At 35.3% G+C, this 72,089-nt stretch overlaps 1 pseudogene; it reads right to left on the bottom strand.

Moving 5' to 3' along the window:
* Nucleotides 1–33,097: 33,097 nt before the first annotated feature.
* Nucleotides 33,098–34,684, bottom strand: LOC140532137 (low molecular weight phosphotyrosine protein phosphatase pseudogene; annotated as a pseudogene).
* Between the last annotated feature and the right edge of the window lie 37,405 nt (nucleotides 34,685–72,089).

The raw sequence follows: 72,089 nt of genomic DNA on the forward strand, positions 1-72,089 counted from the left end.
AGAGACATCCTCATGACAATTTCTTTTAAGGAAAAAAAGGAAAGGGGAAAAGTCAGGAAAATCAATTAACAAATAACCAAATTATGTATTATATTCACTGTCCCATATCCTTAGTGTTCTTTGGAAAAAAGATGGAGGAGGTATTGTCTCATCTCTTTTATTGAGTCTAGCTCATGGATGAGAAAACTGCAAAGGGCCATACTTGAAGACCTAGAGAACCAGAAGTGGCTTTGAGGCTGCAGGTTCTCCACCTCTGGTCTAGCTTGTTCTTTTATAGTTTGCAACGTTCAGTTTCAAATTTACTACAGAGAATGAAAAGGGAAAATGATATGCAAAATGACAGCACACCATAGTCTGAGAACACTTCCCCACTATTGCAACTATTTCGTGATAGTGTGCAGGGACAAACTCATTTAAAGCTGCCAAAGTGGCATACGTCAGGAAGTCTGTATTCCCAGGATGATTCATAATTCATGATTTTAGGACTTGTTGGCTTGGTCCGCTCAAAGAACATTTTCCACCAGTCATTTACTGACTGCTCTATTTAAATAGCTTTTTGGCTGACCTCTAAAGCAATGCTTTCTTTCTTTCTTTTTTTTTTCCACAAAGTTCCCCTAAATCTGGTGTATACAGTTACACTATTATACTTTCCTGGCTAAGGCCAGAAGGGTTTCTTCTCCTTAAGATGTAAATGGAGTAAAGGGCTAGACAAACAAACCCTAGAAAGAATTTCTCTCTCTCAGGTCCTAGGCAGGAGTAAAAGGCAAGGTGTGCAATCCAATCATTTCCCTCACAGTTAAGCAAGATAATTCAAATCAGGAATATTTTTTTTTTCCTTCCACCAGCTCAATTCTCAGCAGTAGTTCCAAATCTTGTCATCATATAGTCAGGGAGTCAGGGAGAAAAAACAAGAGGTGGAGGGAAGGAAAGGCAAATTCTAAACTCTTGGGTGTTAATTTGTCTGATTTTCTTTCAGCTGTCTGCCCAGCAGATCTCCGATGAAATTCAATTCTCATACAGCAGAAGACAGCCTCAATTCTGATTACTGTTAATCTGGATTTAGTTGACTTTATCTTCCCTTTACTACTTTCTCTCCACTCCCCCACTGCCTCTATCTCTGCTCTATGCATTTCTGTCTGCACATCTCTACTGAAAATCATCAGGGAATTGTGTTTTTTTCAGTTTCTCATTCTTACCTCAAAAATAGTTTCCTTGTGTAAAATGATAGCCCTCTATCTGAAGGTGAGAAATCAAAATTCATATTTCCATTAATCATAGAAAAAGTGGTCTATATGTAATTGTTTTACATTTTTAAAAAATGGTCTAGCTATCAGTGTCCTAGCTAGACAATTCAAAGTCCTCATAATAGTTATAAGTAAACTAGCTGCTGGAAAACAACATACTTCAGCCATCTCTGTCTTCAGTAAGTAGATTTATTTTCCCCAGAGGGCTGGCTAATAAGTCCCCTCACAACTATTGTGGCTTCTACTCAAGTACTTTTCTCTAAGAAACTTCTTTTCTTAGAGTTTTTCACATATCTATCATTTTTTTTTGACCCTTCCAACAAATAAAATGTCTACATAACAGATACCATCTTATATCTCCACAACATCTACCACATTTGTCCCATTCTCTCTTCACACATACATTATCCTAGTTCGGGACATCATTATCTCTGACCTACATTCACTTGCCTCCTTATTTGGCCCCTTGTCTTAACTCACTCTCCCATTCTAACCCATTCTCTGCATAGTTGCCAAACTGATTTTCCAAAAGTCATCTATGGCTGTGCAACTGCCCTCTAAATTCTAGGGATTTTCCATTATTTCTAGTCTCCCTTATTAACACTATTTGGTCTTTAAGGCTCTTCCTAAACTAGTGCAAATTTATTGAAATGGTGCATGAAAGCCAATTATAAGTTTTCGGTATGAGCATTTAGATATCAGAAATTGACAAATGCTACAGATCAAAGCTTCATAATATTTCTTTTTTATAATTTACATTAAAGAAAAGGATATAGAAGTTGATTTTACTAAAAAGTTAATTTTATGACATGTGTACATTCTTTTTCTTGAAGGAGTTAGTTGTTAAATATTTAATCACTCACCCTTGCTAATCAGTCATGTGACACTTCTCTTCCTATAGTCTATGGTTCACCCCCAATGGTCTACTTGCTGTTTCTCAAATTCTACAAAAATCATTTAAATTATGCAAATATTGATGAGAAATTAGTATATGATGCCATCAAGTAAGTAGAAACATCTAAAGAAATGATTGAATTTATGATGAAACTATAGCCGAAATCAGAGGGAATATTACTTATCGGTTTTGCATTGCATACCAAATATCTATATACAGAGAAACAGGACCTCTACTGAGAAGGTATTTTCACTGACTTTTGTAACCTATTGTTTGATTGTCATATTGAATACACTGAAATATAAAAAGTGTTTAAGGCAGAAATCCATTTGTTTGTCTATGTACAATAACCACATCAAAATAAACAACTCGTTATTAATGAATTATTATTTGCAAGTTTTCTTCCGGGCAATCTCAGTGAATTTTTCAAAATATAAAGCATAATCAATTATCTTAGGGTAAGAAGCACGAAGTAAATATTTTTGCTATTGTTATTTTTGTTTTCATCATTGTTTTTGTGATTTAGGGAGATCAAAAAGGTTTTATACCATTAAAACTTCTTAAAACATTTTATAGCATAGAAACATTTTAATGTCCTTTAAAATACTACTTATTTGAAATTGTTTCATACTCTTAATTTATGCTTTTTCTTCATTTTAACAAATACAATGAAAGAGGAATAAGTGAAAGTTCAATACAGAGTTAGTTTTGGAGTAAAAAGATCTGAGATGAAGTCTTAATCCTGACATTGGCTATGTGATCCTAGGAAAGTCATTTAGCAATTCAGATTTTTAGGCGCTCTCTGATCATAGGTTTCAGAGAAAGTCCTAACATATGTGTAGAGGGAGTTTCTTCAACTCATTTTGGTGTATTTATGGGTTACACTTTTGTTTTAAAGAAAACATCTATAAGTCCCTGTTTTTTTTTTTAACCGAATACTTTTTTTCATAATTAGCAGTAAATAAGCACACTGAGATCTTATTTTCTCAACACATTTCACTTAATTGTAAAATAGTAAAAATGTATTTATTGTTGAATATCATTTATAAATGTCTGATTGTTCTCCACTAATATCTTAGTTATTGAAAATGTCCTTGATTCGTGCATGGATAATTTCCCTAAAGACTTTATTTACATAGACAAGTTGCCATACAAATTAGTAGTTCATTAACTTTTTTCAGTCAGTATTTTAGAGCATTAATAAGGCCTGAAATTTCTGTCCACACCATTGATACCTCTCCTTTCTTCAAATATATTGTATACTAATCTTTCTATACCGTCACCATCATCTTGCCTCCATCATGTGTTTCTTATATGCTCGGGTCAATCCAGACACTTCCCTTTTTTCTTAATAGGCACAGCTTGGGTTCAAGTATAAAGTTTTTATTGTCATTGCTAAAGAAAATAGTTCATTAAAACATTTCCCCAATATCTTTTCAATTTTCCTTCTCTTTATAGTTGACCTTTCATACCTGCAGGCTACCAGGGTAATTTTACTTAGTTTAGTATCTGTGGAAGCTTTCCTTTATCCAAGTTAAAGAAAAAAAACAGAACCTCCATTTGTTATCTCTACTTTATCAGATGATACTGCTCATATTCACCTACTACCCTTCTTTGAAAGATTATGCAGAATTACTTGTATCCTAATCAAGTGTTTCTTTTGGAAGTCATTCAATAAGTAAGTCAAATGTTTGAGGGCTCACAAGTTTTCTAGGTGTTGGTGTTAATTCTAATTCTTTTGTTCACTTCCCATTTTTAAAAATTTTCAGTTACTTATTTAAATAATTCACTGTTACATTCTTTCACTTGTAAGGAAAAGCTATTTTTCATTACTATTCTTTTGCCTTGCTTATTATAAATTATTTTATCAGCTCTGACAAGTCACAGGTCTGATTGTATAAAGCCAGAGCTCAGGAATAAGTCCCATATCAATAACAAGTTTTAATGTCTGTTGAAATATAATGTACTTTGCTTTAAATGGAATGTTTATTTCTTTTTGTTTTGATCACATTTCAATTCTCTTTTGAAAAAAAATTTCATGATATACACATGTGAAGCTTATTTTTACGGAAACATTTATCTTCATCATTTTTCCTCCTGACTTACTTAATTCTCCCCAAACTTGTCTTTTGTAGATTGCATTAAAGTCATTGAATATCAGATAATGTTGATTTTATTTTGTGAGTGTTCACGAGTTATTTATAGACATTCTTTGTCACATCATCCTTTGTGCCATTGGTGGCATAGAAACTTCCAATATTTTCAGAGTAGTATATTTGCAAATACTTATTATTAGTACCAAAATTTTGAGAACTGAAAGAAATAATTTTTGGTTGCTTCTGGAAAATAACATAAAAGCCACTTTTATTTGTTTTCTTCTTCAAATAGTATTTCTGAATCATTTTTTAAAATTCTGTTGCAAATTATTTGTTTTCTTCTTCAAGTAGCATTTCTGAATCATTCTTTAATGTAGTTGCACATTTTTTTTTTGTCATTTCATTTACAGAAAAGTTATTGATGCTGAAAGGATTCAACTTTTCTTTTGCTGAGTTTAATCATTCATCACTGGACAAGGAAATTACTATTAGAGTACTACCAGTCAAATGGTTTATCAACAATCTATTAATTGGAATTCTTAACACCATCTGTTCCTTTTCCCACCACACTTACACCACCACTGTAGATGCAAATGGAAGTCATAGAGGACTAATGGACATTTTTGCTTTTTATTTTTCATGGATTTCCATGGTCAAAATAATTTTATCATCAGTTATCTAGTCTACTTGTAATGTAATTCTCTATAGCTAGTTAAACAACTTCTGGGGAAAGAGATACAATTTGTTACCAGGAGCATACTCAGTCTTTTCAAAAAAGTAGCATATACAAATACTTAATGATCCATTGTTGTAACTTTCAAGAATCTAGGGTCACCTCTCTATCACTGTGAGTCATCAAAGTAAGATTTTCTAGAAATAGGTACATAATTGAAACATATACTAACACAAAGAGTTTTATGTGTAAATGTATATACATATGTGTATGTATATATGTATATACGTACATATATAGATATACTACTATGTGCGTACATACTATATGCTACAATCATATCTATCTATTTATATTATAGTATTCTCATTCCTTTTTTTCTGATGGAGGTACCTAATAAGCAAATTACGAATACTCTAGAGAATGAGAAAACTCTAAAACTATTGTACTGTGAGCTAGAATCTTCTCATGCTTTCTTTGATTAATGTGGTTAATTCTTTTCTATTCAATTTGATTAGAGTAGGGATATGATTTGTCAAGCATAGAACTGATAAACTTTTACTCGTGTTCCATTTATGCACAAAACAATAAATTTGGCACCTGTGAAGTTTTATGTAAGTAGATTCACATTAGTGTGAGGAGAACCATTTTTATAATAACATGACTGTAAATAATAAGAATTAGGAGATCTGAATTCTGATCAAAGCAATGACCAACCTGGATTCTAAATGATGAATGATGACACATATTATTCACTTCATGAAAGAATGGTGATCAATTAAAATTTTATCAACAGTATCACAGATGATAGAGACATGAAAGGCATGATAATTGTCAAAGAGGTGGAGAAGTTCTCTCTACTTACAAATGTAAGTCTTTTCCTCTTCATAAAATTGTACTCAGAAAAGAAAAAAATAACATAGACATTATATTTATAAAGCAGCAGAATATGCAAGATATTTTTTATTAAATTGCAGTATGTCTGTAAACCAGTGACAAAGACCAGGCAGCAACAAAAGAATGATAAATCACATTTAAATAGCTTCAAAATCCTTAAGTAACTCAAGTAAATTTACAAAAACACATAAGTATTATTACACAACGTAACACAATGTGCTTGACTATTACACAGGGAAAAATGTCCTTTATTGGGTATTCAGAGGTCCTAGGTTTGAATCCTGTATCTGCCACTTGCTACCTATCTCCCCTTGGACAAGTCTCTTCATCTCTCAAGGCCGCAGTTTCTTCTACAAAATAAATGAATTGGATTAGATGACCTTTAAAATTGCATACAGCTCTAAATTCCTCATGCTATAAGACACAAGAATTTTCAATAGAAAAAAAGTAGAATTCAGAGCTCTTCTTTCCCAGTCCTTTGTGTTTTCCTCCACAAGTTGTTTGCTAATTCAGTCAGCAATGAAGCTCATGCTGTTTTATGTACATATCATTGTTAGCATATAAATAGACATACACATATAGAAACACATATTCTGACTTTCATATAAACTGCTTTTGAGTATAACTTCTAGATTCTTGATGGTGATTTTTTCACAGAAATCTGGGACAGTCTTTTTGACAAACAAGGTCTCCTCTCCTTTTTCTTTGTTATATTTCTCTTGGACTTTAGTCACCTTGAAACTGATAGAAGGTAAAAACAAAAGCCCTTCCAATGATTGTCTTTGTTGTTAGTGAAGGCACAGAAGAAAAAGCTGATTTAGTCTCAGATACTTTTCCTTCTCTCTCTCAATGTTTTGAGGAAAATGGAAAATTTGGGGGAAGAGTTCTATTATCATTTCTCCTTAATTAATTCCAAGTTGCTTACAAAAGTCCTCTTTAGACTACTGAGTAAAGAGTATTCGTTTTCAGTATTGCAGTTGCATATTAGTCTACAATAACTCAGAACGTATTAGTGAATTTTACATTCCTGTTTACCTCTTTTTCAGAAGAATGTGGGTGGACAATAGAATTTGCCTCTTATGTTTATAGGTAGGAAGTAAGGCATCATTTGTCATACATTCAGAGGTGTTTTTTTGAGAGTAAAAAATGTGTATCTTTCCATAAGACGAAGGAAAATATTCCCTAACCCTAACCCTAACTCTGGGGCTGATATTGATCCATTTTTTGTAAATTATTTTTTTGGAAAAAAAAGTAGCATGCATTTATTATGCGTATACTGGACACTAGGCAGTGTTCTAAGAACTCTACAAAGATTATCCACATGACAGTCCTGGAAAGTAGGTGTTAAAATTCTCAGTTTATGGTTGAGGAAAATGAGGCAGATAGCAATTACATGACTTGCCCAGCATTACACAGTTAAGAATTATTTGAGCCTGGATTTAAACTCAGGTTTTCCTGATTCCAAGCCCAGTGTTGTTCTGTCTTTGGCACTACTTAGCTGGGACAATTATCACATTAACTATTACATAAGTGATAGTCAATTTTAAAAGGAACTGTGGTAAAAGGCTCTGGAAATTTGTTGGGTACTTTGCCTAATCCTACCAAAACCAGAGGGTCACTACTGTTGATTTTATTTTTCTAAGCTTCTAAATATTTATCTTCATTTCATTAATAGAAGTCATAATACACTTCTCTTTTTAATAAGTAGTAAGGACAATTTAATGTAGCTGCATTTTTTCCTATAAGAATAACAAAACAAAAGTCCTTGTTAAATTCAAAAAGCTACTGAGCTGGTCAAGAAATCTGTTTTGAATTATTGCATTTTTTCTTCTCCATTTCCAGTCGCTGAATCCCTATGTGTGGTTCCCTTTGAAATGCAAGGAAGGGTAATAGACAATTAAGAACCATTCTCTTAAAATAAAGCATTAGGAAGAATGAGTTGCTGTGAAAGAGATCATTTGCTTCTGAGGTAGCAGGGTCCAATTTTATGCAAATCAGCCTGGGTACTATCTTTTCATCTGTGAACTTATTCCTCACCTCTTCTGCCACTCCTCCTGTGCTTATTTCTGTATGATTTTTGTACGCCAGTATCTAATCATAACAGCTTCCTCAACCTTCCTGTCATTACTCCCTTTTTGCCCATATCTTCCAAAATTTCAAGTTCCTCACTTTATAACAACAGTCCTGCTTTCTGGCCCCTTGGAACCGCGATCAAGTCATTCTTTTCTGCTTAATAGTGGAATCTAACAAATTGAGGGATGCATTACCTTTAAGATGCAATCTGCAAGACATATTTAAATTTCTTTTTCATGTCTGTTGCTCCAAATTATGGTCCCAACTGACTAATGCCTGTATTTCTAGGATTAGAAATCAGTTAAATCAGTTTTTCCCTGTCCCAATGTTAATACTTTTGGTAGAGTAATCAAGTTCTTTCCAATAACTATAAGAATGAGATGCCAAATGAATAAATTTTGATAAACAGAGAAAGAAAAGAATAAGACTTTCACCTTCCTTAGGAAAGGCAGAGTGGAGGTTTCTGGTCCAATAGAAAGAGATATCATAGTGTGGTTGAAGGGAAAAGAGAAAAGAGAGAGTTGTGCCACAATGCAAAAGCAATCAATCAATCAGTTTATTAAGCATATTATTAGCACTGTTATGTGCCATGCACTGTGATAAAGAGAAGAGTAATAAAAGAGAAAATTGATAGGCAATTAAAGACAAATTTTGACCACTTCATAGTCCTTCCTTAGTGTAGTGTATTTATATCCTAGCTCACTATTCTTTGCAATCATCTTCAAGTGTATTCAAATCCTAAATTAGTTGTTCCTCCAGAAATATAGCATTTCGTTCTATTTTGTCATCTTTCATTTGTTTTGAAAATTGTTTTTCCCCAGTTCCATGCTCCTCTACTCTTCTCTTTTACTTGTCTTTGAATGTTGCATGAAGACTTTCAGTGCCCTTTCAACAATCCATTCAATGTTCCCAGTCAAAGACGTCTTGAATCCCAGTAAAGCAAAGACAAAGTCTAAGGTGACAATGCTTTCTTTTGTTTTTTACATTTTACAACTTAATCTGTAATAGAGTGTTTTGCCCCCACCACAGACATTTTCTAAATTCGAGACACAGCTCACTATTGAAATAGTAAATGTCCTTACTTCCAATGTTCAGTATTGTAATACAAAGTTAATGTTTTAAAATGTAGTTTCTTCTTTATTTATTCTAGGCAGTGACCTTCAAATTTCTCTTTTAAAGTATTATTTGCTCTTTAATATTAATTTTAATAACATCATAGATTGAGTCTATTTGCTTAAATGCATTATGCATAAAAGATGTTTTATTTACCACAGGGGGGCTTATCTTTATGTGATAATGTTTTAATCTTAATAAACATTGTGTACCTTTCTTATACAATTGTAATGGAAGATAACACACGCATGGAGAGAAAAGCAGTACACCATTATTTTGTTTGTCTTCAAATGAGGCCAAGGTTGTGACACAAATTGAACAAGCGTGGAAAGGTAATAATTCTGTTACCACACTTGAAAGACACTGGAGCTCTAAGGTTTCTGTGTCCCTAAACTTAGTGGTTATAAGTAATAATATCTTGAATGTATATGATGGTTTATTCTTGCAAATAATTTTACAAATGTCATCCCATTTGATTCCTAGTCTGAATTCCATAAGGGCAAGGACAGTGTCTTTATCTTTCTTTGTATCCCTGGTGCTTAGCACAACACATGGAACATATTAAAAGTTTAATAAATACTTTTTGATAGGCTGATTCTCACCAAACCAACAAATAAACTAACAATACATTAGATACTGTGACTATCCCCATTTTGTCGAGGAGTGCATTGAGGCATAGACGAATTAATGAGAATCATGGAATTTCCGAGTTGGCAGAAATCTTAGAAATCATTTGCTCTAAATTGACTTGAATCAAATGTCATCTACAATTAATTTCAAAATGTTCCCTCAATTCCATTTAAATATTAGATATTGAAACTTTCTTGGAGATAATTTCTGTTTATGTTGGCTATTTTGATTTTACTATTAGAAGATATTTTAATGCTATTATTAACATGTTCTTTTTTATACCACCCCTCACTTTTATGATTAAGAATTATTCACTTTATAGATATGAAAAGTATTATGTTTCAACCCCTCATATTTTTTCTTTTGGAAGGAAAATTTTTCTATTTATGTAATTTCGTCTTTTGGAATTTTTTATGATATTGTGATAAATACTGGTCTGTATCTATTTTTCTTTTGCCAAATTGATTTCCAGTTTCCCCAGCAGTTCTTATCAAAACCCTCCCCAAGTAGCTTGCATTCTTGGGCTTATTTAACATCAATCTACCAGAGAAACTTGTCACAAGACAAACAGGACAAAGGTCTATATTTTCTCCAATCAATCTAACTTTTGAGGAAAAGAAAAAGGCATATGTGTCAGAAGTGGAGAGCAATTATAGATATCTCTACAGGACAAGAAAATATGAAGCCAAATAATGTAACACCTTTCTTAACTAATAGTAGAGAATGCTAAACCATATTACTTGACACCCCTTACCCAGCCTTATTGCAAAATGAACAAACTAATATGAAACCAAACAATCAGAAAAACAAACACATCTTTAAGGAATCATTCAGGGATTTCCAAGATTCTATATTCTCTACTGACTTGCTCCACTGCTGTCCTTACCCTAGCATTATATTGCAACATGCAAAAGACCTCAACTTTTCTCAGTCATGTACTAAGGATTGTGAGAACAGCAAAAAGAAATGCATTCTACCCGTGACAACCCTGATACTAGAGTCAGTAGAAAATGTGTCTTTAACACCAACCCCATCTTCCACCAATCCTGAAAATGTGACAGAAATTAGCTGAACACACTTAGAGAATTAAAGTATAGAAGAGAATGATACTTGTCAACAGAGGGATGGACTTGAAGTGAAGGGACTGGCAGCCACTTCAAGCTAGTCCTTTTCACTCAGAAATTACTTAGGGCAGGGAATGTAGCCAATGAAAAGTAAATTCTCTAAAGTGGATCTAAATTGATACAGTACTAAAGTCAAGTCGCTATGATTAATCCACCATCAAAGGGGAAGGGATTAGATAATGAACAACCGGGGAATAAAAAGAAAAGACTCTAAAACCACCCATGATCTGAAGAAGAAAATTCACTTAAAACCTTATGCAAAAAAAAGTAATAACAAGGAAGATTTTAAGATAAGTACCAAAATTTTAAATGATGGTACATATTTTTTAAATAAATATTACAAGAGAAAGGACATTGAGCCAACAGTTTGTGAAACACAGAGCATAGTACAAGAGAAATCAAAATCTTGGGAAAACAATTTAGATGAGAAAGAATGGGAGAATTTATATTTTACATAAGACTTTTGTCCATGATGATTAGTCTACAAAGAAACAAAGGAAGGAATAAAAAAATATGGAAAGAAATGAATTGAAGAGATAGTCAGTCCCGAAGGAGACAAACAAACAAAATGACATTAAAGGAGTATAACATAGCAATAAAAGCAAATTCAATTGATCTTGAAAAGACAGTTCATAGAAAAAAATAGTTTCAAATATTTTCCAAAAGTAAAAAAGTCTGAACAACGTAATTCAATAATAATACAAGAACTACTGAATGCTGCAAACAAACTATCAGCCAAAATACTATTTTGGAGGTTCTTGGGTAGCAGTGGTGGGTGAGACAAAAATGAACTAATAAAAACGTATGCTTTAAAATCCAAGAAAAAAAAAGGACTATAAAAATGGGCATGCCCTTTGACTCAGCAGAACCACTTCTAGATCTGTATACCAAAGACATCATACAAAAGGGAAAAAAGACCCTCATGTACAAAAATATTTATAGTAGTTATCTTTGTGGTGGCCACAAACTGGAAATTGAGGAGATGTCCATCAGTTGAGGAACAGCTGAACAAATTGTGGTATATAAATAAAATGGAATAGTATTTATTTTGCTATGAGAAATGGACTTCAGAAAATCTTGAAAGACCTGAATGAACTGATGCTGAGTGACATGACCAGAACCAGAAGGACACTGAACACAGTAATAGGCATAATGTGCAAAGACTAACTTTGAAAGACTTAGCTCTTAGCAATGCAAGGATCCAAGACAAATCCAAAGGACTCATGATGGAATGTGCTATCCACATTCAGGAAAAGAACTATGGAGTCTGAATGTAGATTGAAGCATATTATTAGAGCTCTCTCTCTTTTTCCTTTTTTATTTTTGTTTCTTTTCTGTCCTGGTTTCTCTGATCGGTTCTAGTTCTTCTTTACAACATGACCAATGTGAAAATAGGTTCAATACAAATGTGTATGTACGGCCCATATCAAATTACATTCTATCTTGGGTAAGGTGAGGGAAGAGATGGAAGAAAATTTGGAACTCAGAATATTGTAGAGGAGAATGCTGAAAAGTAAAAATAAAGTGAAAAATAAAATAAAATCCAAGGCACATAGTGTTTTATATAACAATTCTAAGAACAAACAGTAATTATGTACGTTAACACAAGAAAAACATTCAAGAATCAGAGAAAAAAAATCCAAATAGAACAAGAATAATTTAAACCTATCATAAGTATATCAATTGTATATATGCATATGTGTATATATAGATATGTAAACATATATATATCTGTGAATATATGTATATGTGTGTATGTATGTATGCATGTATGTATTCTAAATAGTCAAAACGTTTAAGATGGAGCCCAAAATGACATTCTCCAAAATATGATCATAATCATCAATGAAAAAAGATAGACGTTTAATAATTAGTGGCATTAGAAGGATTCTTGAAAAACAAGAAAAAGATTTATAAATGGATTATTTGACTTGTAAACTCTCAAAAAAAAAAACAACCCAGTGATACAGAACAGATAAAAAATGCAAGTATAAAGGAAAGCAAATTTAATTATTCCATACCTAGAGACTGTTAAAAGCAAAAAGTACATATAGATATATGTATATACATGTATGCCTATATCTATACATATATCTAAGAAAGCAGAATATTACAATATATCTTTGTAAAAGTATGCAATGAAATATATTTTAAAACATTAAAAACTAAGTGAGCAATATGGATAAAAAGCAGGCCTGAAATATCATAAACTAAACCCCTGTAACTGAAATGTACCGCTGAAAGCCTTTGCTTTTTTTCTGAGAATAAGACTTTTGTAGCCACATTCCTTTAGTTCTTGAATTTGACTTTTATTTTTGACCACACTTATCGTTGCACATTTTTTAAAAGTTGAATGACTTGTAAATGCTTGCCATTTCCTCACCAACAGTGATTGCAGTATTACCAGCTGATTAAAACATGCTCTTTTAAAAGGTACAATTTTTGTCCATTTCCTTGGAGCAATATCTCTTCCTAATAACAAAAACAAGCAAACAAAAATGGAAAACACAAGAGAGCAATAAAATATATGTGCATAGCACCAAATCCCATACTCATCTTTCAAAACAATTTAATGATGGGAAAACTAAATTCCTCATTTAAATGGTGATTTGTCTAAGGTCACACAACATTATTTATCAGAGTCTATGTTTGAATCCAGTGTCAATCTACTATTCTTTCTACATTTGGCTTGACACGTGATGCTGAAGTTATTCATACACCCTGGGCTGTCACGAGTTGTCTTGATAATTGTTTTGCCACTGGACTTTGATGACTCAGGAAAAAAGCATAAGACTGACGAGTTTCTGTAACTCTGCCTCAATTTCAATTCACACGCAAGTCAGGACATAATATATGATGTCACTGGTCCTCTTTGAAGACCAAAGATGAACAACAATCAATTGATCCCTACGCAACTTTTGTTGGAAGACATTTAAAATTTATAGTATGTTTGATTTAGTAGGACATAAATCCAAAATATAGTCTTATAAAATGTCATTTTAGCCATCTTTTCATTTGTTGCCTCTGCCTTTCCTTTTTGAATCCCTTAAACTCCTTACATCTAGCAAACTAGTTCTTAGACAGGGCATTAAATTCAATTGTGTGTCACTCCTTGGACTTCGAAATGACTCATTCTTTTCTTAAATATATCCCATGTTCTAGAGAAACCCAGGAATGTGTTTTTCTATTTTGTTTCCCATTAATAAAATTATAATATTTCCTTAATAAATTTTCAAATTATAGCTTATGAATTTTAAGTAATATTTTAATAAATGAATAGAATTAATGTCTTTATCAAATATATCAATCCTGTCCCAGTGGTACTTATTTATCACACTTAGAAAGTACCTCAATTTCAGGTAACTAAACAAATACTAAGATAATATGAATATAAATATGATATTTTAATATGAATATAAAGATAATATGATAACTTGAAAATTACTAATGAAGAAAATAAAGACAAAGGAAATTATTTGCAATGTTTATGTATGAAAATGCCATAACCAATTCTCAGTTATTACTATGATGCTAATTGAATTCTCTTTTGCTGTTTAAATAATTATTCTCTTTAATATGTTGATGTAGGGATCAAAATGTCTCAAAAAACAATCAATCGATCAATACACATTAAGCACCTACTATGTACCAGACACAGTGTTTAGGGAAATAATTGAGGATTTTGCTCTTTAGAAATTTACAGATTTTTTGAGTCAGTTCACCCAAAGAATGGGAGAATCATTAATATCGTGGATGATAAGAATCAGTGATGAAGGGGTTGGAAGAGTAACTATAGATTGCAAGGATTGCTTGAAATTTATAGGTATTAGAGTCGTTCTGTGCAGCAAGTCCTTGGAGATTCCAATATGTAAGGAGGTAACAATACAACTAATCTGTTAGCTTTGTCTGCAGAAGGCTGCGGTAGGCATTAACCTACTGACTCTATGCAGTCTAGTGAGACAGACCCTGGTATTCCCTTAGGGACCATATAAGAAAAGTAAAGGAGGAGGTAATGACTGCCATAATGGTCAGACGTGAAGATCCATATTATGATACTCCCTTAGGAGTTTCCCATGGGAATATAGTAGTGAAGTTAGCTCCTCCTGCTTACAAGAAATTCATTTTGACTCTAATAACTGAGGAAATAAGGCACCTTCTTTAGTAGGTATTGAACATGATTTCACAGTTAAGTGACAAAGAGGACTGGGGAAAAGACAAATTTCCTAGAGAGAGAGAAGCATAAATAGCCAAAGAGTTTAAAATCAGAAGAGAATGATAAAGAAAGGTTTGTTTATTGCTCTGTTGAGAGCAGGGGTTGATTTTGGAAGCACAGATGGTATTCCAACTAATGACCTATGCAGAATATACTGAGAAAAGGGACTTGATACTAGACAAAATAGAGAAGTAAGAGCTGTCCATTACAGATCTTCCTGAACTCTTGTACAGAAGTTTGTCAAACATTCAAGGAGAATAGGAAGTTGACTGAGCCCTTGATCAGATTTAAAAAATACACAGATGGCATTCCAGATGCCAAATTGATGCTTTAAATAGAATTATTTTATTTGTTTTCAGTGTTCCACAGTCACTTTTACATATCGTAGGTTTTTCCCCACTCCTTCCCCCTCATACCCTCTGCCTCCCCATTCCCATACAAATTAATATAGGTTCTACACGTACTTTCCTATTAAATGCATATTGCACAGAAGAATTACAATGAAAAGGAGAAACCATAAAACAAAATATAATATGAAAGAAAGTGTTCTGTTTCTATCTGCAATCCAATATCATAGTGCTTTCTCTGCACGGGGAAGGCGTTTTGCCTCAGGAGTTCATTCAAATTTTTTTTAAGTCTATGCATTTCAATGAAGTACTACATTTACCAGAAAAACTCCTTGTATACTCTGGTTATTTCTGTGTACAATGTTCTCCTGGTTCTGTTCCTTTCACTCAGCCTCAGTTCATATAAGTCTTTCTAGGCTTCTCTAAAGTCTTCCTGTTCATCATTTCTGATGGCACAATAGTACTCCATTACATTCATACACCACAACTTGCCCAGTCTTTCCTCAATTGATGGGCATTCCCTTGATTTCCAGTTTTTGAACACCAAAAAGAGAGATGCGACGAATATTTTTGTACATATGGGAACCCTTCCAATTTCTATGATTTCTTTGAGATAAGAGTGCTAGAAGTGATATTTCTGAGTCAAAGGGTATGCACATTTTTGTAGCCCTTTGGGCATAGTTCCAAGTTGCTCTCCAGAATGTTTGCATCACTCCACAGCTCCACCAACAAAGAATTAATATACCAATTCTCCCACATCTTCTCCAACATTTGTGATCTTCCTCTCTGGTCATGTTAGCCAATCTGATAGATGTGATGTGGTACCTCAGAGATGTTTTAATTTGCATCTACATAATCAATAGTGATTTAGAGCATTTTTTCATGTAATTATAAATAGCTTTAATTTCTTCTTCTGAAAATTCCCTGTTCTTATCCTTTGATTATCAATTGGGGAATGACTTGTTTTTTGTAAATTTCACTCAGTTCTCTAGGACTGAAGCATTTATCACAGATACTAGCTGCAGAAATTATTTGCCAGTTTTCTGCTTCCCTCCTAATCTTGATTACCTTGGGTTTGTTTGTGCAAAATCTTTTCAATTTAATGCAATCAAAATTATTCATTTTGCACTTCATAATGTCCTCTATCTCTTATTGGGTCATAAATTTCTCCATTCTCCATAAATTTAACGAATACAATATTCCTTGCTCCACTAATTTGTTTGTAGCATCAATCTTTATACTTAGATCATGTATCTATTTGGATTTTATTCTTGCGTACTGTGTCAGGCATTGGTCTTTGCCCAGTTTCTGCCACGCTGTTATTGAGTTTTCCCAGCAAGTTTTGTTAGACAGTGGGTTCTTATCCCAGAAGCTGGGTTCCTTGGGTTTATCAAACAGTAGATTGCTATATTCAATAACTACTCTGTCTTGAGTACCTAAACTTTTCCACTGCTCTACCTCACTGTCTCTCAGTCAGTACCAAATGGTTTTGATGACTGCTGCTTTATAATACAATCTGAGATCCAGTAGGGCTAGGCAACCTTCGCTAGTATTTCTTTTCATTAGTTAATTTTATATTCTGGACTTTTTGTTCTTCAAGATGAATTTTGATATTATTTTTCTTGCTCTAGAAAATGATTTTCTCATGGTTTGATGGATATGGCACTGAATAAGTAAATTAATTTTGGTAGAATTGTCATTTTTACTGTATTAGTAAACTGAGCAACTGATATTTTTCCACTTACTTAGATATGACTTTATTTGTGCAAAAAGTGCTTTGTAGTTGTGATAGTATAGTTTCTGGGTTTGTTTTTGCAGGTACACTCCCAGATATTTTATATTGTCTATGGGATTTAAATGGGATTTTTCTTTCTACCTCTTGGTGTTGGGTTTTGTTCATAACAGAGAAATGCAGATGATTTGTATGGGTTTATTTTGGAAACCCCCTCTTTGTAAAAATTATTTATTATTTCAAGTAATATTTTATTTGATTCTCTGGGATTCTCTAAGTATGGCATCATATTATCTGCAAAGAGTGATAACTTTGCCTATTCTAATTTCTTCGATTTCTTTTTCTTCTCTTATTTCAACACCTAGCATTTCTAATACCATACTGAATAACAGTGGTGATAATGGTCATCCTTGTTTCATCTCTAGCCTTATTGGAAATACATCTAGCTTGTCCCCATTGCTTTTAATGCTTGCTGATGGTTTTAGGTGGATAGTGCCTATTATTTTATGGAAAGTTCCATTTTTCCGATGATTTCCAGTGTTTTCAGTAGGAATGGGTGTTGTATTTAGTCAAAAGCTTTTTCTGCATCTATTGAGATAATCATGTGTTTACTGCTTCTTTTTTTGTTGATATGATGAATAATGCTAATAGTTTTTCTAGTATACTGAATCAGCTCTCCATTCCTGGTATAAATCCTACCTGATCATAATGTATTATTCTTGTGATAAGTTATTGTGTTCTTTTTGCTAATATCTTATTTAAATTTTTTTAATCTATATTCATTAAAGAAATTGGTCTATAATTTTCTTTTTCTGTTTTGACTCTTCCTGGTTTAGGTATCAGAGCCATATTTGTATCATAAAAAGAATTTCGTAGGACTCCTTCTTCAGCAATTTTCCCATATAGTCCACATGATATTGGAATTAATTGTTCTTTAAATGCTTGAAAAAATTCTCTTGGAATTCCATCTGGCCCTGGAGATTTTTTCCTAGGGAGTTCATTGATTAGCTTGTTTGATATCCTTTTCTGAGATGGGGTTATTTTAATACTTATCTTCCTCTTCTGTTAATCTGGGCAATTTATATATATTTTTTAAAAATAGCAATCCATATCATTTAGACTGTCCAATTTATAACCATATACTTGGGCAAAGCAATTTCTAAATATTGTTTTAATGTCCTATTCATTGGAAGTTAATTGACCCTTTTCTTTTTTGGTACTGGTAATTTGCTTTTCTTCTTTCTTTTTTTTTTTATTCAAATGGACTAAATGTTTGTCAATTGTACAGTTTTATTTCGTAAAACCAAATCTTGCTTTCCTTTATTAGTTCAATAGTTTTCTCAATGTCAGTTTTATTAATCTCTCCTTTGGTTTTCAGTATTTCCAATCTGATATTTGTTGGGAATTTTCAATTTGTTCTTTTTCTAGATTTCTCAGTTGCTTGCCCAATTCCTTCATCTGCTCTTTCTCTATTTTATTTATGCAGGCATTCAAACTTTCCCTAAGAATTCCTTTTGTAGTATCCCATAAAATTTGAAAGGTTATCTCGTTATTGTTATTCTCTTGAATTAAGTGGTTCATTGTTTCTATAATTTGTTTTTTAACCCACTCATTCATTAGAATTAGATCATTTAATTCCCAATGAATTTTTGGTTTATATTTCCATGGCCTTTGATTACATATAATTTTATTGCATTATGATCTGAGGAAAATGGCTTCACTACCTCTGCTTTTCTGAACTGAACTGATGTCTTTATACCCTAGTACAAGGTTAATTTTTGTATATGTGCCACGTAGCACTGAGAAAAAGGTATCCTCTTTACTATTCCCCTTCAGTTTTCTCCAGATATTTATGATATCTACCTTATTCAGAGTTTTATTCATCTCCTTAAGTTCTTTCTTGTTTATTTTGAGTTTGGATTTATCAAGTTCCAAGAGGGGGAGGTTGAGGTCTTCCACTAGTATAGTTTTGTTGTCTATTTATTCCTGTAACTCCCTTAACTTCTCCTCTAAGTATTTAGATGCTATTCGTTTTGAAGTATATACATTTAGTAAAGAAATTTTTTCATTGTCTATGATGCCTCTTATCAGGATATAGTTTCCTTCCTTATCTCTTTTGATTAGATCTACTTTTTGTTTTATTTTTCTGGGATTAGGATTGCTATTCTTGCTTTTTTAACATCAGCAGAAGCCCAAAATATTCTGCTCCAACCTTTTATCTTTGCCTTGTGTGTATGCTCCAAATGTATTTTTTATAAACAACATCTTGTTGGATTATGTTTTTCAGTCTATTCTGCTATCCATCTCTGTTTTATGGGAGAGTTCATTCCATTCACATTCACAGTTTTGATTGCTATCTGTGTGTTTCCCTCCGTTTCCCTTTGTTTAGGCTCTTACTTTTCCATTTCCCTCCAAAATAGAATTTTAATTTTTGGACCACTGCCTCCCTCAGTCTTCCCTCCCTTCTTTCAGTCCCCTTCTCTCTTAATCCTTTTATTCCTTATTACTTCTTCCCTCCATTTTAGACTCCCCTCCCTTTTCTTTCACCTTTCCCATTCTACTCCCTATAGAGGTAGTTGTATTTCTGTATTTAATTGACTTTGTTGTTCCCTCTTTGAATCCAACCATATGAGAGTACCTCTCAAACAATGCTCATCTCCCTCACCTCTTTCCCTCTACTGTAATGTATGTTTGTACCTCTTCCTTTGATGTAATTTTTGCTTCTTCTTTTTCACATCTCCCATGACAATGTCTTTGCACCCTTAAATCATATTTATTATCATTTAATTTATACTCACTCCCTCTATCTATGCATTTCCCTTTTATATATCATAATAAATATGCAACTCTCGAGATTAAAAAGTATCACCTTCCCTTATAGAGATATAGTTTGCCAATATTGAGTGTTTTCCCCCTGTTTACCTTTTCATGCCTCTCTTGAGACCTGTGTTTAAAAGTCTATTTTTTTCATTTAGCTCTGGCCTTTCAAGAAGGTCTGGATATCCCTAATTTCATTGAATGTCCATCTCCTTGCTTGAAATACTATGCTTACCCAACTTTGCTGGGTAATTAATCCTTGGTTGCAGTCACAGCTCCTTTGCCTTACAGAATATAGAATTTCAATTCCTTCTATCTTTTAATGTAGAAGCTGCAAGGTCCTGTGCGATCTGAACTGTAGTTCCTAGATATTTCAGTTGTTTCTTTCGGGCTGCCTACAGTATTTTCTCCTTTATTTTATAGTTCTTGAATTTGGCAACGATATTCTGTGGTGTTTTTAGTTTGGGATCCCTTTCAGGAGGTGAACAGTGGATTCTTTCCATGACGATTGTGCCCTCTGGATCTATGATTTCTGGGTAGTTTTCCTTGAGGATTTCTTGAATGACAGTTTTCAGTGTTTATTTCATGTTTGCTTTCTGGTAAAGCAATAATTCTTAGATTTTCTCTCTGGGATCTGTTTTTCAGGTCAGTTGCTTTTCCAATTAGATATTTTACATTTTCTTCTACATTTTCATTCTTTAGATTTAATCTAACTTATTCTTGATGTCTCATAGATTCATTACCTTCTACTTGTCTGATTCTAATTTTTATCAAATTGTTGTTTTTGGTTTTTTTTCCGTTTACTTTTGCATCTCCTTTTCTGTCTGTCCAAATTTTCCTTTTAAGGAGTCATTTTCTCCAGTTAGGGTTTGTACTTCCTTTTCCATTTGTCAAATTGTCTTTTTAAATTCTTCTGTGATTTCTTTTTCCATATTTTTAAAATCATTGGTCAGTTTTTCTTCTTTTTCTCTAGTTTGGCTTTTAAGATCCTTCCTTAACTCTTCTAAGAAGGCTCTTTGTGCTTCAGACCAGTTCATAATCCCTTCTAAAATTTCAGATGGGAGTACAGTCTCAACGCTGACCTCTTTGGTATTTGTGTTTTCATCCTGGTCCCATAGAAAGCTTCTAGGGTCTTTTATTTTCTACTTTGCTTCTTACTCATGATTATGACTCTTTTTCTGGCTTTTGGGGTACAAGGGTCTTGTCTCAGTTTTTGAGTCTAAAGATTGAGGCTTTATGTTTTATGGCCTCTGGTTCTTTCAGCAGGGAAGCTAAATTCTGCAGCTTACCTGGTGCTGAGCTGCCTGGTGTTGGAAAGCAGAGGCCAGGTGAGGTCTCGTGAAATTTCCTGGCAGTTTCTCTGTAACTAGCTAGTTAAGTTTAGGGGAGGGGTGGTCTGGCCACAGGAGTTCTCCTCTGTTGACCTAGAGCATAGACAAGCTCAGAGGTTTGTGATTCTGTCTGTGCTAGTGTCTTCCTCATTCCCCTGGGGTACTGTGGCACTCCTGGTGCCCTGGTGTTGGTGGTTACAGGCTTCACCTTTCTGGGCTCAAGATTTTCTCCTTGTTTCCTGAGGTTGGGCTGTGTGGGGCAGCCCTGGTCCTTCACTGTTCCCCTTCAGCCACAGCAAGAGGGACCCTCCTTAGTGATTTTCCTAGACGCAAGGACTAAGAGACTGTTTACCCTTTCTGCTGCTCCCACTGTTCCAGGGTTTTTCCCGGGGAGATATTCTCTGGGCTCATCCAGGTTAACAGGGGTAGTGAGATAGCAATTACAGATCACATCGCCATCTTCCCCCATATCAATTTGACCATATATTTGAAAAATCCACCAAATGCTGAAATTAGGGCATTAATAGATACTGGGTCAGGCCTCCCTTATATACGAAAACTCTGGAAAGTTTAAACATGGAACTCCCATCATCATGACAGGATTGGGAGGGACTGAATTATCGGCCAGACATGTCAAACTAACGCTGAGAATTAGACAATTATCTAAGAAAGTCCATGTCATGGTAATTGTACCCATTCCATAATACATCATTGGAAGAGATATATTGAGAGGTATGACTTTACATTTACCTGAGGGGAGGCACCAAATTGCAGTAATTAAGATAGGAATTAATACAGTTTTAGTGAGTAAAATAAAAATGAACCCAGTGATTTTATCTGAACTTTCTGAAGGAATTACTTTAAAGCAGATAGCATATAAGTTGGGCAGGATAAAATTACCAGTACTATAAAGGAATATGTTGAGGCCACACTGTCTCAATGGAATAATCCTCTCTGGTCAGTAGAAAAGTCAGATGGGCCATGGAGGCTAACAACAGATTACAGACAATTGAATAAGGTGGCTTTTCCCTTCTTTCTGCTGTTTCACATACTACTACCTTATAAAAAAAAAATATCCAGAAATATGATGGTACACAGTTATCGATTTAGCCAATGGTTTCTTTACCATCCTGATAGATTGGAAACAATGGGAACAACTTGTTTTCACTTGGCATGGCTGACAATATACTTTTAAGTGTTTGCCACGAGGATATCTACATAGCCTCACTATTTTTCATAGGATTGTGGCTGAACATTTGGACGAATTAGAGTTACTCGGTGTACACCTTACCAACTACATAAATGATGTTATAATACAGGAAAAGAATTGTAGAAGAAGTGGAGAAGAGTTTGATGTTTTTAACTGAGTATGTGAAAATTAAAGGGTAGGAGATTAACTCTGCAAAAATTCAAGGGCCAGCCAAATTTGAGGCAAACAATGGAATCAGGGGCTGTGAGAGATTCTCCCACAATCTAGACAAAAATTCACATTTTTCCTATCCCCAGCAATAAGAATGAGTAACAAAAGATTATAGGATTATTTGGATATTGGCGACATCACATACCATATCTAGGAAAATGTGAAACCCTTATATCAAATTACTAGGGAAAAAACATGAATTTGATTGGGACTTGAGCAAAGCTTTTGACGAAGCAAAGTCTGCCATACAATTGACTCTAGATTTATGGCCTATCCAAAGTGGCCCAGTGGAATTGCAAGTGACTGTACAGGTTGAATATGCAAAGGAGTTTACAACATAGTGGCATCTCTCATCCACTGTTAAAACAAGTAGCAAAGGACATATGTTAGTTGGAAAAGGAACGAACTGCTCCTCAGGTAGTAACTGAAGAGATAGCAAGGGGACAAGTACCATCCCAAATTAGGCAAATAGATTATATTGGACTCCTACTCCAAGACATATGATGCAAATTTATAGGCATTGGTGTTGACACCTACTCAAGTATACTAGTGGCTTGTCCCTATAAGAATGTAACCCAGAAAAACACCTATAAAACTCTAGATATCATATGTCTATATCATGGAAACCCAAAGCAGATTCAAAGTAACAGTTGGTCACATTTCAAAGGTAAGGAAATGAAGATATATTGCATATTGAACTACATAGAATAGATATATTATATTCCATATTATCTCCAAGCATCAGTTAAATGAAGAATGAATGGATTATTGAAATAACAGTTAAGGAAGTTAAGTTCTAATAACTCTTATCAACTTTTACGGAATGATGGAAAGATAATTTGTCCATTGCTTTATATAATTTAAATAATAGACCACTGATAGGAAGTACACCTCTAGCCAGAATGATGACCCGAAATGTGCAAAATAGAAAGCTACAAACACATAAGGTACCAAATGTTGAGAATTGAACTCTGAGTCCTGACATCCAAGCACTGTATCCAGGGACACCTGGTTTAGCAGGATATGATTTACATTGTTTAGAGGAATTTTGGTTGGATTGGGAAGAAGTAAGAAAAGTCTATACAGGAAAATGTATTAGAATGCCTAAGGACCTGTTTGGATTGATATTATCTAAATCAAAATTAGCAACTCATGCAATACATGTATTGGATGGAGTGATAGATTCTAATTATCAAGGAGAAACTATTGTGAGATTCCAAAATTTAGGTAATGAACCCATAACATTTTGTGAAAATGAGAAAATAGTTCAAGTAATTGTTAATCCTTGTCAACCAATAATGCTTGTGAAAACTGATCATCCTTCTGAAATGACTTGCAAAGGAAATGATGTATTTCATTCTACTGATAGAATAAAATTGGGAACTAAAATATGGGCAAAACGGAAGCCAGACAGCATTCCAAAAGCTGCAGAAATTATAGCACATGGGAAAGATAATACTGTAACTGTTGTTTATTCAGGATGATTACCAACTTGTACCCTTAACTCCTATATTCTACTTGAATGAGGCTATGAAAGTGAGTTCATAGACTCCAGAAGCATGACTGACCTTATATGTACCCTGTTTTTTGTTTTTTGTCTCCCTTGTTTCTTTTTGTCTTCTAAACTTGTTTGCTAGATACATTTCCTACAGGCTTAGTATCCTCCACATACAGATAGCTGATCATTTAAGCTAGATGTAACCCCCTAATCTTGCTGTGAAGTATCATCTCTGGACCTGATGTTGACCAACCTCTGGATACCACCTAAAGAACTAGGGCCTGGTGGAGGAGGGACAACTCCATGTCCAATCTCAACAGGAAGTAGTTATGGAAGAAGAGACCTGTGGCCCTTACCCCAAGATTTTGGGCCCCATCTATTGAGGGGGAAAGATGGGGTACTTGGGCTCCTGCACCACCCTGAAATATTGTTCATTTGGAGTGATTCCCATTATCGTGTTGTGGAGTTCTGTTGATACCAGTTGCCTAAGATATTGTTTTATATGCTTATTTTTTGTTGTCTGTCTTAAAATTGCTCCACCAACCTACATGATGAATATGAAAGATCTTACTGTGCAACGTTATAGCAATTTAAATAGCAAAGTCTTTCTCATTCATTAATAGACCCATGTGACCTACTTGAATCACCTGGAAGCCAAAGATCACATGTGATGGGAGGAGCTTACTGAGCAAGTGGGACAGGAAGGGTGAAGCAGAACAAGGAAGCATTGAGAGTTGTCAGTTGGAGGAGAGAAGATGCAGGCAGGAGCAGCAAGGCTTGTGAGTGTTTGTTTGTGAGAAGGCCCTGGCGGAGCAGGGGAGTTTTGAGAATGGTTTTGTCCCCAGCACTGTTAATTTGTATTGACTTATTGGCTACCATGATGGATTTAACTTTCTGGTTCTGGGAATATTTTTTTTCCTTCTTTCTCTTTTTGTATATACTTCATTTATTTTTCAGTTCTTAAAATTCACTTCCACAAGAATTTGAATTCAAAATTTTCTCCATATCTTTCTCACCCCCATCCCAGAACAGTATGCACCCTACATACCCTAGTCCAGTTTGTTCTGCCTTCTATTACCCACCCTTCTTCCATCCATCTTCCTCTCTATTTTCCCGTAGAGCAAAATAGATTTGTACATTCAATTGCCTATATAGTTTAATTACCAGTTGCATGCTAAAACAATTTTTAGCATTCATTCTTAAAGCTTTGAATTCCATATTCTCTCCCTCCTTACCCATCCACCCTTATTGATAAAACAAGCAATTCAATAAAGGTCATACATGTGTGACAATGCTAAGCATTTCCATAATATTTGTGTTGTAAAATACTAACCACATTTCCCTCTGTCCTATCCTACCTTCCATTTATTCCATTTTTTCCCTTGGCTTGTCCTCCCACAATAGCGTTTGCTTCTCATTATGACTTTCCTGAATTTGCTGTTTCTTTTATTATCTTCCCTCTCCTATCTCCTTCACCCATGACTTCCTGCAAGGTAGTATAGATTGTCATACTGAGTTGAGTGTGTGTTACTTGCACCTTAAGCCACATACCATGAGAGTAAGGCTCAATTGTTTACTTTCATCTTCCCTCTCTTCCCCTCCATTGTAGATGCTCTTTCTTCCCTCTGTTATGTGAGATCATTTGCTACATTCTACCTCTCCTTTTCTCTTACTCCTAGTATATTATATTCAAAGGAAAATTTATTTTTTTAGATATTCTCCCTTCATATTCAGCATGCCCTGTGCCCCCTTTCTATGTGTGTGTGTGTGTGTGTGTGTGTGTGTGTACACACACACACCTACATATTTATACACATTTATTTATACATATACATATATACACACATATGCACGCATACACATACACACATATACACATATACATACACACATGTACATATACATACCTAAACATATATAATATACATACACATACATACCCACACACACCTGCATAAACCTATTCCCACTAACTACCCTAAAACTGAAAAAGATCTGATAAGTTACAAATAACTTCTATCCATGCAGGAATGTAAACAATTCAACTTTAATGAGTTACTTAAGGCTTCTCTTTCCTGTTTACCTTTTCATGTTTCTTTTCATCTTGTATGTGAAAGTCAAATTTTCTATTCATCTCTGGTCTTTTCAACAAGAATACTTGGAAGTCCTCTAATTCATTGAAATTCCACATTTCCCTTGAAGTATGATACTCAGTTTTTCTGGGTAGTGGATTCTTGCTTTTAGTCCTATCTCCTCTGACCTCTGGAATATCATATTCCAAGCCCTTCAATCCCTTAGTGTAGAAGCTACTAAATCCTATGTTATCCTGATTGTATTTCCACAATACTTGAATTGTTTCTTTCTGGCTGCCTGTAATGTTTTCTCCTTTACCTGGGAACTGTGAAATTTGGTTAAAATATTTCTATGAGTTTTCCTTTTGAGATCTCTTTCAGGAGGCGAGTGGTGAATTCTTTCCATTTCTATTTCACACTCTGGCTCTAGAAAATCAGGATAGTTTTCTTTGATATATTCTTTTCTTTTAAACATATCTTTTTTTCCTTTATTTTATATTTTTTATATATCTTGCTAATTTATTTATTTTCAGTGTTATGCAATCACTGCCACATAACTTAGATTTTTTCCCCCTCCATCCCCTCTCCCTCCCTGAGATGGCATACAATTTTATATAGCTACTGCACATACATACCTACTAAATACATTTTCACCAGAGTCATGATGCATAGAAGAATTAAAATGGATGGGAGGAATCATATAACAAACTAAATTGTAATACTAAAGAAAGTGATCTCTTGCATTCTGTGATGAAATTCTTAATTCTTTCTCTGGATGTGGAAGGAATTTTGCCTTAAAATATAATTGAAAAATTTTTAGATCCTTGCATTGTAATGAAATTCTGAGTCTACCAGAAAAAGTCCTCCCACACTGTGGTTGTTCCTGTATAAGGTTCTCCTGGTTCTGCTCCTTTCACTCAGCATTACATCATATGAGTCTTTCCAGGCCTCTGTGAAGTCTTCCTGTTCATCCTTTTTTATGGCAGAATAGTATTCCATTACATTCATATATCACAATTTATTCAGCCATTCCTCAATTGATGGGCGCCCCCTTGATTTCCAGGTTTTGGCCACTACAAAGAGTGCTGCTATAAATATTTTTGTACATGTGGGACCCTTTCTATTTTTATGATCTCTTGGGGATACAGTCCTAGAAGCGGTATTGCTGAGTTAAAGGGTATGCATATTTTTGTAGCCCTTTGGGGATAGTTCCAAACTGCTCTCCAGAAAGTTTGGATGAGCTCACAACTCCACTAACAATGAATCAATGTTCCAACTCTCCCACATCTTCTCCAACATTTGCCATCTTCATATTCTGTCGTATTAGCCAATCTGATAGGTGTGAGATGGTATCTCAGAGTTGTTTTGATTTGCATCCCTCTAATCAATAGTGATTTAGAACATTTTTCCATATGACTGCCTGTTCATATTCTCCGACCATTTATCAATTGGGGAATGACTTGCATTCTTGTACATATGACTCAATTCTCTATATATTTTAGAAATGAGACCTTTGTCACAGAAACTAGTTGTAAAAATTCTTTCCCAGTTTTCTGCTTTCTTCCTAACCATGGTTTTATTGGATTTGAATGTGCAAAAAATGTTCAGCTTAATGTAATTAAAATTATCCATTTTGTACTTCAAAATGCTTTCTCTCTCTTGATTATTCAAAAATTCTTCCCTTCTCCATAAGCCTATTAAATACACTATTCCTTGCTCCACCAATTTGTTTATAGTATCAATCTTTATACCTTGATCATGTACTCATTTGGACTTTATTCTTCTGCACGGTGACAGGTATTGGTCAATGTCTGGTTTCCACCACACTGTTATCCCAGCAATTTTTCCTGAACAGTGAGTTCTTGTCCCAGAAGCTAGGGTCCTTGGGTTTATCAAACAGGAGAATGCTATGTTCATTCACTTCTCTGTCTTGAGTACCCAGCATATTCCACTGGTCTACCCTTCTGTTTCTTAGCCAGTTCTGGTTGGTTATGATAACTGCTGCTTTGTAATATGATTTGAGATTAGATAGAGCTAGGCCACCTTCCCTAGCATTTGTTTTCATTAGTTCCCTTGGTATTCTTGTTCTTTTGTTCTTCCAGATGAACTTTGATATAATTTTTTCCAAGTCTAGAAAATAATTATCTGAGAGTTTTACTGGCATGGCACTAAATAAGTAAATTAATGTATCTAGAACTGCTATTTTTATTATGTTTGCTCGGCCTACCCACAAGCAACTGATGTTTTTCCACTTATTTATATCTGACTTCATTTGGGTGAAAAAGACCTTGTAGTTGTATTTATATAGTCCCTTGATTTGTTTTGGCAGGTAGACTCCCAAATATTTTACACTGTCTATCCTAGCTTTAAATGAGATTTCTCTTTCTTTCTCTTGCTATTGGGATTTGTTATTAAGATACAGAAATACAGAAGACTTGTTTGGGTTTCTTTTGTAACCTGCAACTTGACCAAAGTTATTATTTCAGGTAGTTTTTAAATTGAAACTCTAGGATTCCCTAAGTATATCATGACATCATCTGCAAAGAGTGATAAGAGTTCCTTCTTTGCCTGTTCAAATTCCTTGAATTGCTTATCTTCTCTTATTGCTACAACTAAAATTTCTAGTACCAGATGGAATAATAGTGATGATAACAGTCATCCTTATTTCACCCCTGATCTTATTGGAAATGCATTTACCTTATCTCCATTGCATATTATGCTTGCTGAAGGTTTTGGGTAGACACTGCCTATTTTTTATGGAAGTTCCATTAATTCTTATGCTCTCCAGTATTTTCAGTAGGAATTGGTGTTGTATTTTGTCAAAAGCTTTTTCTGCATCTATTGAGATAATCATGTGGTTTCTGTTAGGTTTGATATCGATGTGATCAATAATGCTAATAATTTTCCTAATGTTGAACCAGCTGTGCATTCCTGGTATGAATCCTACTTGATGAAAAGGCATTATTTTAGTAATACCTTGTTGTATTGTTTGCTAAAATCGTATTTAAATTTTTTTTGTCTGTATTCATTAGACAAATTGGTTTATAATTTTCTTTCTCTGTTTTGACTCTTCCTGGTTTACATATCAGACCATATTTGTAACATAAAAAGAATTTGGGAGGACTCCCCCTTCCCCAATTTCCTCAAATAGTCTACAAACTGTTGGAATTAATCGTTCTTTTAATGTTTGATAGAATTCATTAGTCAATCCATCCAGCCCTGGAGATTTTTTTAAATAGGAGATTATTGATGTCTTGTTCAATTTCTTTTTCTGAGATGGGGTTATTTAAGTATTCAACTTCCTCTTCTGTTAATCTGGGTAATTTATATTTTTTATAAATAATCATCCATCTCATTTAGATTTTCGAATGTATGGTCATAAAATTGGACAAAGTAACTTCTAATTATTGATTTAATTTTCTCCTCATTGGAGGTGAGGTCACCCGTTTCGTTTTTGATATTGGTAATTTGTTTTTCTTCTTGTTTTTTTTTTTTAAATCAAATTGACCAAAGGTTTATCAATTTTGTTCTTTTTCCATAAAATCAACTCTTAGTTGTATTTATTAGTTTGATAGCTTTCTTAATTTCAATTTTATATCTCCTTTGGTTTCCAGTATTTCAGGTATAGTAATTACTTGGGGATTTTCAATTTTTTCTTTTTCTAGCTTTTAAGGCTGCATGCCCAATTTTTTTATCTCTTCTTTCTCTATTTGATTCATGTAAGCATTCAAAGATATAAAGCTTCCCCTAGGAAGTGCTTTAGCAGTGTCCTATGAGATTTGGTAGTTTGTCTCATTGTTGTCATTCTCTTTCATGAAATTGTTGATTGTTTCTATGATTTGTTGTTTAACTTACTCCTTTTTTAGGATTAGATTATTTAGTTTCAATTTAATTTTTGGTCTGTCTATCTATGGTCTTTTATTACATACAATGTTTATTGTATTATGATCTGAGAAGAATGCATTAACTATTTCTGCCTTTCTGCACTGGATTGTGAGGTTCTTATGATCTACTACATGGTCAATTTTTGTATATGTGCCAAGCACCACTGAGAATAAAGATATATTCTTTTCTATCCCCATTCACTTTTCTCCAGAGACCTATCATATTCACCTAATCCGGAATTTTATTCACCCCCTTAACTTATTTCTTCTTTATTTTAAAGGTTAGATTTATCGAGTTCAGAGAGGGAGAGTTTGAGGTCCCCCACTAGTATAGTTATGCTGTCTATTTTTCCTGTAACTCCCTTAACTTCTCCTCTCAGAATTTGGATACTATACCACTTGAGACATTTATGTTTAGTAATGATATTGCTTCATTGTCTATGGTGCCTTTTAGGAGGATACAGTTTCCTTCTTTATCTCTTTTGATTAGATCTATTTCTGCTTTTGCTTTGTCTGAGATTAGGACTTCTACCCCTGCTTTTCTTACATCAGCTGAAGCACAAGGTATTCTGTTCCAACCTTTTATCTTTATTCTGTGTGTATTATTGCATTTCACATGTGTTTCTTATGAACACCATATTGTTTGATTATGGCTTTAAATTCATTCTGCTATCTATTTCCATTTTATAGGAGAGTTCATCCTGTTCACATTCACAGTTATGATTACTCTCTCTGTCTTTTCCTCCATCCTCTTTCCCACCGTTTGTGCTTTTAATTCTCCCTTTCCCTCCACAACAGAGTTTTATTTTTTTGACCACCACCTAGTACAGTCTTCCCTTCATTCTTTCAACCTCCTTCTCTTTTACTCCACTTTTCCCTTACAACTTCTTCCCTCCCTTTTAGCCTCACCTTCCCTTTTGCCCCTTCCCCTCCTGATGTCTATAGAGCTAGTTAGATTTATATACTTAATTAAGTTTGTTTTTCCCTCCTTCAACAAAATCAGATAAGAGTACGTCTCAAACACCCCTTGTCTCCTTGCCTCTTTCCCTCTATTGTAATACAATTTTGTACTTTTTGCTGTGTTGTAATTTACCCTTATCTTGTTCCTCCTTTCACATCGACTGATACAATCCTTTCTCATGCTTAAACAACATTTTTATCATTACATCATTTATTGCACACCTGCTCCTTCTATCTGTGTATAACCCTTTTATATTCCATAATAGTATATAATTCTCAAGATTACCAAGTATCATCTTCCCTCATAGGAAGGCAATCAGTTTGCCCAAATTGAGTAACAACTTTTTATTTTCCCCTGTTTACTTTTTTATGCCTCTCCTGAGACCTGGGTTTGAAGATCAAATTTTCTACTGAGTTCTGACTTTTTTATTAGGAAGGTCTAGAAATACCTTATTTCATTGAATGTCCATCTCCTTGCCTGAAATGTTGTGCTGAACTTTAGTGGGTAATTGATCCTTCATTGTAGTGCCAGCATCTTTGCCCTATGGAACACCATATTCCAATTCCATCAATCCTTTAATGTAGAAGCTGCAAGGTCCTGTGTGATACTGACTGCAGCTCCTCAATATTTGAGTGGTTTCTTTTTGGTTGCCTCTAGTATTTCTTCTTCACTTGATAGTTCCGGAGTTTAGCAACAACATTTCTTGGTGTTTTTGGCATCTCTTTCAGGAGGTGAACAGTGGATTCTTTCCATGACTATTTTGCCCTCTGGATCTAGCACTTTTGGGCAGTTTTCCTTGATTATTTTTTGGTAGATATTGTCCAGGCACTTATTTTCATCATGGCTTTCTGGTAGGCAAATAATTATTTTTTTTATCTTTTTGCAAATTTCTGTTCATTTTCAAAACAATTAAATTTTGTGAAGTGTCCATATGAATTAAAGAGCACAGTTCCTTCAGTGTGATATTATACATATCCTACAAATGTGTTAAATACTTTTGAATGAAAATCTACTAACACTATCCAAATTTCTCTAGGTCCTTTATTTTAATAATATTGAATCATATCGTAATTTTTTCTTCTTTTGACCCCAAATGTTCACTTTATTTCATTACCCATGCTTGTGTATAGTTGAAGTTTCAGGTGATCTTGAAACCAAAATAACTTCTCAAACTGATAAAATAAGTCTGCATGATTTAAAATAATAAAATGTTGTTGTTCATTTGTTATAATCCTAAAAGTTGAGAGATACAATGGAAGTCAAAGGAAAAATAAATTGACTTTTCTTTAAAACGAAGTCCTTATATACAAGGTGTCCCAAAAGCTTTAATGACTTAAAATTATATTAACATTTTTGAGACCCCCCTGTATAGAGATGAAGAGATTAATCAGGTCCTAAAGAATAATTAAATAAGTAACTTCCCCTTATTCCCTCACTGTAAAGAGTAACTGTATAAAATTCACATTACAAACTTACATGGCAGGGAATACGTTTATTTTAATAGACAGCCAAAATATTAAGAGATGGAAAAAGATGAACAGAAAGAATATTTCTTATTCATTAAATTATTGCCATCAAATCACTTCTAAAACACTACAATAAATTTTTCTTTGACTACTCACAATGATCTCAATTATTTTTTATTGTGTTCTAGGACATAAGGGTAAATGTTTTCTTTACCTATTAAAGATCCCAATTAGACATAAATGAAGCTGTAGCAAAGTAAAACTCTATCAAATACTTTTAATAAATGATTGTGTTATTGAGGTATCTTAGTTTTCACATGAAATTTTAGTTTGTTCCACTATATAATTCATTTTTAAAATCCGAGGCATAGACTGGAAGTTCCAGCTAGTTTCACAATTACAACTGATTTAATCAAATATTCTTGCTTCAAAATTATTGACTGATTTTCATTACCTTTTAAAATTAGAACATGTGTGAACACTAAATAAACTGAAGAAAAAATGATGGACTGAAAATATATTGCTCCTTAGTAGCACATCAACTGATATACATACATAATTTTTAAGTTGATGTCAATCATTGCTGTACTTCTTAGCAATGAATATGAGCCTTAATGAGATTTTTCCAAAAATGCTTTGTAGCACCTCACACATTGCTTACCTACAGTCTCAAAGTCAGAATCATTTCCATAATACGGATCTTCAATAATAAGGTGTTTCTGTGGATCATAGCTTCCAAGAAGCTGAATTTTGGCTTTGCAGTTTTTAACTTGATTAACTTTTCTATTAAAATCTCTCAAATTGTTTTCATCCATACATCGTATATAATCAAAGGTCGGGAAAGCCTCGCAATATGATTCATGGCAACACCATGTTTCTACATGCAAGTCTGCCCTTGATAATCAGAAGAATTTCCTATCTTATATGTAGATGTTGCTGCACTATCTATCCTCCACTTCTCTGAAATATTTTGCTCAGCTACAAATTTTCTAAAAACTGTTTCTGCTATAGGTGAACAACAAATGTTACCCAGACACAGGAACAGCACAGACCTTGTCCCCTCTGAGGCAATTTTTAATTTCCTACTCTAGGCCAATAATTCCTAAATTTTCTCTCGTGGATCTATTTTCCAGGTCAATTGTTTTTCCAATTAGATATTTTACATTTTCTTCTATCTTTTCGTTCTTTAGATTTTGTTTTACTCTTTCTTGATGTCTTGTGGTTTCATTAGCTTCTACTTGCCCAATTCTAATTTTCATCAAATTGTTTTCTTCAGTGAACTTTTGCATCTCCTTTTCCATCTGTCCAATTATTTCTTTTAAAGAATTATTTTCTCCAGTTACTTTTTGTGCTTCCTTTTCCATTTGTTCAAGTTTCTTTTTTAAAGAGCTGTTCTCTTCATAGAATTCTTTTTTCATAATTTTCAAATCATTGGCCAGTTTCTCTTCTACTTCCTTCTTTAGCTGTTCCAGGAGAGCTCTTTTTGCCTGAAAGCAGTTCATAGTCCTTTCTGAAGTTTTAGATGGGAGTACAGTCTCAATCCTGACCTCTTTGACATTCATGTTTTGGTCCTTGTCCCCATAGAAAGATTCTGTGGTCTTTTCATTCCTCCTTTGCTTCTTACTCATGATGGTGAGGCTTTGTGTGTTGTGACCTCTAGTTCTTTCACTTAGAAGCCAAAGAATCTGGTGCTGAGCTGGCTGGTGTGAGAAAGCAAAGCTGTTTGGGTTTCTTGGATTAGCCCTGGAGGTAGCTTGTTACATGTTGGGGAGTGTTGGTCTGGTCATGGGACATCTCCTGAGCTGAGCGAGAGCAATGGCAAGCTCAGAGCTTGGTGATCCCAGTTGTCATAGCATCTTCCCATTTCCCCTGGAGTGTTAAGGCACACCTTAGATCCTGGTGTGAGACTCCACCCCCCTGGGGATCTGGCCCTCTGCCACAGTAAGAAGAATCCTCCTTAGCAATTTCCCTAGCCTCACGTGCTATTAGACTGTTTACCCTTTTCCTGATCCCACTGATCCAGAATTTTTCTGGGGAAATATTTTATGGTTCTTTCAAGGTCCACAAAGGGAGGGCAGAGAGTATTTAATGATCACTCTGCCATTTTGGTTTCAGAAGTTCAAGTAGGTGACTTACAGACATGTAATCTGTGGGCTGAAAGTCTCAGGAGTAGCTTCTGCAGATACCTGGGGCTCCATTTTCGATGCTCACTGCTCAACTCCACTGGACTCTCACCCTGAGCTGCTATCTTACCAGGTTGTCAGTTCCTCAGATTATCCCTGGGCTTTCTTGCTCAAGAGGCGCTGTGCTGTTTGCCGTGTGCTTGTGCACTCCTGTGGAACAGATTCTTCCTGTTGATCTTCCAATCTGTCCTGGGCTGTGAATCTGCCACAGCTTGTCTCCTATTGGATTCTGTACTTCCAAAATTTGGACAGATTCTCTTTTTGGACGTATCTGAAGGTGTTTGTCTAAGAGCTTCAGTGAGTAGTTGCTTTCACTCTGTCATCTTGGCTCCACCTCTGAAATTTTCGTGAAAGATGATGTCTAAGCTCTTTTATTAATCATGGTTTTCAGGCAGATCAATAATTTTTGTATTATCTCTCCATCTATTTTCCAGGTCAGTTGTTTTTTCAATGAGATATTTTGCACTGCTTTATATTTTGGTTTTGTTTTATAATTTTGTGGTTTCTCATAAAGCCATCTGATTCATTGTAATTTTTAAAGAATTATTTTCTTCAGTGAGCTTTTAAGCCTCCTTGTCCATTTGGCTGACTCTGCTTTTAAAAGCATTCTTTTCCTCATTTTGGACTTCTTTTGCCATTTGGTTTAGTATTTTTAAAGGTGTTATTTTCTTCAGCAATTTTTAGGTCTTGATTAGCAAGCTGTTGACTGTCTTTTCATGATTTTCTCACATCACTCTCTTTTCTCTTTCCAGTTTTTCTTATACCTCTCTTACTTGATCTTCAAAATCCCTTTTGAGCTCTTCCATGACCTCAGACCATCACATATATTTTTGGAGGTTTTAGATATAGAAACCTTGAATTTTATGTTTTCCTCTGCTGGTATTCCTTGTTCTTCCTCCTCTGAAAGGATGGAAGAACATACCTGTTCACCAAGAAAGTGACCTTATATAGTCTCATTTTTTCCCCTTTTCTTTGAAGGGGGGGGGGGCTTTTTCCCATCCAGTTACTTGACTTTTGAATTCTTTGTCAAGTGTAGGGTGTACACTACGGACCAGTTCTCAGTTTTCAGTTCCCCCAAGGAGGCACAATCCAGGCAGTGGAGTTTACTCTTCAACCGGCCTGTGCTCTGGTCTGGTATTTTATACCCACATTTGAGAGTAGGATTCCCGCTCTGGAGCCTCCACCAGTTCCACCTTGCCAGTGCTCCTCCTCCCTGAGGGCCGCCACTTAGAACTGAGCCCCAGATCAGCACTCAATTCCCTCAGGATCTTTAGGCCGAGGGTTCCTAAATTGAACACTTCTAGTGCAGTGGTTGCTGGCTCCCTGAGGCTAGATCTTTTCCTTTCTCACCCAAAGGGAAAAAGCTTTCTTACTCACCTTTGAAGCTATCTTTGACATTTGTGGGTTGAGAAATCTGGGAAATGCAGCTGCTACTACTGATTCTATGCCATGAAGCCTGCTCCAGTCCTGTCCCTGCTGTTTAGCATGGCTAAGGATGGGCTGCTCTCTGCTCTGAGCCTGGTGTGATAGACCTTTCCTCTCAGCCTTCCAGGCTGTCTTGGGCTGGAAATCTCTTTCACTCTGTCATTTTGTGGCTTCTCCTGTTCTAGAATTTGTTTAGAGACATTTTTATAGGTGTTTTATGGGTTATGAGGGTAGAGCTGGAGCAGGTCCATCTTTCTGCTCCACCATCTTGACTCTGCACCCCCCTCCCACATAACTGTTTTTCTTTTGCCTTCTGTATGGAAAGTCTTTTATACTTTGCAATTGAGAACTATGCCAGCATATTCATAGTCACCATCTGTGCTATGAATATTGCTGTGGTGACACACTTCTCTCTCCCTTTAGATTTGAGGCACTCTTATAATCACCCACTAGATTTCTATTGAAATAGTTGTCTCATTACAAAATTACATCACAAATGAAAAGAGTCGCCGAAGACTGTAGTTAATGAATGAATGGATATCAAGTCACCAATTACTTCATTTGATAGTTTTGCTGTTTCCTTCTTCATCCCAATATGTTATATTGAATTGCTGTGTAATTAAGATTTAAGAATGTTCATTGGAAAAAAATTCAAAATTTCTGTGTGAATGGAATAATTTCAACAATATGACATTCCTTTCTTTAGAGAACATCAGAACAGTCATTTAATAAATTTAAATTGTTAAAAACTGCCTGAAAGGATCTGAGTTCATCAGTAATTCTTTCCATTTTAAATAACGTAAGGAATTGCATTAAGCTAATGAGTAGCATAGATTTTATAAAATTTGAGCACAGCAATATTACACATGTCATTCTCGTCATGTTGCTGGACAAAAGAATTTTAGAAAATAAATTTGTGTTCTATATTATCCTTAACAATATAGACTTATTATGTCTTTCCCTCTTGTTAATAATGGACAATTATTTAGTAAAGTAGAATGAATCCTGATCTATACTCAGGAAGAATTAAGCTCAAATCTAAATTCAGACACTTATGAGCTCTATGATTCTCAGCAGGTTATTTAACCTCTGTATGTCTCAATTTCCTCATCAGTATAGTTGGAATAATACTCACTTCCTAGTGTTATGAAAATCAAATGGGATAATTTTTCTAAAGTTCTTTTGAAAATGTCAATTACTCTATAAATACTGATTTATTAATTTATATGAATAATTGTAACTTTTATGAATAACAATACATCACTTGAAAAACTTTGATTCTCTGGGCCTCATTTCTTAATTTAGTTAAGAGTAGATGATTTTAAAAGTGCTTTCTACTTATAAATATATGGTTCTATGAATTTTTAATTACTTTTTTCCATGAGACTTTCATGAGAATATTGTTTTTTAATGACTTCAGCTGTTTCTTATTTTCCCTAAAGATTAAATAAGCCAATTTTGACTCTAACATATGCAAAATTTCCCCATTTTTATTTGGCCGTTTGTTCTCTTCTTCCATGAATTTCAATGTTTCTTGTTTATTTATTTGTTTATTTTGCAGACAATAGCTGGTATTTGTTTGTTCCTTTAGTTTCCTTGTTAAGCTAGTATTTAAACAATAAAAACCAAACATATATTCACTAATTAATTGTTACCCCATAGTTGTTATTATTCTGAAAGTAAAAATCCCCAGAATCATCACATATTGGGCCATTTTCATTTCAAAATATGATAATTTGTGAGTATTAACCTATATGACCTCAAATTTCCTCATATGTAAATTACTCTGATTTCCCTTTTAACTTTCTTATTCAGTTTACTCAGGCTGGTATCAGTATAATTTGAATTATCTGAAAATTGAAGTAGAAGATAATTTTATTTTTGAAATTTAGTAAGGACAGGCTTAGTAAAGCCTGATTTTATATGCCCCCAAATAAGCCTAAGTATTCAGATAATTGCTTTAGCATTCCAGTTCTCCTTGACCATAAAACTATTTATGAGGTTAGAACAGTCTTATCCAAAACGAAAATTCAGTAACATTTTGGGTTGTGGTTAAAGAAAGATGTCCAATGGCCACCATGGTGACAAGCAAAGATCATTTTGTTCCCAGAATTTTAAGTAGACGGGAGGGGAAAGAAACTGTTGAAGAAATTGTTAGAAGACATAAAATGAAGAAACTAGTTGATAATAGAAATAATTATGTTTCTAAATATTTTAACAAATATTACATGATAAAATATGCACATAAATTACAGATACGGATATATAAAGAAATATATGTATACTTATAATTCTTTATATATTGTATTAAATCTCTATGTGCATATCCATATCCATTCATACATATGTACACATAAGTATATATGTTTATATATATAATATATATGTGTGTGTGTGTTTATATACATGCATGTATACACACACATATACAAGGACCTCCCTCTCATAGCATAGATGTAGTTGAAATCACACCTTGAATAATTCACATTTCCAGCACCACTGTGAGTAACAGAAACAAAACTGAATAAGAATAGTCTATTTCTCAGTTACCTAGTATATGTGTGAATTTATTGACATGTTTAGGATCACTGCTAGGAGTTGACCTCATTGCATATCTACTCCTATTTCTCAGACAGCAACATTAGGCAATTTATCACTTATACTGAGGAAACTCATATATAAGACACTAGGTTTTGCTTTGTTTTGTTTTTTTAATTCTGCCATTCTTCTTATTCATCTCAAGGTGGAAGGCAGTTGGAAAGGTAGTGACATATTTTGAATGACAGGGACATCAATATGCTGGAGATATTGACTTCTATAGCTCTTTTTCATTTTACCCTAATGGTGTGCCATATAAGCTGTCATGGTGCCTGTCTGATTTAAATGCACACGTTGGAAGCAAATTGGTTGAAGAACAATCTGGAAGAAATAAATACTTGAATTCATGTGAAGCTAGTGCATGGATAACCTCTGATTATTTAACTGAATGAAATTATGATGGTCCACTGACCCAAAAATTCAGAGAGTACTTTTGAAAGGACATTTTTGTTCTACATTTTAAAAGTCCTTTCTCAATCATACTATTTTAATTTGCACACCAAAGCATTTTTGCTCATGGCCTAAATGCATTACTTATTTCTCTCAAATATTGATTCTCCTAATTGTTCTTGAATTATGCAGGTAATAGTAACATTTGGAAATACATTCTTTCCTTTAAAATATAAACTAGTCCAGACTGAAGCCAGGATGGCAGAGGAGAAAGAGGGACATGCTATAGCTCTGTCCCAAAACCTCTCAAAAAAATCTGTAAAAAAATGACTCTGGACAAATTCTGGAGCAGCAGAAGCTGCAGAATAACAGGCTGAAGTAGAATTTCAGAACAAGACAATCTGAAAAGTCAATGGTAAGGGTCTATTGCACTGGACTGGGAGGAGAACACAGTTCATCATGGGACGTGCTGGTGGGGACAGAGTTGGAGTAGGCCTTCAGAGACTGAATTGCTGACAGTTGCTATGGTTTACAGACTTCTCAATCTACAAATGACAAAGACAGTTCTGAAGGTGAGTGGGAAGGGTCACTCACTTGGCTGAGAGTAGAGCATGGTCATCCTCAGGGGCAGCCTCAGCCCCACTCACAACATCAGACCAGCCCTGGGCCCAGTCCTCAGGCTGCAACAGTCACTGCTGAAATGGAGGATGCTTATATAGCCCTCTTCTTAACAAAGAGCTCAAAAGACAAGTAATTGGATCACAAAATGGGCAAAAAGAGGGAAAAGAAACAGACCAAAGATTCGTACTTGCTTGGTGAAGAGGTATTTTCTTACCTCACTGGTGATGAGGAAGATCAAAACATAAGAGCAGCAGAAGAAAACAAAACCAAAGCTCCTGCATCCAAACCCTACAAGACAAATATTAATTGGTCTCAGGTCATGCAAGAACTAGAAAAGGATTTTGAAAATCAAGTAAGAGAAGTAAATAAAAAAATAGGAAGAGAAATGGGACTGATGAAAGGAAATCATGGAAAACAAATAAACAGCTCGAGGAAGGAAAACCCAAAAAATGCTGAAGAAAACAATACCATTAAAAATAGACTAACACAATTGGAAAAATAGGTCCTAAAAGATAATGAGAAGAAGAATGACTTAATATAATAATGGACCAAATGCAAAAAGTGGTACAAAAGCTCACTGAAGAAAACAAGACCTTAAAAATTAAAATGGAACAAATGGAAGCTAATGACTTTATGAGAAATCAATAAATTATGAAACAAAAGAATGAAAATATAGACAATGTGCAGTATCTCATTGGAAAAATTACTGACCTTGAAAATGGATCCAGGAAAGAAAATGCAAAAATAATTGCACCTGAAAGCCATGATCAAAAAGTAGCTAATATATTATCTTTCAAGTAATTGTCCAGGATAACTGCCCTGATATTCTAGAACCAAAGGGTAAAATAGAACTGGAGAGAATCCTTTGATCGTTTTCTGAAAGAGATCCCCGAAAGAAAACTCCAAAGTATATTGTAGCCAAATGCTAGAGCTCCCAGATCAAGGGAAAAATACTGCAGGTAGCCAGAAAGAAATAATTCAAATATTGTGGAAAAGCCATCAGGATAACATAGAATTTAGCAGCTTCTGCCCTAATGGATCAGGGGCTTGGAATGTGATATTCCAGAGGTCAAAGGAGACAGAATTAAAACGAAGAATCACCTACCCAGCAAAGCTGAGTATAATACTTCAGGGGGGCTGGAAGGAATGGAACTTCAATGAAATAGGGGACTTGCAAGCATTTTTGTTGAAAAGACCAGAGTTGAATAGAAAAATCTGAATTTCAAATGCAAGAATTAAGAGAAGCATGAAAAGGTAAATAGGAAAGAAAAACCATAAGGGACTTTTTGAAGTTGAACTGTTTACATTCTTACATGGAAAAATAATATTTGTAAGTCATGAGACATTTGTCAGTATTAGGATTGTTGGGGTAAGACAAATATGCACACAGACATATATGTGTAAATATACATGCATATACACACATATATACATATATGTATGTATGAAGAGAGACAGAGACAGGCAGAGAAACAGAGAGAACACAGGGTGAGCTGAATATGAAAGAGTGATATCTAAAAAGAAAATTAAGTACTGAGAGGAATGTAGTAGTAGGAGAAAGAGAAAGGGAGATGTAGAATGTAGTAAATCATCTTACATAAAAAAGGCAAGAAAGAGCTTCCATAATGGAGAAGAACAAGGGGAAGGTGAGATAGAATAAACGAGTCTTCCTTTCATTCTGATTTGGCTTCAGGAAAGAATAACATACATACTCAATTGGATATGGAAGTTCATCTTACCCTGTGGCAAAGTGGGGGCTTTTCATTTAGTATAATCAAGTACCTCTGATTGAATCTTGCCTTTATCAATCAAGAGTCTTTACTAGGAGTACAATATAGAAATAAGAGATTCTTTAAGAAGAAAAAGTGTATCTGTATTGTTAATTATTTTAATTAGATCAAAGATCTTCCCCTCATACTGGGGCCTACCCATTAAGGAGAGTTTGATTAGGGAAGATTTGTGGGAAGACCCTTGACTTTTGTTAATGATGGACTGGTTCTCAAGGGTTAAGATGTCCTCTGGCTCTAAAAAAGGTATAAGTACTCTTGGTTGAGGTTGTTCCCTTGGGCCTTATAGACTTGAAGTGTTTCTTTGACCAGATGAGGACTCTGGGAAGCCTCTATAGGAGCCTCCAGTTTCGAAAGCCCAGATGTTGGTGCTTCTTTCTGTGCTGACTATGTCAGACAGAGGAACTCATGTCTGTTGAAATTTTATTTCTCTGTATTTACTTTGAAATCCAGGGTGCTGACTCCCCTGAACTAGGTCAATGATATATGCTTGTTTAAAGGAAAGATGCATGTGCCTGATTAAAGTGATTGTTAAACCCTTGAAAGTTGCTTTTGTTTTTATCAATGAAGATCTAGGAACCTGTAACAACAAGCCTCCTTTTGTATATTGAGGTGCTTACTCTTACAGGGAGGACAGATAAAGAGAAGGGGTAATAAGAAGCAAACACTTCAGTGGGGGAACAGGTCAAAAGGCAGAATAGAACAAATGTGAGGCGGGAGAAGATAGAGGAAAATATAGCTTCTCACAACATGACTATTATGGAGGCATTTCACATGACTACACATCAAATTTCTTGCCTCCTCAGTGGGGAGGGAGAAAAGGAGAGAATGTGGAATTCAAAGCTTTAAAAATAACTGTTAAAATTATTTTTACATACAACTGTAAAATAAGACACATAGACAATTCATTACAGAAATCTATTTTGCCCTACAGGAAAATAAAATGGAACCAGATAGAGAGAAGAGAGGTGGAAGCAAGGGCACATAGCAGAAAAGGGTAATCTGAATATGTGCTGTCCTGTGGTGGGAGGAGGGAAAAGATGGGGGGAAAATTTGAAATTAAAAATTTTGTGGAAGTAAATGTTGAAAACTGAAAATGAATAAATTATATATATATATACACACATACATATGTGTATTTACATATATGCATATGCATACATGTAGACATATACACATGTATGCCTATACATAAATATATAAGTATATGTGCATACCTGTATATACACTTATATATACGTATGCATATGCATTTGTATATAAGATAGTCCATACACTGGTAGGATGCAACTAGCAACAGTTGCTGTTTGAGCAAGTAATCCAGTAAAAATCCAGCAGGTGAAGAATCACTTGATTCAATGATATGAAGTCACTACCATGGAAACAAGGAGTACAAGAGTTTACCAAAGGGAGCCAGAGTGCATTGCTGAAGTAACTACTAGTTTATAAATTATTTTTGATATCTAGATGCTAAGCTCTATTCCTGCATTTCTGAAATCTTTCAAGTGTGGTCAGTACTCTCCAACTTCAGATTTCTAAATTAAAACCACAGATATTCTGACAGTGGAAGGGAAGATTGGTTTTCGTGGCAGGCAAAACTTGAATGTTACTCTCATTGGCAGAATAGGCAGAAAGATAGAAAAAATATATACTCAGTTATATAAATTTCTCTCAACTTAAAGGGAAGCAGGTGGGGGAGATTATAAAAGGGGGATGTGTGATGGAAGGGAAGGAGGATGGGGGAAAGCAGTAGTCAGAAACAAAACACTTTTTGAGGAGGGACAGAGTGAAAGAAAATAGAAAGAAGTATTAACAGGTTTAAATGAAGAAGGAGGGAAATATATAGTAAATATAACTGTGAATATGAATACAATGAACTGTCATAAAATGGAAATGGATAGTAGAATGGACCAAAAATCAGAATTCCCATATGATATTGTTTACATGAAATATAGCTGACTCAGAGAGACACACAGAGTAAAAGTAATGGGCTTGAGCAGAGTTTATTTTGCTTCAACTGAGGTAAAAGAAAGAGCAGAAGTAGAAAACATGATCTAAAAAAAGCAATAGTAAAAAGAGTTCTAGTTAAAAGATTTAAGGAAGGAAACTATATCTTTTTAAAAGGCAAAAGCTGTAGTAATAAGAGAAGAAAAAGTAATTGAAGGAATTAGAATAGGCAAAGAAGAACCTAAGTTATCACTCTTTGCAGATGATATGATGATATACTTACAGAATACCAGAGAGTCAAGTAAAACACTACTTGAAATAATAATCAACTTTGGCAAAGTTGCAGGCTACAAAATATACCCACATAAATCATCTGCATTTCTATATATTACTAACAAAGACCAACAGCAAGAGGTAGAAAGAGAAATCCCATTTAAAACTACAGTAGCCACTATAAAATATCTGAGAATGTACCTGCCAAAACAAAATCAAGGACTATATGAACACAATAACGAAACACTTTTCACACAGATGAAGTTAGATCTAAGTAAATGGGAAAACATCAGTTACTCCTGAGTAGGCCAAACCAGTATACTAAAAATGACAGTTCTACGTAAATTAATTTACTTGTTCAGTGTCATACCAATCAAACTACTAGTTATTTTCTAGAGCTAGAAAAATATTATCAAAATTCATCTTGGAGAATAAAAGGTCCAGAATATCAAGGGAACTAATGGAAATAAATGGTAGGGAAAGTCGTCTAGCCCTACCAGACCTCAAATTGTATTATAAAGCAGCAATCATCAAAACAACTTGTTACTCACTAAGAAAAAGAGGGGTATACCAGTGGAATAGGTTAGGTTCTCAAGACACAGTAGTCAATGAATATAGTAATCTATTGTTTGATAAACACAAGGACCCCAGCTTCTGGAATCTGAACTCACTGTTTGACAAAAATTGATGGGAAAATTGGATAACAGTATGTTTGAAACAGGGTATAGACCAATGCCTGACACAGTACACAAGAATAAATTCCAAATGAATACATGATCTAGGTATAAAGACTGATACTATAAATAAATTAGGGGAGCAAGAAATAGTCTTCAGAGAGGCCTGGAAAGACTTATATGATCTGATGGTGATTGAATGGAGGAGAACCAGGAGAACTTTGTACAAAGCAACAACCACAGTGTGAGAGGAATTTTTGTTCTTGACTTAGTCCTTCATAGCAATGCAAGTAAGCTAAAAAATTCCCAGTGAACTTTTGTGGCAAAACGCCTTCAATATCCAGAGAAAGAACTATGGAATTGTATCACAGAACGAAGCAGATCATTTTCTTTTTCATTGTATTTAGTTTTGTTTTATGGTTTCTCCATTCACTTTAATTCCCCTATTAGACATGACTAAAGTAAAAATGTATTTAATAGAAATGTATGTGTAGAACTTATATAAGATTGCATGCCCTCTCAGGGAGGGAGGGGGCAAAGAGGAAGGAGAGGAAAACTCTAAGGTATGTGGAAGTGATTATAGAACACAGAAAACAAATAAAATAACTTTAAACAAAGAATGACCTGGGGGCAGATAGGCATTGCAAGGGTTAAAGTACTGCCCAGGACTCAGGAGGATTTAAGTTCAAACCCAGCCTCACATACTTAACACTTACTAACTATGTGATCCCTCAGCAAGTCACTTCACCTTGACTGCCTAGTCAAAAAGGAAAAAAAAAAATTAAATTTTAAAATAAAAGAACAAAAAATAAAAACAAATAAATAAAAGGCACCATAGACAATGAAGGAGTATCAGTACTAACCATATACACATGAAGTGGTGTAGCATACAAATTCTTAAAGAACAACTTAAATGGCTTATAGGAGGAAATAGACAATAAAACTATAGAAGTAGGGGACCTACACTTTTGCTTCTCAGAACTAGATAAATTTAATCAAAGATGAGAAAAAAACTAAGAAAGTGAATAGAATTTTAGAAAAGTTAAATATGGTAAACCTTCTAAGTAATATATGGGGCTTACACAAAAAATGAGCCATTATATCAATCATTGGGTCATACAAACCTCACAAATCATGCAGAAAAACAGAAATATTAAATACATACTTTTGAAATATCAAAGTGATAAAATCATATTCAATAAGCCTTTTAGAAGCATAAATTAAAAATTAATTGGAAAACTAAAAAATCTAAACCTAAAAATGAGTGAGTTAAAGAAGAAATCATGGAAATATTCAATAATTTCATGAAGGACAATAGCATAATGAGATAATATGCCAAAATATATGGAATGCAGTCAAAACCATATTTATGAGTAAAGTAATATCTCTAAATGCTTATATTAACAAAGTAGAAAGTGAATGTGTTAATTAATTGAACATGAAACTAAAAAAATCTAAATAAAATTAAACATTCAATTGGGAGGATGGAGCCAAGATGGGGGAGTAGAAAGATGCACACACTCTAGCTCTAACCACATAGCCCATAAAATACCTGTAAAAAGTTACTCTCAAAAAATTCTAGAGCAACAGAAGCCACAGAACAACAGACTGAAAGAGATTGGCAGCCCAAGGCAGCCTGGAAGGCTGACAAGAAAGGTCTATCACACAGGTCATGGAGCAAAACACAGCCCAGTCACACAGCACCTTGGAGGAACAGGAACAGAACAGGCCTTAAGGGCAGAATCCCCAGCAACAGCGGAGATTCTCAGATCATTCAACCCATAAATGCTAAAGGCAGTTGCAAAATTCAGTGCTTTTTTACCTCGGTGACAAAGGAGCAAGTCCCTCCCCTAGTAAGAGACCCAGGTGGCAGTTCACCACCAGGAGCAGTGACCACAGCAGTAGCTTTCATTTGTGGAGCTCTCAGCCTAAAGCCCCAGGAGAAAGGAGCAGCTGACCTGAGTCTCAGTCTTGATTCGAGGCTCTCCTTGCACCTAAAGTCCAAGGAGAATTGAGCAGCTGATCTGAACCTCAGGACTGAGCATGGTCCTGGGGCATGGCAAACTGCAGGCGATTGTGGAGAGTGAATTCTACTACTCATAAATTCTGGGGAGAAAAGTTTTTGGAGCTCCAAGATCCGTGTGCAAGCGTTCAATTGTGCTACCTTGAAGGAATTGAGAACTTACAGGTCCCAGAGTATACCCTCCTCCTGACAAAGGGCTCAAAAATCAAATAACTGGCTGGGAAAATGCCCCCAAAATGGAAAAAAAAAATAAGACTATAGAAGGTTACTTTCTCGGTGAACAGGTATTTTCTTCCAACATCTCGGATAAGGAAGAACAGTGCATACCTTCAGAGGAAGTCAAGTCTTTCATAACCTCCAAAGTAAATATGCAATGGTCTCCAGCCAAGGAACAGGTCAAAAAGGATTTTAAAAATCAAGTAAGTGATGTGGAGGAAAAGTTGGGAAGAGAAATGAGAGCAATGGAAGAAAATCATGAAAATCAATTCAACAGTTTTCTAAAAGAGACCCAAAAAATGCTGAAGAAAATAACACCTTTAAAAACAGGCTAACTCAACTGAAAAAAAAAAAGATACAAACTGTCAGTGAGGAGAAGAATGCTTTAAAAAGCAGAATTAGCCAAATGGAAAAGGAGGTTCAAATTCATTGAACAAACTAGTTATTTAAAAATTAGAATGGAACACATGGAAGTTAATGACTTTATGAGAAACCAAAAAATAACAAAACAAAACCAAAAAAATGAAAAAAAATGGAAGATAATATGAAATATCTCCTTGGAAAAACAACTGACGTGGAAAATAGATCCAGGAGAGACAATTTAAAAATTATGGGACAGCCTGAAAGCCATGATAAAAAAAAAGAGCCTAGACATCATCTTTCATGAAATTATAAAGGAAAGCTGCCCTGATATTTTAGAATCAGTGGGCAAAATAAATAATGCAAGAATCCACCAATCACCTCCTGAATGGGATCCAAAAAGAGAAACTCCTAGGAATATTGTAGCCGAATTCCAGAGTTCCCAGGTGAAGGAGAAAATGATGTAAGCAGCCAGAAAGAAACAATTCAAGTGCTGTGAAAATAAATCAGGATGGCACAAGGTCTTGCAGCTTCTACACTAAGGCATATTTCAGAAATCAAAGGAACTAGAATCACTTATCCATAAAAACTGAGTATAATACTTCAGGGGAAAAAATGATCTTTCAGTGAAATAGAGGACTTTCAAGCATTCTTGATGGAAAGATCAGAAGTTAAAATTTTTAGTCAGGTGATACATTTTTTTAAAAACATTTAAGATATGGACCACAAAAGAATTTTTTTTTTAAACATAAACCAACTGAGACACAGATAATATTTATGTTGCTGACTTCACAAGCTCTTGACCTAACTGTCTCCACGGTATTACTAAGAATTAAATGACCCTAACTTAATGTTGTTTGTCTAAAGTGCCTAACAGCTAAATTTTAGACAACCTCGGAAGTTCCCCTACCCATAATCTATAACTGAATTGATCTGGTATTAAGCTTAGAAACCTTTTGACTATAGGAAATTGCCAACAATAGTAAGGACATTGCAGGGATACAATGTCTCCCCAAATTCATGTCGACTCTAGGCAGGATTAGATTATCCACTCGCCTTCAGTCAGGCTTGAAATCTGCCAGGTGTCAGTAGGGAAATTGAGTCAGGAGAATCCCACCTCAGCCCATGCTGAACAGCTGCTCTCCCACTCTTCCCTTGAGATCACTGATGCAGTTCATACTAATATCTCATCAGCTTACTGGTATCATGTATTGGAGGCTCAGATAGCCGTTCTTGCTTCCCATACCTGGAGTTAGACTCAGAAGAACAGTCACTTAATAGTCCCATAGCATCTAAAAATGCTATGTTCCAATAATCAGGTTTCAAATATGATTATAGTTTCACTTTGGTTAAGGAATATCTTTTGAGGCAAATCTTATGTGGCTTAGATGTCTTTCTATACCTGTTTTAGTTCCTGATTAAATGACAATCATAAAATCAAATTTGCCATTAAAACCTTAACTTTTCCATCACTGCCAAATTTTACCTGAGGGTACCTTCCTCTAGGAAATTTAGACTGAAATTCTTTTCCCCAAACTAAAGATGTCATTGATTTATTCTCAGTAATTAATTCAGTCTGTTGTTTTAATACTAATTGCTTTTACCTCACTTTGTAATATGTCCAATTTTTTTCCTCATCACTCCCCTCCCTGCAGTTCCTAATACCTTGCTTTCTGATTACTCCTTCCCTCAATGTACCCTCCCCTCCATCACACCCCACCTTTCTCCTATCCCCATCTTCTCTCTTTTCTTGCATGGCAAGATAAATTTCCATACCCCTATCCCTGTAGTTCTTATTTCCTGATTATATGCATTCGTTTCTAATACTTTGAATTCCACCTTCTCTCCCTCCGCCCCTCCCTCCCCAGCCCCACTGAGAAGGGAAGCAATTCAATACAGACTAAGTATGTGTTGATTCGCAAAAGACTTCCATAGTAACCATAATGTGTTATACTAATTATATTGCCCTTTACCATACCCTATCCCCTCTTCCCCCACTACAATTGACCTTGTCCCTTCTCGAAAGTTTATTTCTAGTGACTCCCTTCTCCTATTTGCCCTCCCTTCTAACATTCCCCTATCTCCACTTGTCACCTCCTCTCCTACTTTCCTGTGGTGCATATAAATTTTCATATCCCTCCTTCAGCCACACGTAGGGAGAGTAGCTTTATCCTCCCCCTCTTCTCCTTTATCTCCTCCACTTAATAAGATTTTTCTTATTTCTTTTATTAGTTATAGCCTACCACATTCCACTATTCCCTTTCTCTTCCTGGAATTTTCCTCCTTCACCCCTTAATTTTTATTTTTTTAAATTTTTTGTGTGTGTATGTGGTTATCATTTCTTCTGATACAACACACCCTGTACTATCTATCTGTGTGTATGTATAATTTCTCCAATTACCAAAATACTGAGAAAAGAATCGAGTTAAAAATATTTTCTTTCCATGTAGTAATGTAAACAGTTTAACTTTAGACAGTCTTTTATGATTTTTCTTTTCTGTTTACCTTTTCATGCTTCTCTTGATTCTTGTCTTGGGAAGTCAAATTTTTAAATACAGATCTGGTCTTTTCCTCAACATGAAATCTTGAAAATCGTCCATATCACTGTATGACCATTTTTTCCCTTGAAGTATTGTATTCAGATTTGCTGGGTAGGTGATTCTTGGCTTCAATCCCAGTTCCTTTGACATATGGAATATCCCATTCCAAATCCCTCGATCCCTTAATGTTGAAGCCTCCAGATCCTGTGTTATCCTGATTATGTTTAAATAGTACTCAAATTATTTCTTTCTAGCTGCTTTTAGTATTTTCTCCTTGATCTGAGAACTCCGACATTTGACCACAATATTCCTAGGCGTTTCTCTGTTTGGGTTTCTTTCAGGAGGTGATTGGTGAATTCTTTCAATGTCCGTTTTGCCCTATGATTCTGTAACATCAAGGCAGTTTTCCTTGATAATTTCATGGAAAATAATGTCTAGGCTCTTTTCTTCATCATGGCTTTCAGGTAGTCCAATAATTTTTAAGTTATTTCTCCTGGATCTGTTTTCCAGGTCAGTTGTTTTTCCAATGAGTTGTTGCACATCATCTTCTAGTTTTCCAAATTTTTGATTTTGTTTACTAACTTCTTGGTTTAACTCATAGTCATTCGTTTTCCCTGACTAAATTCTCTCTTTCAAGGAATTATTTTGTTCAGGGAGCTTTTCAACCTTCTTCTCCATTTGGCTAATTCTGCTTATTAAAACCTCCTTCTCCTCATTGATTTTTTGGACCACTTTTTCAAATTGAGTTAGCCTCTTTTTAAAGCTGTTATTTTCCTCAGTATTCTCTTGGTTTTCCTTTGCTAAGCTGCTAACTTGTTTTTTTCTTCTATTGCCTGAACCCATTTTACGTTCCCTTTGAGGGCAGAGGCCTTGCTTTCCTCTGACAGTATGCCTTGTTCTTCCTCATCTGAAAGGATGGGGGGAGACACCTGTTCCCCAAGAGAGTAACCTTTTGTGGTCTTATTTTTTTTTCCCTTTTTTGGGTATTTTCCCAGCCAGTTACTTGATTTCTGAGTTTCCTCTCCACATCCACCTCGCCTCCAGTTCTGCCAAGCCAGTACTTGGGCGTTGAGATTCAAATGCTGCTCCCAAGCCTTAGGGGCTTTCGGCAGGGGTAGGGCTGCTATTCAGTGTGAGATTAAGTTCAGCTACTCAGGTAGGGGCAGGGCTGCCAGATTGGGCTTAGTTTCCTCAGGGAGTTTATGAGGAGACCTTCAGCAATGGATTCTGGCTCCTGCGTGCTTTGGGAGCCCTTGTCTGCTGCTGCTTCCTGAGGGAGCCTGAGTTATGGTGACGCCCAGATCCCCTCTCAGCCAGCCAAAAAGATCCTCTCACTGACCTTTGGTGCCTGCGGGTTGAGGGACCTGTGCTGCTGTTGTAGATTCTGTCTCTGAAGCCTGTCGGATCTGCTTCTTTCAGTGCCACGTGGCCAAGGCAGGGCTGGGCTCTGCTCTGCCTCCTGTGTGCGACAGACCTTTCCCCTCAGTTTTTCAGATCTCACTGGAACAGAAATCTCCTCAACTCCATTGTTCTGTGGCTTCTGCTGTTCTAGAATTTGTTGAGAGTTCTTCTTTACAGGTATTTTATGGACTGTGGTGTAAGAGCTAAGCTTCTGTATATCTTTCTGCTCTGCAATCCTGGCTCCTCCCTGATTATTTAGTTTCTAATTGATTTTTAGTGTATCTTTCCATGGCCTTTTATTACTGATAATTTTTATTGCATTATGATCTGAGAAGGATGCATTGATTATCTCTGCCTTTCTGCCCCGGATTGTGAGGTTTTTATGTCCTAGTACAGGGTCAATTTTTGTATATGTGCCATGTACCGCTGCAAAAAAGATATATTCCTTTCTATTCCCATTAAGTTTTCTTCAGAGATCTATAATGTTTACCTTACCCAGAGTTTTATTTGCCTCCTTAACCTCCTTCTTGTTTATTTTGAGGTTAGATTTATCAAGTTCAGAGAGGAGGAGGTTCTCCACTAGTATAGTTTTCGGTCAGTTTCTTCCTTCAGCTCCCCTAACAACTCCTCTAAAAATTTGGATGCTATACCACTTGGAGCACACATGTTTAATAATGATATTGCTTCACTGTGTGTGGTGCCTTTTAGCAGGATATTCTTTGCATTCTTATCTCTTTTGATTAGATCTATTTCTGCTTTTGTTTGTCTGAGATTAGGATTTCTACTCCTGCTTTTCTTACATCAACTGAAGCAAAAGATATTCTGCTCCAACCTTTGACTTTTAACCTGTGTATATCCCCCCATTTCAAATGTTTCTTGTAAAGAACATATTGTTGGATTACGGCTTTCAATCCATTCTGCTATCAGTCTCCATTATATAGGAGAGTTCATTCCATTCACATTCACAGTTAAGAGTACAATCTGTGTATTTCTTCCATTTTCTTTCCCACGTTTGTGATTTTAGCTCCCCCGTCTCCCTTCCCCTCCTCAATAGTTTTCGCTTTTCACCACCACCTCCTGCTGCCTTCCCTTCCTTCTTTTAGCCCCCCTCCTTTTACTCTCCTTTACTCTTACTGCTTATTCTCTCCCTTTTAGCTTCCCTCCCCTTTCTTCCCCCTCCCCCTCCCACTGCCTATAGAGCTAGTTAGAATTATATATTTAAGTTTATTGTTCCCTACTTGAACCAGATCAGATGAGAGTACCTCTCAAACAATGCTCATCTCCCTCCCCTCTTTCTCTCTACTATAATTTCGTACTTCTTCATGTGATGTAACTTACCATTTTCTGCTTCCTCCTTTTCACACTTCCTGTTACAATCCCTTTGCAAACTTAAATCATATTTTTAACATGACATCATTAACTTTATACCAGTTCCCTCTATGTATATCCCTTTTATATTCCCTAATAGATGCACAGTTCTCAAGATTGGCAGGTATCATCTTCCCTTATAGGGAGGTAAACACTTTTTTTTTGTTTGTTTGTTTTGTTCCCCCACCCTCCCCGTTTAACTTTTTATGCCTCTCTTGAGACCTGCATTTGAAGATTGAAATTTCTATTAAGTTCTGGAGCTTTTGTCAGGAAGGTCTGGAAACCCCTTACTTCTGAAATGGTATGCTGAACTTTGCTGGGTAGTTGTTCTTTGGTTGTAGTCCCAACTCCTTTGCCTTATGGAATATTGGATTCCAATTCCTTCATTCTCTTAATGTAGAAGCTGCAAGGTCCTGTGTGATCCTGACTACAGTTCCTCAGTATTTGAATGGTTTCTTTTTGGCTGCCTGTAGGATTTTCTCCTTCACTTGATAGTTCTTGAATTTGGCAATGACATTTCTTAGGTTGAGTTTGGGATCCCTTTTAGGAGGTGAACAGTGGATTCTTTTGATGACCGTTTTGCCCTCTGGATCTATCACTTCTGGGCAGTTTTCCTTGATGATTTCCTGGAAGATGTTGTCCAGACTCTGTTTTTCATCGTGGCTTTCTGGCAGGTCAACAGTTCTTAAATTTTCTCTCCTGGATTTATTTTCCAGGTGAGTTGTTTTTCCAATTGGATATTTTCCATTTTCTTCTGTCTTCTCGTTCTTTAGATTTTGTTTGACTGATTCTTGCTGTCTCATTGAGTCATTAGTTTTTACTTACCCAATTCTTATCTTTATCTAACTGTTTTCTTCAGTAAACTTTTACATCTCCTTTCCCATCTCTCCAGTTGTTCCTTTTAAGGAGTTATTTTCTTCAGTTAATTTTTGTATTTCCTTTTCCATTTGTTCAATTTTCAAAGAGATATTCTCATCAGTGAATTCTTTTTTTATACTTTTAAAATCATTGGCCAGTTTTTCTTCTATTTTCTTCTTTAACTGTTCCAGTAGAGCTGTTTTTCCATGGAAGCAGTTCATAGCACCTTCTGAATTTTCAGATGGAAGTACAGTCTCACTATTGACCTCTTTGGTATTTGTGTTTTGGTCCTTGTCCCCTTAGAATGATTCTGTGGTTTTTTCCCCCTTCTTTTGCTTTGTCTTATTCATTATGTTGATTGTGTGTTATGGCTTCTGGTTCTTTCAGTTAGAAGCTACAGAACTTGCTGTTGAGCTGACTTTTGTGGGAAAGCTGAGAGCAGGTTTTTGTTTTGTGTTTCCCTGATCAGCCCTGTGATTAGCTTGTTAAGTGTGGGGGAGGGGTAGTTGGTCACAGGAGATCTCCTTAGCTGATCTGAGGCAAAGGCAAGCTTAGGGAATGCTGAACCCAGCTTCCTTATTGTCTTTTCGTTTCCCCTGGAGTTCTGAGGTAAGCCTAGATCCTAGTGAGAATTTCCACCCCTTCTGGGGTTCTTTACCCTGAGGCTTGCCTGGATCCTAGTGCAAGTTTCCTCCACCCTAGGGATGTTTACCTTCTGCTGTGCCTCTGCCACAGTAGGAGGAATTCCCCTTAGCTCTTTTCCTAGCCTCAGGTGTTATGAGACTATTTGGCCCCTCTGCTGTTTCTGCTGATCCAGGATTTTTCTGGGGAAATATTTTATGGTTCTTTCAAGGTCATCAAGGGGGAAGACAGAGCATTTACTGATCACTCGGCCACCCTGGCTCCCAGAAATTCAAGTAGGTGACTTACATACGTTTAATCTGAGGGTTGAAAGTCTCAGGAGCTGCTGCGCTGATATCTGGTGCTCAGCGGCTGTGGCTCACTGGGCTCTGATGGTCTCTCACCCTGGGCTGCAGCTCCCCTGGTTCTGCTTGCTTCTGTCCCAGGTTTCTCGGGGCCCTCCCACTCAGCTGTGCTGTGTGCTACGGGCTCACCCCGACGGAACAGATCCTTCCCATGGACCTTCCTGTCTATCCTGGGTTGTGAATCTACCATAGTCTGTCTCCTGTTGAATTCTGCACCTCCAAAATTTGGTCAGATTCTCTTTTTAGAGGTATCTGAAGGAGTTTGTTTAAGAGCTTAGGTGAGTCCTTGCTCTCCCTCTGCCATCTTGGCTCCGCTCCCCAAAAGTCCATCTTTCAATGCAGCTCTGGTATATTCCTCAGGAATGTCTGAAAGTCCTCTATGTCACTGAATGTCGGTTCTTTCCCCTGAAGTATTATGCTCAGTTTTGCTGGGTAAGTGATTCTTCGTTTTAATCCAGTGTCCTTTGATCTCTGACATATCATATTCCAAGCTCTCCCATCTTTTAATTTAGAAGCTGTTAAGTCTTTTGCTGTTCTGATCGTGTTTCCTCAGTTTTTGAACTTTTTTTCCTTCTGGCTGCTTGCAATATTTTCTCCTTCACCTGGGGACTTTAGAATTTGGCTTCCATATTCCTAGATTTTTTTTTTTGAGATGTCTTTCAGGAGGCAGTTCATGGATTCTTTCATTTACTCTTTTAACCTCTGATTCTAAACTATTGTGGTAGTTTCACTTGATAATTTATTGACAGGTGTTATCTAGGATCAATTTTGAATCTTGGCTTTTAGGTAGTCCAACAATATATAAACGATCTCTCTTGGCACTATTTTCCAGGTCAAAGGTTTTTCCAATGAGATATTTCATGTTTTTCTTCTATTTTCTTCATTCTTTTGGTTCTGTTTTATAATTTCTTGATTTCTCATAAAGTCATTAGCTTCCATTTTCTCCATTCTAATTTTGAAGGAATGATTTTCTTCAGTCACCTTCTGGACCTCCTTTTCCATTTAGGCAATTCTGCTTTTAAAGCACTATTCTCATTGGCTTTTTGCTCCTCTTTTTCCATTTGGGTTAGTATATTATTAAAGCTGTTATCTTCTTCACCATTTTTTGAGGTCTCCTGTAGCAAGTTATTGACTCGTTTTTTATGATTTTCTCACATTGATCTTAGAGCTCTTCCCAATTTTTCTTCTACTTTTCTTACCTGTTTTTCAAAATCCTTCTTTGAGCGCTTCCATGACCTGAGGCTAATTCATATTTTTCTTGGAGGTGTTAGATGTAGGATCCTTGATTTGTTTTTGTCTGCTTCTATATTTTGATCTTCTTTATCACCAAGGTAGGATTCCATTGTCTGATTTTTTTACACTGCTCATATTCTCACCTAAATATGTGCTTTTCTAACTCTTTGTCAAAGTGGATCACTGCATCCACTGGGAGAGGAGTAGTGTACTGTCCCTAACTTCCAGGGTTTTATACAGCTCTTTTTACAATTACTTCTAAGGGTCAGTAAATTTTCAGTTCTTCCAAAGTCAGTAGGATTAAAGAAGAGTTGTTTATTCCTTTCCTGGCCTGTGCTCTGCTTTGTGAGTGACCACAAGCACCCCTTTTTTGCCTTGAAACTGTGAGGAAGGTTCCATGTTCACAGCTCTGCCACACCAGTGCTCCTCTTTACCTCAGGTCCAAGTACAGAAAAGCAAGAAAATACAGTCTCAGTACCAGCAAAAGGATCTCTCAATCACCCTTGAATCAGTTCCTCAATATTTATATTTTATGTGGGTCAGGAACTCTGGAAGTAGCCGCTTAAGCTGCTGTTGCCACTGAGGCTACCTCTGCCACCTGGGCCCAGGGCCAGTCTGTACTCCTTCCCCACTCATGTCCAAAGAGAGTTTTCCCACTGAACTTTTATGTTCTCTTTGCTGCTTGTTGGCTGAAAATTCTGGAAGCCACCACAGTTTCCAGTGATTAAATTTCTTGAGGCCTCTTCAGACGTTGTCCATGCTGGTGTGACCGACGTTGGACTGCACTCTATTTCCAGACCCTTTCCATTGACCTTCCAGGCTGTCTTGGGTTGGAGACTTGCTCCACTCTGTCTTTTGTGGGCTTCTGAGACTCCAGAATTTGTTTAGAGTCATTTTTACAGATATTTGGATGGCATTGAAGGATAGCTCCAGCAAGCCTCTGCTTTTACTCTTCCACATTAGCTCTGCCCCCATGAATTGTATTCTTTTTACTTAGCATACTATTTGGCTTACATTAGGCAATTAATAAATATTTGCTAAGTGGTTATTTGTATCCTATTCTATGCTTTGTACCTTAAATGTCCATGCATTCTTACTTTTATTTTTTAGAATGGCAAAATTTCCTTCAAATTTCTGCAACATCCTACAGGAAACTTTTTCTGATCTCACATATAAACACTCACATTACCTTGTTTTCATTTTATTTGCATGAATTAACTCTTTCAGACAACTTTTACATTAGCAGTTAAGGGTCCAGAGTAAGGCAGATTCTTGAACTCACAAACCACATAGCATCAGTCTAGGAAGGAAAACAAAAGCTCAAAATTTTCTTTTTTTACTCATGAGATTCCTTAGGAAAGAAATTGCTGTGGCTGGTTTTACTACTATTACTACTACTACTACTACCACTACTACTACTACTACTACTACTACTACTACTACTACTACTACTACTACTACTACTACTACTACTACTACTACTACTACTACTAAACATTTATACAGCATTTACTATGTTCCAAGGAACCATGATGACAGAGTAAACAGTAAGTTGCTCTCACCCTCCCTTGCTGACCTTAAAAAAATCCAGATAATGTTGGCCCAGGAAAAATCCTGGAATAGTGAAGCCAGGAGAATGTTGGAATACAGAAGTCTTTAAGGGTGGGAGGCTAACGGGATAAATGGGAAAGATACACTTGGTGTGGCTGAAGGGATCCATACAGGATAGGAGGCATCCCAGAAAGCCAACTGCAAGCTCCACCTCAGCAAACCAGCAGGAGATCCTGAACCCCAGAATGGTTGAGTTGGCAAGATACCAGGAGTCTAGCAGTGCCATCACACAGCCAGTGGAATTGTCATACACAAGCAGGGACAGCATCCACTAGTGGCTGAGTCTACCTATGCTATAACCCAGCCCTAGGGGAGAAAGAGACCTCTATCAGACAGACCAACCATTTCTCATATCTCACATAATGAGCTTCACTGTAGCCCCAGGGAAAGATAGAAAGACCTCACCCGACCTCAGAACACACCAGCCAGATACAGCTTAGTACCAAGTAAGCTACAGCATTATATAGCTTCCAGTTGTCAGAACCAGAAGCCACAGTATGCAAAGCCAGTGACAAGGCCTGTAGCCCCCAGCACAAAAAGCCTGGAACAGAGCCCCCTATGATCCAAAAGTAGAGTTCCCTTTTAAAAGCAAGGAAAAAAAAACAGTCACAACAAGCAAAAAGCAATCTACAAAAGTGAAGACCATATATACTTACTATGGGGACAGGGAAGGTCAAAATATGAATTCAGAAGAGGACAGCACTAACACTATGCCCACAACTGAAACCACAAAAGGGAATATGAATTGGTCTCAAAACTAAAAAGCATTCTTGGAAATACTCAAGAAGGATTTAAAAATACAAATTAGAGATGTAGAAGAAAAAAATTAATTCCCTTAAAAATGCAATTGACAACATGGGAAAAAATCATTGAAGAATACAACTTCTTAAAAAATAAGATTAACCAAATGGAAAAGGAGATACAAAAGTTAACTGAAGAAAAGAATGTGTTAAAAGTTGAAACTTTGCCAGTAGAATCTAATAACTCAATGACCCTTCAAGAATTAGTCAAACAAAATCAAAAGAATGAAAACATGAAGACATAAAATATCTCATTGGAGAAGCAACTGACCTGAAATATAGATTCAGGAGAGAAAATTTAAAAATTAATTGATCTACCAGAAAATCATGATAAAAAAAAAAAAAAAGCCTGGACAGTATTTTCCAAGAAATCGTCTTGGAAAACTGCTTGAGATCCCAGAACCAGAGGGCAAAGTAGTCACTGAAAGAATCCATTAAACACCTCCTTAAAGAGATTCCAAACTGCTAACACCAAGTCATATTGTAGCCAAGTTCCAGAATTATCAGGTAGAGAAAAAAGTACTGCAAGCACTCACAAAGAAACCATTAAAATATCATGGATCTCTAGTCAGGATCATGCAGGACATTGCAGCTTCTACATTAAAACTTTGGAGGGATTGCAATATGATATCCTATAATGCAAAGGAGCTTGAATTTCAACCTAGGGTCAACTACCAACCAAAACTGAGCAAAATCTTTCAGGCAAGGAGATAGATATTCAATGAAATAAGGGACTTCCATACCTTCCTTATGAAAAAGCCAGACTTCAGTGCGAAATTTGATTTTCAAGTACTAAACTTAAGAAAGGCATAAAAAGTTAAAGAGAAAAAAAAATGCATGTTATTCTATGTGGGCAGACTGTTTACATCCTTACATGGGAGGATGATACTTGTAAATCTTGAGAATTTTATCTTTTATATGATATTTAAAAGTGGTGTACATAAAGGGTGTTGGTATAAATTAACTGATGTGATGATTAAAAACCTAATTAAGGGGTGAAATGGCATTGTAATAGGAGAAGAGGAAAGGAGGTGGCAGAAAGGGATAAATTACATTACCTGAAGAGACATGAAAAGATTTTATAGTAGAGGGAAAGAAGGTTGGAAAATTAGCATTGTTTGAATTTTACTCTCATTGTATTTGTTTTAAGGAAGGAATGACATACTCAATTAAATATAAAAATCTAAATTTTCCTATAGGCAGTAGGAGGGGAAAGGGGAAAGAAAAAGGAGGGGGTGGTTAGAAGAGAGGGAAGAAATAGTAAGTGAAAAGGGGCAAAAAGGCAAAAAGGGTTGATAGAAGGGAGGGAAGACTGAGGGAGGTAGTGGTCAAAAAATTATAATATAATACAAAATCATTACAAATATAACATTGCAATAACCCTGGGAGATAAATGCTATCATTATCCCCATTTTATAGGTAAGGAAACTGAGGCAGAGAGAGGTTAATCAACTTACCCAGAGTCACAAAGTTACTAATTATCTATGGTTCAATTTGAATTTAGATCTTTCTGACTCTAGACCCGTCAGGGTTAGTGGCTTTTGTGTAAACACTCAGTTCTGGCACAGCGGTTTACCAATAGATCTTTTCTTCAAGCAAACTAATCCCTTAACTTGAAACTCCCTGTAAGTATGCAGAAAAGAGTTAGCAAATGTCTGCCCGTTTTATGAAGTAAAAAATCAGACCTTAGTATTCCAAATTATTACAGAATTCCAGAGGTTGACTCAACTACAGTCTACACTGAGGGAATTACACCCCTCTGAGCATGTTCCTAGGGACTGAGCTGTTATTGGTCAATACCCTAGTACAAAATATCATCAGGCTTCCTGGAAACCATGACTAAATAAAAAGCTTATAAAATTGTCCCAAAATATAGGAACCAAATACAAAGGTAAAATTAAACAAAACTAAATAATAAATCACCTTCTAAAAGAAATCTCAAGGAAAAATTCCTGTGAAACTTTAGTGCCAAATGCTAGAGGGACAGGAAGCCAGAAAGGGCCAAAGATCCAGTCATAATAACATAAGACTGCACTGGAACTAGAATAAAGAAAATAAAATCTTGAAACATAGTGTTTAAAAGGTAAAAGAAAAAGACTTAAAATCAAGAATAAGATCCTATAAAACAGTATAATACTACAAGGAGAAAGATAACCTTTAACAAAATGGAAGACATTGAAACATTTCCAAGGAAAATGTCAAAATTTGGTAAAATATTTGGATTGCAAGTAGATGAGACAATAGAAATCTGGAATGGTAATTAAATTTAGAGTAAGCACAATGGACTAAATGATGTAAAAAGCAATGCCATTTTTATGTCAGGCAAGGACTGATATCCCTTAGGATATTTAGGTCAGTTGTATATACTCACATTGAAAATGTGACAATTCTCACAAGCAGGTTAGAACTGACTCGGACTTATTCATAGTACCACCTTTCTCTATATCTCATCAAATATTTTTGACTGTTTTGAAAAAAAAACTATATGTATATCCCAATATAAAATAACTGACATGCATTGTATGACACCTTCAGAAACTGAATATTTTTATTTGTTTGCTTTTTCATGTAATCATAAACGTCAGAATATAGTTTAATGTTAGGGGCAGGGTCAATGTTTATTCTAATTGAAGGGCGAGAACATCTACTTTGCCTTCTTATAAAACTGGTGATAGTCATGTATTAATAAGTATGCTCAAAAGGTACAAGTTTGTCAGTCTTGTCTGTTTACAAACTCATCTCCACATGTGTATAAAAATCGAATCAGATATGTGTAAAAGCATGTAATACCGTCTCTGGAACAAAGAAGGAACTACATAAATACTTATTTTTTTTTTCCCCTTTCCCTATGAAAGGTTCATATCCACTATCTCATCCATTCTTTATAATGTGATTCTTATGTTTTTTCAAATTCTTTAAGAAGGAGGTCCCTGAGAATTTTTTCAGCATTGACAAGCTAGACAAATACTTCACTTTCCACGTTAATGCATGATTTAAATAACAAATTTCCACACAATACAGCTTTCCAGTAGAAACACTTTAGAGTATTGCAAGTATGAATATGGAGAGATAAATAATTCATAACAGCGAAAGAGGAATTATATTTTTGGCACAATGATGTTTATTAGAATGGTTTGGTAAAGTAAATTTGAAATGGGCATAATCACTTGTCAACTGTCATGTGACTTTAGATATTATGCCAAGCAGGAGAGAGCATGTTTTCCACTGAGAATATCAGTCACTAGAAAAATCTATTTCTACTTGAAAAAAGTCATTTAAATAGTAAAAAATTAATATCCTTCTAGGTTTTACTTGAGAATATCTTAGACCAAAAGTCATAGGGATATAAATGCATTTTAAAATCTGATAAAATCATTAAAATGTTTTTATTATTGTAAAGGGTGAGAAACATATGTTAACTCTTTTTGTGGAAAGTGACAAATGGCTCAATATACATATGTATATTTTATATGCTGTGTTTTTTTATCCAAGGATATAAGCCATTAAATATCAAATGATAACACACTTCTCCTCAACTTTTCCCTACCTTTCTCATTCCTCTGTACAAATTTCCTCATTTCCTGTCAATTTGTAAACAGATCTATAGTCCCCTGTCTATCCCCTTTCCTCCTGGGGCGCAGATATACATAAACCTCTCTCTCTTTTAAATATCTTTTTTCCCCCTTCTAGATGTTAAAGTTTATCCATTAAAGTAAAGTAAGCTCATCTTTACCTATCCAAAAATTGAGTTATCCTATCTGATTGTTTACTAAAAGACAGATCCTTGACCACTTGTCCATTCTGTATATTTTTCCTGGCATCGTGCCCTTAAGAAAACACCAAAGACAGTTTGACACTCCTGGATTATTCTTTTTTTTTTTTTATTTTGTAATGTTTAACAATCACTGCCATACAATTGTGATTTTATCCCCCCCACCTACTCCCCACTCCCCCCCTCCCTCCCCACGACTGCATACAATTCTGTATAGATTCTACATATACTTTCCTATTGAGTATATTTTCACTGTAGTCATGCTATGTAGTCAGACTAAGATAAATGAAAGAAATAGTATAACAAATCAGAACATGATACACAAACACATACACATACACAAACATGATCTGCTACAATATGTGAGTGACTTCCATATTTCTCTCTCTGAGTGTGGCAGGCATTTTGCCTTGAGGTCCTCCATTGGGATTTTTTTTTTTTTTTGATAAGAAGTTCTTGTGTTATTACAAAAATCTATGTCTACCAGAAAAAACTCTCACACACTGTGGTTGTTGCTGTGCATAAAGTTCTCCTGGTTCTGCTCCTTTCACTCAGCATCAAGTCATATAAGTCCTTCCAGGCCTCTCTGAAGTCTTCTTGTTCATCATTTCTTATGGCACAATAGTATTCCATTACATTCATATACCATAATTTATTCAGCCATTCCCCAATTGATGGACATCCCCTTGACTTCCAGTTTTTGGCAACTACATAGAGTGCTGCTATAAATATTTTTGTACATGTGGGACCCTTTCCCATTTTTATGATCTTTTGGGGATATAGTCCTAGTAGCGATATTGCTGGGTCAAAGGGTATGCACATTTTTGTAGCCCTTTGGGCATAGTTCCAAATTGCTCTCCAGAATAGTTGGATGCGCTCGCAGCTCCACCAACAATGAATTAGTGTTCCAACTTTCCCACATCCTCTCCAGCATTTATCATTTTCTTGTTCTGTCATGTTTGCCAATCTTATAGGTGTGATGTGGTACCTCAGAGTTGTTTTGATTTGCATCTCTCTAACCAATAGTGATTTAGAGCATTTTTTCATATGATTATAGATAGCCTTAACCTCTTCCTCTGAAAATTGCCTGTTCATATGCTTTGACCATTTATCAATTGGGGAATGACTCCTGGATTATTCTTTCTGTTTTATGCCCTTGGTATGTTTTTGGGCAGGTCATTTGTCACACTTGATCTTCTAAACGTGAATTTCAAGAATACACTATGTAGAGTATTTTTTTTAATACACTTAGGATGCTTAGTAGAAAAAAAGTTATGTACAATAATCTTTACAAAAATGAGGCAGAAAGAGACAAAAGAATGATTACGGAAAAGAGAGGAAATCAATATGCATTTAAGAATAGTATAACAAGGCACCAAATGTTTTCACTCAGTGAAAGAAGAGGGAGGGAGGAAGAAAGAGAGAGAGAAAGAGAGAAATAGGGAGCAAGGGAGAGGGAGAAGGGGAGGGGAGGGAGGGGGAGGGAGAGAGAGAGAGACAGAGAGAGAGAGAGAGAGAGAGAGACAGAGAGAGAGAGAGAGAGAGAGAGAGAAGTAATTCTGGCAAGAAAGCAAGGCTGGAAGAAGGAAAGAAATAGAGTTGCCACTACCAAAGAAGAATATCACAGAATTCAAGTTACCAACTAGTTTCTATTCTAAGATCAATCGCTTATTATTGATCTTTCTCCTAACCAAACTTTCCCCACATATCCTTGTCCATAATTTGACTCTGTTCCAAATAATTCTGCTCTTAAAAAGAGAGAGAAACTTTCCCCTATGTTCCAATCACAATTTTTTTATGTTCTAATGCTTTCTAGGGGTCTGGGGAACACCAAGGTGTGAAGGCAAAAGTTTGCGAGTCCGCCTGGAAAGAATTTGACCACTCAAGCCTTCCTTCAGTCCAAGTAGCCATGTTTACTGTTTCATCAATAGAAGAGGACGAAATTTTAAAAATCTGAGCAATCTAATTGGGGGGGGGGCATAACATGGATATTTTTATACAGAAAGACTGTGGCAGGATCTGGATGAGATTTAGGAGTGACAAATAGCTGTAGGATTTCAGAGGTAACAGAGAAAGCAAGGTTGGTCTGGGTCAGAGGTAACAGAGAATGAAGACTGGGGGGTGGGGACAATGAAAGGATAATTAAAATAATTATTGGGATGGGTGATGCCTCAGGTGAACACCAGGGATCAGGGTTGCATGGGAAAATCCAGGGGCTTTTCCTTTAAATGATTCAGATCCTAGCCCCATCAATTCCACTCATCTATTCTTTAAATTATTTTTTGTTTATTTCAGTAAAAATCTCCCAACTACGTGTAAACAAAATTTGACACGCTTTTAAAAACAACTTTGAGTTTCAAATTTTTCTCCCTCCTTTCCATCCCTCCCTGTTATTTGAGAAGGCAAACAATTTGATATCAATTATGTGAAATCAAGCAATACATTTCCATATTAGTCATGCTACAAAAAAATGCAAGCAAAACAAAACAATAAAAATAGGTTTCTTTGTTTAGTTTTTTTAAGGCATGTTTCACTCAGTATGTGTTCTCTTTCTGGTGGTAGATGGTATCTTTCAACAATTTTGGAATTGTCTTGGATCATTGTCTTGATCAGGGTAACTAATTCCTTCACAATTGATTATCTTTGTAATATTTCTCTTACTGTATACAATATTCTCCTGATTGTACTCACATCATCACTTTGCTTGAGGTAATATAAACCTTTCCAGGTTTTTCTGAAACCATCTTGCTTTCAAAGAGGATTGATGACACCAGAACAGTGATATCTTGAATTTCATGTGAATTGGATTTAAGTGAGGCAGAACTGTATAAAGTTGTCAGTCTCACTTTCACTTCCAGAGACTCCTTCAGTCATCACCAGTAAAAAGACAAAGTCATTACAATCATTCTAGGACCTCAAAACCTAAACAATGAGTGACTGAGGCTTGGATTGGGGCCTATCATTAGCCATTCAAAGAAAGCCAGATGATTTGGGTTTACAGGCATATTCAAGTAGCTCCATTTAAAACTCAATGGGCTTTTTTTAAAGTCTGTTTTTTTTTTCAAAGCTACATTTAAAAAATCATAAATGAAAACCATACCAGGACAAAAAGTAAAATTTCACAGCTTTCAAAAAAACAAAATAGTTTAAAAAATTAAATAGAAATTAAAAATATGTTCCCAAACTTTTCAATGTCTTACAAAACATAAGTGACCAAAAATTATATTTCTACGGACAGAACACTGACATATAATGATATAGTGCCCCAGGGGAGAAAAGGACCACATGTGGCAAAGGAAGTAGGAAGAAGAAGAAAGGATGTTAGGAGAAGGAAAGAAGGAAAAGAAGGAAGTTGAAGAAGCAGAAGGTGAAGAACGAGGAGAATAAAAAGGAGAAGAAGAAGGAGAAGGAGGAAAAGCAGGAGGAGGAGGAAGAAGAGAGTGTGCCCCAAATTTGCATGAATCCCCAGAAGATAGATACTATTATGTTCAGATAACAGAATAAAAACATTTTCTTAAAAACCTGATTCACTCCTTCCAATAAATACATACAGCATCCATAGAGGGAGCAAATTCAAACTTAGACTGCGATAGTACTTAGACACATATATAAGAAATATGTCTGATAAGAGTTAAACCTGCTTTGGAAATTCTTCTGAGTAATTTATAAGGAAGAAGGAAGAGATTAAGGTATGGCAGAGAAAGGAAACATTGGAGTGAACAAGAAACGATCTCTTTCCCTAATTTTTCCTCCTTATATTTGCCTTTCTACAGACACTACAATCTACTATTTTGTTACTCAAATGTTGCTAATAAAGTGGATTTTGCCTTAACCATGAAGAGCCCAGAGTTTCACTAGAGGGAGATAGAAATATAAAGCTAGATGAAGAGCTGAGATTCTTCCTGGGTATAAGTAATTTTCCTAACTGGAATTTAAGTAATTTTTGTAGAATTCAGATCTTTTCATCTGAAATGAATAAAAACGAACCATGTGTATTTTAGTAACCACTGTATTATCCCTAGGTAATAAATAATCTCTTCTTTTGGTAATATGACAAAGAAATCAAAATGGTTATGTCATCTGAATAGTAGAGGTCATAGACTATCCAAAATGCTTAAACACATTAGAAGAGAGGTAATTTGGGTAACTTTCATAACTATGAACAGGGAGTGGATTAATTACCAAAGGGAAAGAAGCATTCACAAAAGAAGGAAACAACATAACTTTGACTAAATGTTAAGACAAAAACTATATTAACAAAATTAATGCAACTGGGGGAAAAAGGAGAATCTGAAAATTAAGGGAGGGAATGCATCAAATGTCCCTGAGATGTGTCTGATCTTCAAGATATATAAGGAACTAAACCATTCCCAATGCACCAGATATAATTCAGATTATAGGCTAAGTTTCATAAATTAGCTGTTAAATGAGATGACAAAATTATTCTTTAAAAGACTGCAAATTATTAATAATCATATGGAAGAATGCTCAAACTCACTAATACTAAGAAAAAGGAAAACCAGAACAATTCTCAGATTTTATTTTCCATCCAGCAAATTGAAGATGATGAAAAAAAATATTTTCCCCACAATTTCCTTAATGCTAGAGGGAAAGAGAGACATTAGCCATATAGGCATTTTGGATAGAGTTGTCTATTTTAAAAACCATCCTGGTAAAGAATTTAGAACTATATGAAGGTGTCTAAATTGATACTAGCCAATGTGGCCCATAAATACAATATAATGTCACTTTACTATAAGAAATGATGATTATGATGAAAACAGAGAAGCAAGGAAAAAAATGTATGAACTCAGGTAAAGTGAAGGGAACACAATCAAGAAAGCAACATGCACAATGACTACAGCAACTTAAATGGAAAGAAAAAAACAACTGAACTGAACAGGGAGTAGCCATGCAATGTGGTAAATGATGATACTTTGTTAATTGTTTCTGATTCTTTTTGACCCCCATGAACCGTATTATCCGTAGAATTTTCTTGGCAAACATGCTGGAGTGGTTTGCCATTTCCTTTTCCAGTGGATTAAGGCAAACAGAGGTTAAGTTATTTGTCCAGGGTCAAACAGTTAGTAAATATTTAATTTGAATTCAAGTTTTCCTGAATCCATGCCCAGTGCTCTATTCACTCAGCCATCTAGTTGTCTCAAGTCGTAATAATGCAAATAATTAAAAGATAGACCCCGCTCTTAAGAAATTAACAATCCAATAAAAGAAGACAATACAGAAAAAGAACTTGAGCAGGAAAGGAGGCATCAAAGGGTACTGAGAAAGTGGAAGTTATTTTTATTTTTTTCTCATAGTGTTTATGGAGTCAAAACCAAGCAGAGTAGCTAATGGTAAATGCAATTCACTGGAAAAGTCTGAGTCCTCTAGGACTCAGAGAGGAATTGGGAGGAGTTCATTGCTCTCTCTTACAGCCTTCCAAACAGAGGAAAGAGACTATTGAAGTTGCTGAGGACTTGGTGAGTATCAAGTTTGATCAATCTCTAAAATGACGAGATTACATCTGATGAGCTAACTTCAAGGAAACATGGTGTAGCGACAGTTAAAACTAAAACAAGAAGCTAATATTAAATCAGCTATATACCTTTTGTTCCAGGATCTCACTTGTAGGCATATACTCCAATGAGGACAAAGATAACGAAAATCCTATATGTGAGATCTTTATGAAAGCAAAGTAATTTTTCCAAGTTTATTAATTTGCTTTCAGTTTTCAAAAATCACTTGCATAATTTCCAAATTTTCTCCACCTCCCTCCTCAAGATGGCATGCAATCTTAGATGGGAGCTACACATACATTTCTTTTAAACACATTTTGACATTAGTCATTTGGCATACAGTAATTAAAATGAATGGGAGAAACCATGAGAAAAAAAAATTAAAGCAAAACAGAGTAAAAGAGAAAATGGTCTGCTTCATTCTGCCTTCTGACTGCATATATCTTTCTTTGGATGTGAATGGCATTTTTCACCATTCGTCCTTTTAGGTCCTTGCATTGCTGTGAAGGGCTAAGTCTGTCAAAAATAGTCCTCACCACACTATGACTGTTACAGTGTATAATATTCTTCTGACTGTGCTCACTTCACTCAACATCAATTCATATAAGTCCTTCAAGGTTTTTCTGAAGTCTTCCTGTTCATCATTTCTCATAGCATACTAGTATTCCATTATATGCATATACCACAAGTTATTCAGCCATTCCCCAACTGATGTGCATCTCTTCAATATCCACTTCTTGGCCCCAAAAAGAGTTGTTATAAATATTTTTGTATCTGTGTGTCTTTTTTCCTGTTTTTAAGATCTCTTTGGGATACAGTCCTAGAAGTGATATTGCTGGGTCAAAGAGTATGCACATTTTTATAGCCCTTTGGGCATAGTTCCAAATTGCTCTCCAGAATGGTAGATCAGTTCATACCTCCACCAACAATGAGTTAGTGTTCCAACTCTCTCACATCTTTTCCAAAATTTATTATTTTCCTCTTCTTTCAGGTTAGCCAAGGTGTGATGTGGTACCTCAGAGTTGTGTTGATTTATATTTCTCTGATCAATAATGATTTAGAGCATTTATTTTCATAGGACTATAGATAGCTTTAATTTCTTCCACTGAAAATTTCCTGTTTATATCCTTTGATCATTTGTCTATTGAAGAATGACATATTCTTGTAAATTTGACTCAGTTCTCTATATATTTTGGAAATGATGCCTTTATTAAGGACACCAATTGTAAAAAAAATCTTTCCCAGTCTTCTGCTTCTCCCCCAATCTAGGTAGCATTGCTTTTGTTTGTAATCAAAGTTATGAATTTTGCATTTCATAATGTTTTCTATCTCTTGTTTGGTCATAAATTCCTCAATTCTCCATAAATCTGACAAAGAAAGTATTCCTCGCTCCCCTGTTTTGTTTATAGTATCAGTCTTTATACCTAGATCGTGCACCCTTTTGGAATTTATTCTGGTGTCTGGAGTTGGTCTACACCCAGTTTCTGCCACACTATTTCCCACTTTTCTCAGAAGATTTTGTTAAACACTGCGTTATTATCCCAGAAGCTGGAGTCCTTGGGAGTAGACTGCTATAATCATTGACTACTATATCTTGTGTACCTAATTGATTGCACTGATCTACTGCTCTATTTCTTAGCCAGTCCCAAGTGGTTTTGATGATTGCTCCTTTAGAATATAATGTAAGATATGGTATGGCTAGGTCACCTTCCTAGCATTTATTTTCATTAATTGTCTTGATATTATGGAACTTTTGTCTTTTTCCAGATGAATTTTGATGTTATTTTTTCTAGCTCTTTGAAATAATTTTTGTAGTTTGATTTGTATAGCACTGCATAAGTAAATTAATTTAGGTAAAATTGTCATTTTTATTACATTAGCTTTGACTATCCATGAGCAACTGGTGATTTTCTAATTATTTAAATCTAAATTTATTGGTGCAAAAAGTGTTTTGCAGTTGTCTTCATATATTCCCTAGGTTTGTTTTGGCAGATAGGCTCTCAAATATTTTTTTAGTGACCACAGTATGGGATTTCTCTTTCTGTCTCCTGATGTTGGACTTTGTTAGTAATATATAAAAATGCAGATGATTTATGTGAGTTTATTTTGTATCCTGCAACTTTGTTAAAATTGTTTATTATTTCAAGTGTTTTTTTATTTGATTTTCTAAGTATACAGTCATATCATTGAGTGACATCTTAGTTTCTATTTCTTTCATTCTAATTCCTTCAATTTCTTTTTCTCCTCTTATTTCTAAAATTAACATTTCTAGTATGATAACAGTGGTGATAATGGACATCTTTGTTTCACCTCCAATCTAATTGGAAATGCATCTAGCTTGTCTCCATTACATATAATATTTGCTGATGGTTTTAGGTAGATACTACTTATTACTTTAAGGAAATCTCCATTTAATCCTATGCTCTCCAAAGTTTTCAATAGCAATGGGTGTTGTATTTCGTCAAAAGCTTTTTCTGCATCTATTAAGATAATCATACGGCTTCTGTTACTTGTGTTGTTGATATAATTAATTATGTTAAACTAAAAGTGTTAATTTTCCTAATATTGAGCCTTTCACGCATTCCCGGTATAAACGTTACCTCATCAAAGTATCTTATACTCATGACAAGTTTCTATAATTTTTTGGGTAATATATTACTTAAATTTTTACATACATATTCATTAAGGAAAATGGTCTACAATTTTCTTTCTGTGTTTTGGTTCTTCCCAGTTTAGGTATCATAAAAAGAATTTAGTAGGACTCCTTCTTCAACCATTTTTCCAAATAGTCTGCATAGTATGGGAATTAACTGTTCATTAAATATTTGATAGAATTCACTTGCAAATCCATCTGGCCTTGGAGATTTTTTTCCTAAGTAGTTGACTGATGGCTTGCTAGTTCAAGTTCTTTATCTGAGATGGGGTTATTTAAATATTTTACTTCCTCTTGGGTTAATCTGGGCAATTTATATTTTTGTAAATATTTATCCATGGCAGTGCGATTTTCAAATTTATGTACACACTTTTGGGAAAATAATTTCTAATTATTGCTTTAAATTCTTTTTCATTGGAGGTGAATTCACCCTTTTCATTTTTGATACTAGTAAGTTGGTTATCTCTTTTTTCTTTTTAAATCAAATTTAGCAAACTTTACCAATTTTATTTTGCTCAAAAAACCAGTTTTCAGTTTCATTTATTAATTCAATCATTTTCTTACTATCAATTTTATTAATATCTCCTTTGGTTTTTAGTATTTCTAATTTGGTACTTAGATCTAAATTTTCAATTTGTTCTTCTTCTAACTTTTTCAGTAGCAAGCCCAATGCACTGATCCTCTATTTCTCTATTTTATTCATGAAAATATTCAAAGATTTAAAACTTCCCCTAAGAAATGATTTTGCTGCATCCCAAAAGTTTGGTAGGTTATCTCATTATTGTCATTCTCCTGAATAAAGTTGTTGTTAGTATCTATGTTTTGTTGTTTCACCCACTCATTCTTTAGGATTAAATTATTTAGTTTCCAGTGAATTTTTTGTCTGTCTTTCCATGACCATTTATTGTAAATAATTTTAATTGCATTATGACCTGAAAAGGATGCTTTGACTATTTCTGCCTTTCTGCACTGGATTTTGAAGTTTTTATGCCCTAGTACATGGTCAATTTTTGTGTATATTCCATGCCTCACTGAAAAAATGGTATAATGTTTTTCATCTCCATTTATTTTTTTCTCAGTTATATTATATCTACTTTTTTCAGAATTATATTCACCTTCTCAACTACATATTTGTTTATTTTGAGGTTTGATTTATCAAGTTGAGAGAGGGGGTGCTTGAGGTCCCCAACTAGTATAGTTTTGCTTTCTATTTCTCCCTGTAACTCTCTTAATATCTCATCTAAGAATCTGTATACTATTCCACTTGGTGCATATATGTTTAATAATGATATTGCTTCATTGTGTATGGTGCCCTTTAGTAGAATATAGTTTCCTTGCCTATCTCTTTTGACTAGATCTATTTCTGCTTTTGCTTTGTCTGAGATTATGATTGCTACCCCTGCTTTTTTTACAGCTGTTGAAGCGTAATATATTCTGCTCCATCCTTTTACCTTTACCCTATGTGTATTCCACTGTTTCAAATGAGTTTCTTTCAAGCAACATATTGCAGTATTTTGGTTTTTATCCATTTTTCTGTCTGCCACTATTTTAAGGTAGAATTCGTCCCACTCAAATTCACATATTCACATATGATTACTATCTGTGTGTTTCTCTCCACCCTATACCTTGCAACCACCCAGTACTTGTGCTTTTATTTCTCTTTTCTCCCTTCCTCTCTTCAAAAAAATTTACTTTTGACCACTACACCCCCCAATCTTCCCTCCTTTCTATTAGCTCCCTTCCCTTTTCTTTTCCTTTTCACCTACTAACTTTTTTTAAAAATAATATTTATTTTTATTTTTCACCATTCATTTTCATAAGTTTTTGAGTTCCAAATTTTCTCCTCATCTCTCCCTTCCACCCACCCCAAGACAGTGTGCATTCTGATTACCCCTTCTCCCAATCTGCCCTCCTTCTATGACAGTCCTCCCTTACCTGATCCCCATCCTGTCTATTTTTTTTGCGGGGCAAGATAGATTTCTATACGCCATTGGCTATATGTCTTATTTCCCGGTTGCATGTAAAAACAATTTTTAACATTCTTTTTTAAAACTTTGAGTTCCACCTTCTCTCCCTTCCTCTTTCCCCACCCATCCCCAACAAGAAAGCAAACAATTAGATATGTATTACACATGTGTAATTATGCAAAACACTTCCATAAAAGTCATATAGTGAAACACTATATTTCCCTCCATTCTATCCTGTCCCTCATTTATTCTACTTTCTCTTTTAGCCCTATTCCTCCTGAAAAATATTTGCTTCTAATTATCTCCTGCTCCCATTTGCCCTCCCTTCTATCATCCCCCCATCTCACTTATCCCCTTCTCCCCTAATTTCCTACAGTGTAAGACAGATTTTCATAGCAAAG

The sequence above is a fragment of the Notamacropus eugenii genome, chromosome 3, assembly GCF_028372415.1.
Source record: "Notamacropus eugenii isolate mMacEug1 chromosome 3, mMacEug1.pri_v2, whole genome shotgun sequence".
Taxonomy (NCBI): Eukaryota; Metazoa; Chordata; class Mammalia; order Diprotodontia; family Macropodidae; genus Notamacropus; species Notamacropus eugenii.